Raw genomic sequence first — 72,089 nt, forward strand, 5'->3', positions numbered from 1 at the left:
TGGACAGACCCTTTGAGAATGATATAGTGTCCTTCTTCATCTCTTATTATAGTCTTTGGCTTAAAATCTAATTGATCTGATATAAGAATTGCCACCCCAGCTTTTTTTTTTTTTTAATGTCCATTAACATGGTAAATTGCTTTCCATCCCCTCACTTTAAATCTGGAGGTGTCTTTGGGTCTAAAATGAGTTGCTGGGGGGAGGAGGGTTGGGAGAAGGGGGGTGGGGTTATGGACATTGGGGAGGGTAAGTGCTTTGGTGAATGCTGTGAAGTGTGTAAACCTGGCAATTCACAGACCTGTACCCCTGGAGATAAAAATATATGTTTATAAAAAATAAAAAATTAAAAAATTAAAAAAAATAAAATGAGTTTCTTGTAGACAGCATATTGATGTTTTTTGTTTGTTAGTTTGTTTTGTTTTGTTTTTTAATCCATTCTGATACCCTATGTCTTTTGATTGGGGCATTTAGCCCATTTATATTCAGGGTAACTATTGAGAGATATGAATTTAGTGCCATTGTATTGCCTGTAAGGTGACTATTACTGCATATTGTCTCTGTTCCTTTCTGATCTACTACTTTTAGTCTCTCTCTTTGCTTAGAGGACATCTTTCAATATCTCCTGGAGAGCTGATTTGTTGTTTACAAATTCTTTTAGTTTTTGTTTTTCTTGGAAGCTTTTTGTCTCTCCTTCTATTTTCAATGATAGCCTAGCTGGATATAGTATTCTTTGCTGCATGTTTTTTCTCATTTGGTGCTCTGAATATATCATGCCAGTTCTTTCTGTCCTGCCAGGTCTCTGTGGATAAGTCTGCACCCAATCTAATATTTTTACCATTGTATGTTATAAACTTCTTGTCCCAGGCTGCTTTCAGGATTTTCTCTTTGTCACTAAGACTTGTAAATTTTACTATTAGATGATGGGGTGTCTACTATTCTTAATGATTTTGAGGGGGTTTCTCTGTGCCTCCTGGATTTTGATGCTCATTCTCTTTGCCATATTAGGGAAATTCTCCACAATAATTCACTCCAATATAACTTCTGTTCCCCTTTCTCTTTCTTCCCTTCTGGAATCTTCCCTTCTGGAATCACTATTATTCTAATGTTGTATCCAGTAGTTGTTTGTTTCTCTTTTACTCACCTTCTTTATTCTCTGTCATTTGGTCTTCTATATCACTAATCCTCTCTCTGCCTCATTTATCCTAGCAGTAAGAGCCTCCATTTTTTATTGCAACTCATTCATATCTTTTTATTTTTTCAACATTGTTAGATTTTAGTTCTTTTATTTCTCCAGAAAGGGCTTTTATTTCTCTAGGTAAGGTTTCTCTAATATTGTCCATACTTTTTTCGAGCCCAACCAGCACCTTGAGAATTGTCATTCTGATTTCTAGATCTGACATATTACCAATGTACATATCGATTAGGTCCCTGGAGGAGAGAATTTGCTCAGGCTGGAGACTAGAACAAAGACCTGTGCTAGATTTAGAGTATATTTTGATCTATTAGAAGACATTGTATCCCAAATTTTTCTAGAGGAAATAACCCTATGTGTCTACAAAAAATAAAGTTAGATACAATGAAGGATAAAATATGACTATAATAATGAATGCTCAAAAAAGATTTTTTTAATGAAAGGTACTGTTAACATAAACTAGTTAAAAAAGGTTAAAAGAGGAAAGAGTAAAAGTTAAAAAAAAAAACTTAGCTTAAGAAAAAAAATAAAATTAAAAAAAATAATTAACTTTGCAAGACTAAAGAGTCATGGGGAGAAATCATGAATTCCATGCTTTGCTTTCTTCTCCTCTGGAATTCCACTGTTCTCCTTGATAAGTGAACTTGGTCTTGGTTTGATTTCTTGCTGACCTGCTGGGGTAGAGACCTATTGTAGTGATTCTCAAGTATTTTGCCCGAAGTGGAATTGCACCTCCCTTATCAGGGGCAGGCTAAGTAATCTGCTTGGGTTTGTTTTCCGGAGCCTTTGTTCCCTGAATGCTTTCTGTAGAGTTCTGGAGGATGGAATGAAAATGGAGGCCTCCCAATCTCTGGCCGAGAGGAACTGAGAGCTGAGGACCCCAATCCTCAGTGCACACTTGGAGAAAAGTGTTCAATCACTCCCGTTTCCCTGGTCTCCGGCTACGCTTTTAACTCACCCAGCCTGTGACCAACATCTCTGGCACATGGCCCTGCCTGGAGTCTCCAAAGCCAGCAGATCCGTGTGCTCTTCTGGGGCGGGGAGGGGGGGCTCTTCCAGATCTTGTGGGGCCCCTGCTCAGAGAGCAGTGGTCTGATGGTTCCACAGATTACAGTTTAAGTTAACCCCAAGTTGAGAGCTCACTCCTCAGCTCTGTAGCCAGCTTCCCTGCTCTAATACCTGTGAGCTCTGCAACACTCAGATACCCCTGATACTTCTGTGACCCTGCGGGACCTGAGACCACGCTGTCCCCATGTGGGCTTTACTCCAGCTTAGCCTCTGGAGTGATGTCCCCCATTGGAGCAGACTTTTAAAAGTTCTGATTGTGTGCTCCATTGCTCCTCCACTTGCTGGGAGATGGCCCCTCCCCCCATGGTCTATCTTTTCATCACTTTGGACTCACTTCTCTGCAGGTCCTACCTTTCAGAAAGTGGTCGATTTTCTGTTTCTAGAATTACTGCTCTTCTTCTCTTTGATCTCCTGTTGGATTTGTAGGTGTTTGGAATGGTTTCATAAACTGTCTAGTTGATCTCCTGCTACCTGATGTCATCTCAGTCTGCTACTTCTCTGCCATCTTCTGATTATTATTTTTATATATTTGGTATATATTATTATTTATTAATTATAATATATGTTATATTAGTTATAATTATAATATATATTATATTGGTTATAATTTTAGATAGTTATGATATATTGTTATTTATATATAAATTAATATATCTGTTATATATATTATATAGAATTTGTATAATAGGTAACATAATATGTAAGATATAACATTCTATGTATTATAGGTATACATACCATGTACTATGAATTATATGTAGTGATATATTTTATTTTATTTTATTTTATATAATATAATATATAAATCTGTATATATAATATGGCATATATTATATGCTTCATGTTCCATAATCACTTTCTGCCATCTCAGGGATATTTGCTAAGGCAAATCTAGATTTGAAATAATTGCTATTGACCTCAATCATCCTCCAGTCAAAGCTATGAACAGTCAATATACAAATATCATACCATACACACACCTCACAACTATTAGGCTTTCTTTTTATTTTTATTTATTTATTTATTTATTTATTTAAAGATTTTATTTATTTATTTATTTGACAAACAGAGATCACAAGTAGACAGAGAGGCAGGCAGATAGAGAGGAAGAAGCAGGCTCCCTGCTGAGCAGAGAACCCGATGCGGGGCTCAATCCTAGGACGCTGGGATCATGACCTGAGCTGAAGGCAGAGGCTTTAACCCACTGAGCCACCCAGGCACCCCTAGGCTTTCTTTTTAACATTGTACAATTTGATATTCTATTGAGGGGTTCTGCCTTCCTCTTTTAATATTTACAGATTTCACCATTCAATTGGTTTCAAAGATTCCATTCTCTGTTACTAGAGAAAGACATCTTACAGAGATACCAACAATTTTAAGTCATTAATTTGTATATTATTAAATTTCCCAGACCTTTTTCCATGAACTATAAACTAGCTCTTCACCATATTTTACTTTTGCAATTAGCTACCTCAGATGATTTTTTGGGGTAGGTGATGTTAATATTACAATTTCATGAAACCATAAGTAAATTTTAATCCAACATTTTATTGACCTTAATTGCCAGAATGTAAAAATGTCTATTATTGTTTTCTGGTAAGTGATAAAAATTCCTTTCAATTTCTACCCTTGTTGTGAACTTAAATAAGAACCTTTCTTAATAGACTAAACCCTGAAATCCTTGAGTATGATTACCACACAGCATTATATGCTATTCTGTCTGGATCTCATACTATTTTATACATTGTAGGACTCCATGAAAATTTTGTTATTTTGTTAGGAGTTTGCTAAAATTAAAGTACATACATTTTACTTTAAAAATATGTTGACATTCAAGTTAGAATTTTAGACAGTGGAGAAAACTCTAGATGTAGTTATATAAATTCATAAATGCAATTATATATGCAAAGAGAATAATCTATTTACCTAGTCAGAACCCTTGTTGTAAAAACGTTGCTAATGTTTAACAAATATTTTTACTACTTAAAGCCTAACTACTAGAGAAATGCTATTAATCATATTAACACTATTTATGGTAAAACATTATTCATCTTGTTTGATGAAAGCGTGGAGTTTTTGACAGTCTCCAGAGTGTCATCTGATTATGATCATCATCATTCAAATCTGACAGATATTGACATCCGTGTTTCAAGAACATACAGTTCCTACTTACTGACACATTCTTTATAACTCTAACAGAAACATATGAGAGAAGACAGTATCTTAGGTGTCTATGACAAAGAGGCAATCATTTTGGAGACAGATCAGCAACAATTCATTCCAAAACAATGCATTCTTGTCTAAGTTAAGAAAAAAAGTCATTTGGGCTTCTCCTACTTTATAAATTGTTCCCTTATGAATAATAACAGCAAAAATGTTCCTTGAGTTTACTGGAGCAAAAATCTTGGAGAAATTAAAAGGAGCACCTGAATTGCTTTCTAAAGGAAATTATCCAGAAAGATAACAATGTTAATTTAAGGGAAAATGTGAGATTTTAAAAGTAAGTTTATATTCAGTTCAACCTATAATGTTGCTTTTGTTAACAAGCCAAGATAAAACATGTATTTTTTCTAAAATAATCCAATGCAGAGAAAGGATTTTTTTTTCAGTTTTATTAAGGCAATTGACAAAATTATAGGATTTTTAAGGTATACATGGTGATGATTTGGTACATGTATACCTTGTAAAGGGATTCCTCCCATCGTTCCATGTAATTAATCAACATACCCATCACCTCACATATTTACCTCTTATTTTTTTGGTAAGAACATTTAAGTTCTATTCTCTGAGTAAATTTAAAAAAAAAAATTATTTTTTTTCAGTGTTCCAAATGAGCAAGTTTTAATTATACAATGCATTGTTATCAACTATGGTCACCATGTTGTATATTAGATCCTCAGACCTTATTAATCTTAAAGATGAAAATGTGTACAGTCACATTTAATATGCATGCTTTTCTCCAGTTTTGAAACAGGGATTTGCTAACACTAGTATAATTTCTGTAGGTCAGCTTTAAAATTCACCTTTCCAGATTGCCTTGATTTGCTTTAATTTGGTGCATATTCTGTTAGGACTAGGGTGTCCCTGACAATGTTTTATATACTGTGCGTTTGAATATAAAAATAAGAAGGCATAAACTCTACTAGTAGATGGAGACACAAATAACTGGTTGCTAATATTATAGACCAGGAGTTCGTAAACTTTTTTTTTTAAAGCGAGATAAAAAATAACATTTGTGAGCCATATTTTCCTTGTCACAACGATTCAACTTCATTGTTGTAGCTTAAAAGTAATCATGTCTATTCTTAGCTCATGCTGAGTGATAAAATGCTCATTTTAATAATTTAAAATTAAATACAAATAAAGTATTTCAAATATTTAAATATACTCATTCCATAAATATATGACTTTAATATTCATATTAAATATTGATATTTCATTCCATGTATAGAAATCTTTGCAGAAGGTTCTTTATCTTCTTCACCATGATTAGATCTCATCAATACTTGTTTCTGGTTTTTGCCTCTAAAATCAAAAAAATCTATTTAAAGCAAACATGTAAATAAACAGTATGAAAATAGTACCACTTCTGAGGTATAATTTTAGGACGAATAACCCCCCACTTGGCAGTAGGTTCAAAGACACTGCAATTCTATTATAACTTCTAAAATGAGAACATGACAACCTAGTGAACATAAATTCCACCATGAATATCATACATCCTGCATAAAAGCTTTGTTTTTCAATCTCTAAGCAATTGTTCTGAAAGAAAAACTTAGCAGTGTGGCACTGATAAAATTAATCAGGCAATTAAGAGAAGTTTCAGCTCCTTTCACAAACTGACTATAGCATCATGTGAGCGAATCAAATTATGAGCCCATCAAGATACTAGTATTCTAGTTTTTATATTATGATTAGTCGTGATGAAAGATTTTAATCCACGAGTAGGTCAAATTTCTTAGTGCAGGATATGGAGATTATTTTTTCAGAACCTAATAAGAACACTAGCTTTAATACTATAAAAAAATTGGTTTCATAGTATCATTCTTGAACAAATGTTTCTAGGCCAATATATTTATTGAAAGTAAAAGGATAACAAATTATTCATATTTTGAACAGTATCACTAAAGAGTGATAATAGAATTCCTGGTTTCAGAAAACATTTAGCTTAAGTCAAGTCTGTGCACAAGCTATAAAACTGTTGTACGAGGTTTCAAACCCATCGAGCCCAATCCACACTCTTCATCACCATGTACAATATTCATTACTCCAGAAGTAAGTTATACCAAGTAGTTCATACATTGTAAATTTTCCTTCTGAAATTCTCACATAGCAGGCATTCTTGGAATTTGAGACAAACAGTACTGAATCAGAGAATTCTTCCTTTGATTACATTTTGAATTCTATACTCTTTGAGAGAGAAATATTTTGAAGTAGAAATAACAAGAGTGTAAAAATTAAAGAAATAAATGGTTTCAGCAAAAAAAGCAGATAATGTATGCTGAGAAATGAAGGACATGATCTTGTCAGAACATTTTCCAATCACTCAATAATTTCACGAGGGGATAAGAAACATTAAAAATCCCATGATGGTATAGTTGTCTTGGTGAGAGCAGAAAGTTCACTCTGTAATACTGGAATTCTGAATCAGGGTTATACTGAAATGTTCTCCATTGGTGTCAAAGTACTTATGAAACTATTACCAGCTGGTGGTCAGGCAGGACAACTGTCAACTGCCTTACTGACTTACAAAAATAAGCCCAGCTTAAGGCAAAGATTAACATTTTTCGATTTTGGTTTTTACTACGAGTATAGCTGTCAATGTACTGTCCTGAACCAGTTTTCTTTTTTACCTTCTTATAACAATAATTACTTTCTTAAGAAACTTATGAATATACTATTTCACTTTGGTCACAGGACTCACGTGTAGTGAGTACTCATTTTTTTGTGCATGTGTTAATGATGTATTACCTTAAAAGTAGGTGCTTTTTAGTGATGTCTATGAAAGTATTTGGTTGATATATCTGAATGACTTTAAGTTACAGAAAACTGACCCCATGTAGTTATGATCAACAATCCCAAACCATTTTGGGGTTATCTTTCAAGTATTCTAGATTTCTGGATAGGACTTTAGGGGGGTGCCTGCATTGTGGTAAGCCCTATATTCTTCCATATTCAATGCTGCATACTTTTTCATAAAATTTATTTTTACTGAGATTATATTGACATACAGCATTATGTAATTATAAAGTATAAAAAGTATTGATTTGATATGCTTATATGCTGCAATAGGATTATCACCATAGCATTACCTAATACATCTATCAACCTCGCATAACTATTATTTCTTTTTCTATGGTAGGAACACTTAAGATGTAGTCTCTCAGCAGCTTTGTATTTTATAATACCATATTGTTGTCTACAATCACTATGTGTTTGTTTTTGTTTTTTGTTTTTTTTTCTCTCGCTACTGGGTACATTAAAGACCTAGTCTCACAGTCCAAATTGCTTGGATTTTGGCTCTTTGTTTTCATGTTTTGGCATTGTTCTTTCACTATATTTATTGGTAGGTTGGTATTTCTTTCACTAAGAAAAATATGGGCTTGTCTCTATGTCATCCTTACCCTCTGAAAAATAAACTCACAGCCAATCTCTCTAAAAGTTCTTAATTTCTGCTATTTTGATCAAGAAATTCATAGCTTGAAGTTAAAAAAGAAAGAAAGAAAGAAAGAAAAAAAGAAAAAAAAAGTTTTTATTCTCTCAAAGGAGAAAAAAATGTCACCAAGTGAAACCTAGAGGTTTTATTTGGCTCCATTGTCTTGAGATGTTATTCAATTTCTATGTCTAGTGTTATAAATCATAAAGACATTTATTTTTCCATTCCAACAGATCAGCAGAAAGCTGAAGGGAAGTTTTTACATTATTGCAAATTCCTGATAGTTTCACCATAATAAACCTTTGTCTGCTGAAAATCTCCGTTGCTTTCTTCCACACTTTAATATGGTTGCATTATCTCATCCATGCAGTGGTTCTTGAGATGGGGCATTGGCACTGATTATTTTATTTTATTATTAAGGGCAATATAATAGTATTCCTAGAAAGCACATTCACATTTCAAAATTTATTTTTTATTTTATTTTATTTTATTTTTTAAGATTTTATTTATTTATTTGACAGAGAGAGATCACAAGTAGACAGAGAGGCAGGCAGAGAGAGAGAGGGAAGCAGGCTCCCTGTGGAGCAGAGAGCCCGATGCGGGCCTCGATCCCAGGACCCTGAGATCATGACCTGAGCTGAAGGCAGTGGCCCAACCCACTGAGCCACCCAGGTGCCCCTATTTTTTATTTTAGATAATATAAATATATCTTCTAATAAACATAATAAAATTTTAACATATATATCATAAGTAATACATGTATACCCTCCCAGTGTTCTAGTATTAAGCTAAAAGTCTTTTAATACTTACATATTGGTATCACACAATCCAGGCTCCTAATTATATTGGAAGAAAAACTTAGACTCCAGTAACTCAACTTGCAGATCTGTCACAAAGCCTGTATATGTGGCCTGAAAAATGAGGCTGTATTTCATTCTGTGTAGAGGGTTGAGTAATGTATATCATACCACTAAAAAGCATTGGTGGAGTTGTTGATGTTTAGATCCTTCCCAGGACTCACAAACACAACTCTTATTCTCATTCAGTCTCCTAACATCTCTTTAAATAGTGGGATAAATTAATATGTAAATAACCCACTTAATGAAACGAGACTGTTATTGTTAGAATGTACTTGAACTCCAAACTCCATTGTAATCCTCTTGTAACAGAATGTGAAGAAGGTGGAAAATTAATTCAATTAATTGTAAGGAGAATGATATTTATTGAGGGTTGTATTCTAGACACTGTGCTTAGGCCTTTTGCATCTCATTTAATCTTTATGGCAACTTCATGATGTGTTACTGTCACCATTCTACAGATACAGAAACTGAGCATAGAGACAATTGTTGACTTGGCCAATATCATTTTGCTAATAAGTAATAAATGCAAGTGTCTAATTCAGGTAGTCATACTCAATGGCCCATGCAAAGAATGCACAGAGATAGTTTAAGTGATTTCCAAAACCTAAAAATCTTAAGTGCTTCCTTTGATTTTTCTTCAATGAGTCCATACCAGTATTGGAGTCCCTCTGTATTTTACCTCTCTGATGTCAAAATAAGTTCCAGGTAACCCCCTCAGAGTTGTAACAGACCAACAGGCATTTACTCTGTTGAAGGATAATTAATTTTCATTCTGCTGTTACAGGCATACCTTGTTTTATTGCATTTCACAGACATTGCAATTTTTTATAAATTGATGGTTGGTGGCAACCCTGTGTCAAGCATGTCTGTCAGGAACATTTTTTTAATAGCAGCTGTTCACTTTGTGTCTCCATGGCATATTTTGGTAAATTGTCACAATATTTCAAGCTTTTTCATTATTATATTTGTTATGGTAATCTGTGATCAGTGATTATGACTTGCTAAGAGTTCAGATGATGGTTAGCATTTTTTAGCAACAAAGGCATGTATATTTTTTAGACATAATTCTATTGTACATTTAACAGACTACAGTATAGTATAAACATAACTTTTATACTCACTGGGAAACTAAAAATTTCATTTGACTTGCTTTATTGTGATATTCACTTTATTGTAGTGGTCTGGAACCAAACTTGCAAGATCTCTGATGTATGCCTGTATAGAAAAATAATTAGATTGTTTCTCTTTGTTATTATTGCAATTAAAAACATCAGTGTTGAGATAAGACAACATAGCAAAATATCTATATACTTCCAAGAGTATTTTGCTAATGTAGAAACAGGATGGAGGTTAAAACAAAAAGTAAAAAAAAAAAAAAAAAAAATTGCTAACTAGTCCCAAATTTCTCTGCATAAAGTTTATAACTATTTTTGCTTTCTTTAATGGCCCTTGAGCATGCCTGATACCCTCATTCATCATTAACATTCTCTGAGATATTTCAATTTGCTAGGCAAAAAATTGCATATTTTAAATTGTCATTGCCTTTAGTTATCGGTTAAATTGAACACTTTCTCATTCATTTGCATTCATTTTTTTCTCTAATTAGTAATCATTTAGTAGGCTCTAGGTTGTACTAATACCCACCTACCCTTCAATTTCATGTAAACTTCAGAGAATTTTTACGAATCTTTCAGATTTACTTCCATCTTCATTGTAACAGCTTTCTCTGAATGCTTTTGTTTCTTGTTGTATCACCCAAAGTGACACAACCACATAATTACATACCCATTTTTTTGGTACTTAACATGTTATTCAAATAGATTACTTTTCCTGTATTACTTTTTTTTTTCTTTTTCTGATGGACACCAATCAGCACTTTTTAAATGAATTAAAATTGATGTGTGCTTTTGGCTCGGATATTGAAAGAAATATTGCCCTCTTGAGAATGAACTAAAATTTTGCTGTTGTCATTGTGGTTGTGGTTGCAGTTTTAGCATCAGTTCACCTCATCATATCTTCCTAAAAGGTAGTTATCTATCAAACATCTACTATATATTTTTATTTAGTTTATTCTATGATTTAGAATCCAAGTAGTCAGGTTTCAGAATCCTCAGTCTCCATAAGTGAGTTGTCTGCCTTCTCAAATTGTATTGAGAATGTATCATTGCTATGATTTCACAGATAAGGAGATCTGGTCACAAGAGGTTGAAGCAACCAACTTACCAAATACATGTAAGTTATAGAACAGAAATTCAAACCAGGTTTAACTAACTCCATGTTGTGCTAAACTGTCTTGCTTACATGTCTATGTATATTGTCAACTTAAATTGAGGGCCATTCCATTGAAAACTGAGGTTAACTAAAATTAGACCTCAATGGGTTCATCTGCCACAAATTATATAAAAATTATAAATTTAGGGGGTAATAATTTAATTTGTTTTTATAGACATACCCACCTCTGTAATAATTATCAACTTCCTAAACCAAGGTGTTCATTGGCCAGTGGAGCACAAGAGACACTTGTCTGAAATGTGTGCAGAGAACTACAAGGTCTTGAGAAATTGGTACCGAATCTAGTTTCTTTTCATTGTTTTTAACAGTTACACAGCGAATGAATAATGATGATTCTTTGTAAAACTTACAAAAAAAGTGAATTATATTGAGTAAGAAATCATAATCATTGGTATATTAGTCACATTCTGAGGTACATACAGAGTTTGGGGGGACACAGTTCAACTCCTGTCTTCTATCTTCTATCTTCCATTGGATAACCACTCCCAACATTCTGATTTCAAATTTAGACAGTCCTGTTCCAGAGCCAGAGTACATGGACATTTAAAACCTATCTTCTAAGTCAGATACACACATAAACATACAACATACAACATACATATACATGTATATGTGTTTATACACACATGTAAATATAGGTTGTATAGTATATAATTGCATTAATGTTTCAGTGAGCATTGAGAAAGTTGGTCATATGTGTTAAACTATTCAAATTGGTTTTTTTTTTTAAGATTTTATTTATTTATTTGACAGAGATCACAAGTAGGCAGAGGGGCAGGCAGAGAGAGAGAAGCAGGCTCCCCACTGAGCAGAGAGCCCAATATAAACACAATAATAACACAAATAAATATAAATAATTTTATATATATATATATATGATTTTATTTATTTGACAGAGAGAGATCACAAGTAGGCAGAGAGGTGGGGGGAAAGCAGGCTCCGCACTGAGCAGAGAGCCCAACATGGGGTTCAATCCAAGGACCCCAAGATCATGACCTAAGCCAAAGGCAGAGGCCCAACCCACTGAGCCACCCAGGCACCCCTGGGTTATTATATTTAAAAATATATGGACAACTTTGTTAATCACTGACCATGCAGTTTCTATCCTTAATTATATTTTGTAATTTTTTGTAAGAGTTTAAAAAAATGTGTAAATATTTTCTACTACTTTGAATTTTTAAATTTATTTTATATTCCTATGATTTTCTTTTGTACTAAGATAACATATTAAGGATGAAGAGTCTTGCTAACTATAAATTATTGGCAATAATTATATAAACTAATAAAAATATAAGATACCTATTTAATTGAATATCATGTTACGTTTTCTTTGATTAGGTTACACATATATTTAATATCTTTTTGGCCAGTCACCTTTTGTATTTTGTCCAGCCCTTACTTTGAGATAATCATCTTTTAGGTGGGTTTCTTATAAACACTATGTAGTTTGAAACCCTGGACCTACTCTCCCTCAAAATACCTAGGCATATATATCTTTACATTAGGACATTTAGCAACTCATCTTAGAGTGACAACTTAAATATGCCTTATATCAGTATTTTTGTTTTGTCCTTAATATTTGTTAAGGTTTTCCCATTTTTCATTTGTCTTAAGGAGGATTAATTTTGGTTTCTTTATCAGACATCCTCCTTACTCCCCCAGATGATCAGAAGTTACATATTCTGTTCCTTTCCATAGTTTCTCTTAATTTGCTAATGATGTATCTTTATTTATTTATTTATTTACTTATTTACTTGTGGCAGGGAGAGGCAGAGAGAGAACCTTAAGCAGGCTCCATGCTAAACATGGAGTCCATTTCAGGGCTTGATCTCACAGCCCTGAAATCATGACTTGAGCCAAAATAAAGAATCAGTTGCTTAACCAGCTGAGCCACCCAGGTGCTCCATAAATATATTTTTAAAAATTTTCAAAATGGATGAAGGACCTCAATGTGCGAAAGGAATCCATCAAAATCCTTGAGGAGAACACAGGCAGCAACCTCTTCGACCTCAGCCGCAGCAACATCTTCCTAGGAACAACGCCAAAGGCAAGGGAAGCAAGGGCAAAAATGAACTATTGGGATTTCATCAAGATCAAAAGCTTTTGCACAGCAAAGGAAACAGTTCACAAAATCAAAAGACAACTGACAGAATGGGAGAAGATATTTGCAAACAACATATCAGATAAAGGACTAGTGTCCAGAATCTATAAAGAACTTAGCAAACTCAACACCCAAAGAACAAATAATCCAATCAAGAAATGGGCAGAGGACATGAACAGACATTTCTGCAAAGAAGACATCCAGATGGCCAACAGACACATGAAAAAGTGCTCTATATCACTCGGCATCAGGGAAATACAAATCAAAACCACAATGAGATATCACCTCACACCAGTCAGAATGGCTAAAATCAACAAGTCAGGAAATGACAGATGCTGGCGAGGATGCGGAGAAAGGGGAACCCTCCTACACTGTTGGTGGGAATGCAAGCTGGTGCAGCCACTCTGGAAAACAGCATGGAGGTTCCTCAAAATGTTGAAAATAGAACTGCCCTATGACCCAGCAATTGCACTATTGGGTATTTACCCTAAAGATACAAACGTAGTGATCCAAAGGGGCACATGTACTCGAATGTTTATAGCAGCAATGTCCACAATAGCCAAACTATGGAAAGAACCTAGATGTCCATCAACAGATGGATGGATCAAGAAGATGTGGTATATATACACCATGGAATACTATGCAGCCATCAAAAGAAATGAAATCTTGCCATTTGCAACAACATGGATGGAACTAGAGCGTATCATGCTTAGTGAAATAAGTCAAGCAGAAAGACAACTATCATATGATCTCCCTGATATGAGGAAGTGGTGTTGCAACATGGGGGCTTAAGTGGGTACGAGAAGAATAAATGAAAGAAGATGGGATTGGGAGGGAGACAAACCATAAGTGACTCTTAATCTCACAAAACAAACTGAGGGTTGCTGGGGGGAGGGGGTTTGGGAGAAGGGGGTGGTATTATAGACATTGGGGAGGGTATGTGCTTTGGTGAGTGCTGTGAAATGTGTAAACCTGGTGATTCACAGACCTGTACCCCTGGGGATAAAAATATATGTTTATAAAAAATAAAAAATTATATTAAATAATTTTTAAAATGTATTTTTTATATTAGCTTATGGAATTTATCAAAGTCTAAACTCATCATTCCTCTAGAAATGAGATTTTTTTTTAACACATTTCTACTCCTCCGACTCCATGCCATTGTTTTAAACTATTGTTTTACATATTGTTAAGATTTTTCTATACAATTTCTAAACAATTTAACTTAAGCTTCACAAAAATTAAGACATTTTTATGCATAGATACTATTTCCTGGTTATCATTAGAGTTTACAGGTTTTTCTAGTATTTTACCTTTTCTTTTATTTGCATTAATTTTGGGTGCACCTGTATGGTTCAGTTGGTTAAGGAACTGACTTCAGTTCAGGTCATGATCCCAGAGTCCTGGGATCTAGCCATGCATTGGGCTCCCTGCTCCTCAGGGAGCCTCCTTCTCTCTCTCCCTCTGCCTGCCACCCCTCCTGCTTTTGCTCTTTCTCTCTGCGTCAAATCAATAAATAAAATCTTGGCTCAGTGGGTTAAAGCCTCTGCCTTCAGCTCAGCTCATGATCTCAGCATCCTGGGATCGAGTCCCACATTGGGCTCTCTGCTCAGCAGGGGGCCTGCTTCCCCACATCAGGCTCTCTGCTCAGCAGGGGGCCTGCTCCCCCCCCCCCCGCTTTCCTCTCTGCCTATTTGTGATCTCTTTCTCTGTCAAATAAGTAAATAAAATATTTTTAAAAATCAATAAATAAAATCTTTAAAAATGATGATTTTACTTATTTCTGTTATACAATTGTTCTTTTATTTTGTTATCTTATTGCACTGGCTAGAAACTCCAGCACAGTGTTTAATAAAATGGATAGAAGGGACATTTTAGGTTTTTTCCTAATCTTATGGGTAACACTTATTTATTTATTTTTAACAATAATATTTGCCTTAGATTTTTGCAGATATCCTTTATTTCTTAAAGAAGTTCCTTTCTGTTCCTATTTTGAGTTTATATTACTCACAAATATTGATTTCATAACATCTTTTCTATTTCTAATGAGATTTTTTTCCTCCCTTTATCTTGGAGAATTATAGTGATTGATTTTCTCATGTTAGGTAAACCTTGAATTACTGGGATAAACCCCCTTGGTCATGATGAAATATTCTGTTTATATATTTCTAGATATAATTTGCTATAAATGCACATATGTTTTTATGAGGTGTGGTGGTACTAATACTCATTTCATGTTTTCACCTTATCAACTTTTGTTGTCAGAATTATGTGAGCCTCATTAAACAAGTTGAGAAAAAGCTCTCTTCCTTTCTACTCAGAAAGAATTTTCACAAGTATGTATAAAAGTTTGTATTATTTTTCTCTTAAATGTGTGATATAATTCCCCACTGAAGTAATCTGGTTCTGAATCAATTTGGTAGATAAATTTTTAATTATAAATTTATTGCAATGGGTATAGTATTTTCCATATATTCTATTTCTTCCTAATTGTTTGTTTTGGAAAATTATATTCATCCAATAATTTGTCAATATCTTCTAAATTACCAAGGTGAATTATGTAATCAATCATAGTACCTTCCCAATTTTCCTCTAATATTTTTAGGATCTGTAGTGATATCCATTTAAAAATCCTGATATTGATTGAGGCACCTGGGTGTCTCAGTTGGTTAAGCAACTGCCTTTGGCTCAGGTCCTGATGCTGGAGCCCTGGGATCTAGTCGTGTATCAGGCTTCCAGCATGGCAGGGAGTTTGCTCCTCCCTCTGACCTCTCCCCTCTCATGCGCCTCTCATTTTCTCTCTCTCCCTCAAATAAACAATTAAATAATCTTAAAAAAAAAAAAATCCTGATTGGCATTTTTTCTCTCTTCTTGTTTAAATATCAGCTTCTAAATTTTATTAATCCTTGCAAAGACCCAGCTCTTTTCATATTTTTGTTTTCTATTTCATTGATTTTTGCTTATACGTGAATCATTTCCTTTCACCTACTTTCTTTGAATTAATTGATTCTCCTTTTATAATCTTCTTGAACTTGAAACTTGCATCTTAAATTTTCTACCCTGTTTCTAATATATTCCTTGCTCCAAGGACTGCTTTAGCAAACAAGTTTGTATAGTGCTTTTTTTTTTTCCATTATCAATCATTGAAATTAAAAAAAAAAAGTTTCATCTTTTTTTTTTTTTTGGTTTCTTATTTGACCCATAGATTTCTTACTGTTTTGACATACTTCCAAATATATTTTTCTGGTTTTATATTTGTTACTTACTTCTAATTTAATTGAAGTGGTAAAAACATACTTTGTGATTTCAATTCATTAAAATTTATTAAGACTTGCTTTATGACTCCATAAAACCTGTTATGGTAAATATTCTATTAACATCTAAAAAATATACATTCTATCATTTTGATTTTATTGTTATATATTTATCCCAGTTTGAAAAAGTTAATAGTCCTTTCAGACTTCTATATTCTTACTGTTCTTAGTCTGTAGTTTCTATTGATTATTGAGAAAAGTGTGTTTTCATCTTCAACTATAATTGGGATTTGTATACTTTACCATTTTATGTATTCTGTAACTATATTAACTGCACAGAGATTTAGAAGTATATCTCTTTAACTAAATGATTCTTCTATTATTTGAAATATGTTTCTCTTTATTATCTATATCTTTATTCTTCTTTATTTCTTCACTTTAAAATCAACCCTGATAATAAGTACATTTTTTATTAGTAGTATTGCTTGCATAGTATATCCTTTTTTCTCAAATATTTATTTTAATTTCCTTTGTTTTCTTACACCTAAATTAAGTCTCTTTTAAACAATGTATAGTAGGATCTCTGCTTTATTTAGGTAATCTGACCATCTCTATTTTTTTTTAATTTTTGCATTTAATTTATTTAGATGAGATGAAATTAATATTCTTTTATAGCTTAGGCATTTTTTTTAGTTCTTCCATTAAATTTTTCGATAATTTGTTTTTTCTTTTATCCATTCTATTGCATTATTAAATATAACTGTGTTTTATTTTATCACTGCTATTGAGTTTTTAGCCATACTTGTCAAACTGTTTTTTTAGTGGATATTTTAGATTAAAATATGCACTTTAACATATCACATCTCACATTAATATATGAGCTGCTTATAAACAATTTGAGAATCTTGCAATAGTATAATTGTACTTATATACCTTATACTCTTTGTGCTATTGTGGTTATATATTTTACTTTTATATTTTTTAAGTCCTGTAGTACATTTTAATTTCATTTGTTTTAAGTAGTCAATTGTCTTTAAATAAATGTGATCTCATACATTTATTCATAGTTTTCTCACAAGTTTTTTATTTCTTTTTATTTTATTTTTTATTATTTTTTTTTATTTTGTGGTGGTAACTTTCCTTCCTGAATGCACATGCAATATTTTAGTTTAGTAAGAACTTTCTTTTATTTCTTCTGGTATGAGTTTCTTGATAGTGAGTCATTTCAACTCTTGGTAGAAAATGCTTTTTTTTGTTAGTATTTGGTACCATGTAGTGTTCTCTCTTCTCCCAAAAGGAAGTGTATGTTAAGTGCTGTAAAACCTTAAAAAGAAATGTTAAGTGTTGTAAATAAGATGGCTCATGAAGGAACTACAAGGTGCACCCCCTTCTGTACTCAGGACTAGGCTGAGTGCATGGTGAAGACACCCTATTTTTCTACTGCACCACCATGTAGGGGTGAGGCCCTGGAGCCAGGTGGCATTCTTACTGAGATCCAATTTTTTTTTTTTTTTAATGGTAAATCTGTGGCTTGAAACATCTCCTGATTGAAGTGGATGTCTTACACCATGTTACTATTTTTGTTATATGGAAATGAATATAATGTAGGATGTAATATGAAAAAAAAATACTTTCATGTTACCTTGTATTTGAAGATATTGTGATTGAGTACAGAATTTAAGGTTGACCTTTCGTTGTCCTTTTTTTTAAAATTTTTTATTTTTTATAAACATATATTTTTTTTCCCCAGGGGTACAGGTCTGTGAATCACCAGGTGTACACACTTCACAGCACTCACCAAAGCACATACCCTCCCCATTGTCCATAACTCCACCCTCTTCTCCCAAAGCCCCTCCCCCCAGCAACCCTCAGTTTGTTTTGTGAGATTAAGAGTCACTTATGGTTTGTCTCCCTCCCAATCCCATCTTGTTTCATTTATTGTTGGTTGTCCATTTTTAATCCCCCACCTCCAAATTTATTGATGCCAATCCATTACCTCCTGGTTTTGTTTTGTTTTGTTTTGTTTTGTTTTGTTTTTATTTTTCTGAAGGAAAGTCTATTATTTCCCTGAATACCATTTTTCTGTATCTGATTATAAATGTATCTCTTCATCTTGAGTTTTCTGAGTCTGACTCTAATATGCCTAGAAGGGGGGTGTGTGTTTGTGTGTCTGTGTGTGTATGTGCATTTCTTTTTATATTAAGCATTCTTAGCATTTATTGTGATTTTTGAGTCTGTGCTTAGAAAACTTACATCAGTTGTGTACAATTTTTATCCATTATCTACTTATGTATAAATGTTCTTTCTTTGCCCCTCCTTTCCTTCTTTCATTCTAATTATGCAAATTCCATAGTTTAATGTGTCTTACATGTCTATAATGCTTTACTCATTTGTTTCTTTGTTTCTGTGCTTTGATTTGTATTATTTGGATTGGTCTGTAATCACATTTACTAATATTTCTGTAGTTTCACTTTGTTGTTAAACTCAAAAAGAAAATTTTTTTCTTTTTCTCTTAAGAAAGACAATTCTAGAATTCTAGAAACTAAAATTTTAGCACTTTGACTTTATAGCTATTACTATGCTAAAATCCTCCATCTCTTTGACAGATTTTCCTCTAAACTCTTTAACATTTACATAATAATTATATTTATTAAAACCTAGGACTGGTAACTTTAACATCTGTATTACTTATGCATTTGCTTCTAGTGGATACTTTTATTCATTCTTTCTTTTCTTTCTTTCTTTTTTTTTAACGATCTTATTTATTTGACAGAGAGAGAGGGACAGTGGGAGAGGAACAGAAAAAGAGAGTGTTGGAGAGAGGGAAGCAGGCTTTCCACTGAGCAGGAAGCCCAATATGGAGCTCCATCCCAGGACCCCAGGATCAAGACCTGAGCCAAAGACAAACACTTAATGACTGAGCCACCCAGGTGCCCCTACTTTTATTCTCTCTCTCTCTTTTTTTTTTTTTTAAGAATTTATTTATTTATTTATTTGACAGAGAAAGATCACAAGTAGGCAGAGAAGCAGGCAGAGAGAGAGGAGGAAGCAGGCTCCCTGCTGAGCAGAGAGCCTGATGCAGGGCTCCATCCCAGGACCCTGGGATCATGACCTGAGCCGAAGGCAGAGGCTTAACTCACTGAGCCACCCAGGCGCCCCTATTCTCTTGATTATAGATGACATTTGCCCGCTTCTTCATATGTGTAATAAATTATGATTTCTGACGAGCATCATGAAAGATGCTTTGGGTAGCACTACATTATATTAACCAGATTATATTGTTGTTCTCTATAAAGTGTTGTCTTGTTCTGGAATGAAATTAAAGTATTTTGTTCTTATCAAGTCTTGAATTTGGCTTCACTGAGCTGGATCAATTTCAGTTTTGCCATTCTTCCTACATAGACCTCAATTCTACACATAGTTCATACTGCAAGTACAAGACTTTTTTGAATTGTCAAATTAAAGCAAAAAAACAGCACTTTCCTGAGAGCCTCCTTTTTTTCTGGCTAGGATTCAGTATCTCAGCATTGTGTGAACTCTGAAATTTCTGTTCATCTGACAGGCCTCAAGCAGCTGTTCTCTGCTATATTTCCTGGATTTTTGCCCTGCTTGTTCCAAGCTTAGGAATTTGCCAATCTCTGAGGAAGACCTTGTTGTAACATAAAAACTAAAGTTTTCCAAGAACTTGAAGAAAGAAATATATATGCCTATATATATTTCTTTCTATGTATATGTATATGGTATGGTATGGTATATGTATGGTACATATGGTATATATATGCAATCTTATCTTACTGATTATATATATATATATCTTATACATATATGGTGTGTGTGTATGTATACATACATATATATATATACATATTGTGTGTGTGTGTACACACATATATATACATATTGCTATTATGCTGGGGGGATAAACTTAAGCTTATAGTTAATGCTATGTCCATTTCATATAAAATTTAATTCCACTTATAAAAGATATCAAAAGAGGAGTAACATAATGTTTGCAATAATAAAAATAATTTGAATTTCAGGCACTAAAACAGGAAGAAAGAGGAAGTTTTTGAGAACATCCTAGAGGTAGAAAGGTGCCTGAAATTGAAGAAAAATAATGGAGTATGTATTCACTGATGTTCAAAGTGAAAAATTACTAATGGGGAGCATCATTATGATTTTATTTCAAGAATGCATTTTAATCCAAAACTATAGCTTTAACATTGGAATAAATATAATCTTTGATTTTGTCTTCAACACATTTATTATAACATTACATCAATTTGATCTAAAAATCATATCTTTTCCTACTAATTACTAACTCTAAGCTAAGACTTTTCTCAGGAAAATATCTATAATAAAAACTGGGTCATTGGTTTTGAAGAACTTTTAAAGTTGCTATTGTGACAAGGCAAGAGGAAAAATTGGTGAATATCATAAAACATCAGATAGGAAGCTTAGGCTTACATCTCACTCTCAGAAAGACATATATCAATTCCTTCTCTAGTTTATACTATACAAAGTGAAATTTGCCTGCACAAACTTATCTTCCTCCTGTGGGAGAGGGAATGCTCACTAAGAAGAGTGAAAAGAGAATAAGGTATAGAAATGTATCCCGAAGCAAACAGTATATTGAAATTTGTCTTTTGTATTTTTTCAATTTTCTTCTATTCTTTTTTGTTGTTGTTGTTGCTATTATTGTTTTTTTTATTAATTAAATTTACTTATTTTCAGCATAACAGTATTCATTATTTTTGCACCACACTCAGTGCTTCATGCAATCTGTGCCCTCTATAATACCCACCACCTGGTACCCCAACCTCCCACCCCCCCACCACTTCATTCCCCTCAGATTGTTTTTCAGAGTCCATAGTCTCTCATGGTTCACCTCCCCTGCCAATTTCTCCCAAATCCCTTCTCCTCTCCAACTCCCCATGTCCTCCATGATATTTGTTATGCTCCACAAGTAAGTGAAACCATATGATAATTGACTCTATCTGCTTGACTTATTTCACTCAGCATAATCTTTTCCAGTCCCATCCATGTTGCTACAAAAGTTGGATATTCATCCTCTCTGATGGAGGCATAATACACTGTTGGTGGGAATGCAAGCTGGTGCAGCCACTCTGGAAAACAGCATGGAGGTTCCTCAAAATGTTGAAAATAGAACTGCCCTATGACCCAGCAATTGCACTACTGGGTATTTACCCTAAAGATATAAACGTAGTGATCCAAAGGGGCACGTGCACCCGAATGTTTATAGCAGCAATGTCCACAATAGCCAAACTATGGAAAGAACCTAGATGTCCATCAACAGATGAATGGATCAAGAAGATGTGGTATATATACACAATGGAATACTATGCAGCCATCAAAAGAAATGAAATCTTGTCATTTGCGACAACATGGATGGAACTAGAGCGTATCATGCTTAGCGAAATAAGTCAAGCAGAGAAAGGCAACTATCATATGATCTCCCTGATATGAGGAAGTGGTGATGCAACATGGGGGCTTAAGTGGGTAGGAGAAGAATAAATTTTCTTCTATTCTTTATGCAGCAAGAAAGTGCATTCTATTAAAAGGAAACTGTCAGGAACTGAAAAGCATTACATAAAAATATAAATATATTTATTTTGGTTTATTTTTCTCCCATTATCTCACTATTTTCTGTTATCTGGCTAGGTTTTAGAAAAATCTTACTTTAAAAAAATCTTACTTTATTAATTTAGGGACAATTTCTACTTTGCAAAGTGGATTAACTTCAAAGAGTTTGCATACAGGTGTGTATAAAACTTACAGCATGATGTAAACCCAAAACATTTTAACTTCAATATCATATAATTGAGTATAATTTTTGGTGCCCCAAAGCACTGCATAAGCCTTAATAAAGAATAAGTCTTTATGACTCGTTTCATTTGAATGCTTCTAAGCAGGCGAAAATGAGGAATCATTATATGCACTGGTGGAAGCATACTTTTAAGCTGCAGTTTTGTCTAATTCCTGTCACCTTACTCATGACAGCTATAACAAATAAAGAAACTGAGGATGAATTCATAGGGATAATTAAGCAGTGTTGATCTTAGGACAGTTGTCTTTTCAATGAAACACTGATTGCATTGTTCATGAGAAAACTATCTCTGCATGACAGAACTAATTAGTGACCATCTGAACTTACTTAGCCAAATGAAAAAAGCAATTAAAAACACCGTCATCACTGGATCTACCATTGAACAGCTGGTTATATTGATAAGCAATCCAGCAAGTTAAAGCTACTTTAGAACACAATGGAACATAATCTGCTTTCTGAGAGGTAATTAGAGAGCAGTAAGAGAATATGAGATTACTGTTGAGAAACTGTAATTGTGATGCAAACAACTTTTAAAATACATTTTCTTCTTGAATTGGCATAAGAATAATAGGTGAAATTTTTCATATTTTCAAACCATTTTATTTTATTTATTTTATTTATTTTTGATTTTTTTATTTTAAGATTTTATTTATTTATTTAACAGACAGAGATCACAAGTAGGCAGAGAGGCAGGCAGAGAGAGGAAGGAAAGTAGGCTCCCTGCTGAGCAGAGAGCCCCATATGGGGCATGATCCCAGGACTCTGAGATCATGGCCTGAGCCGAAGGCAGAGGCTTTAACCCGCTGAGCCAGGCAGGTGCCCTTCAAACCATTTTATATTCCTGTGGGATTTACATATCATATTATAGGATTTATCAACAATTAGCCATCTCCCTTAAGGGAAGTTAAATTTGTATGACATTGCAACTTGAATTACCAAAGCAGGTGAAAATGGCCTTTCCATAGGAATCACTTGACTCCTAAAGAATTGAAAGAACAGTTACATGCCATTGAGTTACACATATCTAGAGGGCAAGGTTAGGTGTATCTATTATAATATGTAAGATACAAACTCTCTGAAGTGTGTGTGTGTGTGTGTGTGTGTGTGTGGGCGCATGCATGAATGCATGTGTGGTTTGATGTTGCTGTTCCTCATTATATTTGTTTTAAAATGTCCATAGGTATGAGAAATCTTTTTTCAATTTTTAGGAAAGTGAGAAATAAGATCACATTCTTTTCAATCATATTTGGTGCACATTGTGCATAAAAATTTAATTAAGTTGAATTAAAAATGTAATATTTCAAACTCAGCTAACCTGTGGGCACTTAACTCTACTTGTTTGAAAGAGTACAAGCAACTCATGTTGCTTGAGTCCTCTTCTGGCTTTATCGTCATGTAACTAAAACAAAATTTTGTTCTAGAAGAGATGATACTACAATGTTTGAGCATAAGATTTTTGGGAATAGATAAAACAAACATGTATCTCAATCCTGTATGTACTATTAATTACCTGTATTACCTTAGGCAAGTTATCTCTTTTTTTAACTCTTAGGTTACACACATGACAAATGGATAAGAGAGAACATTAACAACTTGGGAAGATTGTTATTTATATATACACACACACATATATATATAAAACAAGTATAATCAAGTATAATATATATATTATACTTGATATCTTTGTATCTTTGGATGGCCATTATCCAGCCTAATGGGTTGAATAATGGTGATACAAAGATATAAAGTTCTAATACTTAGAAACTGTAAATGTTATTTTATGAAGTTTCTTTTAAGACATGATAAAAGTTAAGATAAATTTCATCTTGAGATGAAATAATTTTGGATGAGTCAGGTATGTTCTAAATGCATTTGCAAGTGTCCTTATAAGACAGAGGCAGAAGGAGGTTAATATACAAAAAAGGAAAGGCAGAGATCAGAGTGATGTAGCCAAAAGCCAAGGAATGCTGACAGCTACCAGAAGTTGAAAGGGGCCAGAAATAGATTCTCTAGCTTCTCCAGGACCTCCAGAAGGCATGTGACCCTGCCAAAAATTTGATTTCATTTCAGTGTGCTGAGTTGGGACTTCTAAACTCCAGAACTCTAAAATAATAATTTCTGTCCTCTTAAAACATCCACTTTGTTTTAATTTGTTATAGCAGCCACAGGAAAACTTATATATAAAGAGATATATATGTATATACATATATACATATATGTATATACATGTGTATATGTGTGTGTGTGTGTATTTCTAATACTAGTATCTGAGTATTCTGACTAGCCCAATCAATGTAAATTATAATTATTTCTAAAAAGCTCCTTTAACCACTTATTTAGATTCTAATTCTATGTACTCTCTGGCTTTTTTCATTATTCTTTTTCCTCCTGTTCTATGTTACTGTTTTATTTACACCATGGTAAATATATTAAAAACAAAGAAGAACTTATTTGGTTGTCAGCTGTAAAGAGGAAAAAAAAGGATAAATGGAGGTTTTAATTTTCAAAATAGCACTTTTTTGAATCAGTAATACAAGTGCATAGTATTATTTCTTCTCTACTGCCTTAATATGTGCAATAAAGTTTCCTACCAATGCAGATACACTTAATCTAAGCACTTTGTGTGTATAGACTTATTTAACTTATTGGTTAAATATGGCAGGTTATTTTGTCGTTGCATTTCACAGATGAAGGTAAAAACATGGAAGTAATTTGTTCAATGTCAAAAGGCTAGCAAGTGGAGCAGCTGACATTCTAAAGCTACTTCTCTTGAAGGTGAAGGCAGAAGAACTAGTTGTTGATTTAGTTAACAGATGCATATTGTTCAATTACTATGTGCTAGAGTTTAATAGGCAATGGGAATATAGTAGTCAAAACTACAGACAGAATTCCTTCTCTTATGGAATTTTTTTCTTTTTTTTTTTTTTAAGATTTTATTTATTTATTTGACAGAGAGAAATCACAAGTAGTCAGAGAGGCAGGCAGAGAGAGAGAGAGAGAAGCAGGCTCCCCGACGAGCAGAGAGCCCTATGCGGGACTCGATCCCAGGACCCTGAGATCATGACCTGAGCCGAAGGCAGCGGCTTAACCCACTGAGCCACCCAGCCGCCCCTGGAATTTTTTTTCTTTATTCAGACCAGGGTTTGGCAAGGTTTTCTGTAAAAAATGCATTGTTTCTGTAAAAATAATTTTGATTTTGCAGGCTATGTGGCCTCTGTCACAATTATTCATTTCTGCCATTAGAATCCAAAGGCATCCAGAGATCATACATGCATGAGTGTATGTCTTGTTCCAATAAAATTATATTTATGAAAACACATGGAGAGCCAGATTGCATCTGTGAGCCATAGTTTTTTTCACTCCTAATATGAATAGACAATAAACTGGACAAATAAATGCTAGTAACCTCTACATTGTGCTAGAGCATGTTATGGGGAAAACAAACAAACCAACAAACACGGACAAACAAACAAACACAAACAAAAACAGAGAAAGGAGATAGGAAGTTAGGAGATTGTGTAAAACCTCTCTATGAAAGTGGCAATTGAGTGACGACCTGAAAAAAGAGGGGATACAAGTTATATGTATAACTGGGATAAGTAGAAAGAAGAGCTCTTGCAAAGTGCCTGAGATAGGATCATGGTGGGGTCTAACAGGAATAGGGAGAAGGTGAGTATCTGTCATAAATAGTGAGAAGACCAGAATTGTGAGGGCACCAGATTTGGTTTTCTTTTTTACCATTTCTCTAGCTATTCAGGGTCTTTTCTTTTCTGATTCCATACAAATTTTAAGATTATTTGTTCCATTTCTTTGAAAAAAATTGATAGCATTTTGATATGGATGGCATTAAATGTGTAGATAGCATAAAATACAAATTATGATTAAAACAAACAAACAAACAAACAGTGAGATACCACCTCACACCAGTCAGAATGGCTAAAGTTAACCAGTCAGGAAATCACAGGTGTTTGGTGAGGATGCAGAGAAAGGGGAACCCTCCTACACTGTTGGTGGGAATGCGAGCTGGTATAGCCACTCTGGAAAATAGAGTGGAAATTCTTCAAAAAGTCAAAAATAGAGCCATCCTATGACGCAGCAATTGGGCTACTGGGTATTTACCATAAAGATACAGATGTATTCATCTGAAGGGGACTTGCACCCCAGTGTATATAGCAACAGTGTCCACAATAGCCAAACTATGGAAAGAACCTAGATATCCATCAACAGATGAATGGATATAGAAGACGTGCTATGTATATGCAATGGAATATTATGTAGCCAGCAAAAATGCAGCAGCAAAAATGCATTTACAACAACATGGATGGAACTACAGGGGATTATGCTAAGCAAAATAAGTCAATCAGTGAAAAACAAGTATAATGTATCACTAATATGAGGAATCTGAGAAACAAGACAGAGGGTCATAGGGGAAGGGAAGGAAAAATTAAACAAGATGAAACCAGAGAGGGAGACAAACTATACGAGACTCTTAGTCTCAGGAAACAAACTGAGGGTTGCTGGAGGGGGGGGTGGGGTGGGAGTGTTGAGTGTCTGGGAGATGGGTATTGGGGAGGGTGTGTATTATGGTGAGCACTGTGAATTGTGTAAGACTGATGAATCACAGACTTGTACCCCTGGGAAAAAATACATTACATGTTAATTTTAAAAAAGATAGAGAGAAATGGTGAGAAGATGAGTGTATCAGTGGGGTGGCAGGGCTGGGAGAGTTCAAAGAGATAATAAGAAGCCACATCACATGTAGCCACATGCTTCATAGGGGCGGTCTGGCTCTTAGTCTTGTGGAAATGGTGGAGTAGGACAGTGGTAGCAAGATCTGGTTTAGATTTTAATAGAATGACTCTAGCTATTGAGTCAGGAAATGATTTGGGGATGACTTTTTTAGAGGTAGAGAGATCAGTGATATCTCTTTAGACTTATTAAATAAATATTTTTAACATAAGTCTTTTGGATAAAATTTTTAAATTCATCACCCAGTGAAATGAATTCAACAAAATATATACAGTAGTTCCGTATGACAGAAAGTTTGCTAAGTCTACTGCTATAGTCAAATAGGACACCATTTTTCTCTGTATCCTTTTAAAGCTATTAAATATTTGATTCTCTACCACCTTTCTTAGTTAAAGTTAATACTCTTTTTTATAGGAGTTTGTTTAAAACAAAAGTAACAATTGCCATGAATTGTCACTTAAAATTAGATATACTCTTCAAAAAAGAGATACTAAAACAACAGAAATGTATTAGCAGACTGTTTCACCCTCCTGTGACTTCATCATCATCTCTTTGCCAAGAACTCCACATCTGTTGAAGGTCTAGTATGTGTCAATCATATGAGAAAATAAAGGAGTCCAGAAGTTGGTATTCTGATGGTAAGGTGACAAAAACTTACAGTAACTGACTCTTGGCAACATTAACATGTTTTGTTGTTGTTGTTGTTTGTTTTGTTTTGTTTTCCATTTGGGTGGATTTTATGGTTTCAGTTGAACTGCAAGGCCCTCATCTCAAAAAGGATCAGCCTTTGTGGGCTACGTAAGCATGCTATAAGTACTCTTTGAGGTTCTAGCAAGCAAAAAGAGGTTAGTGAGTTCAGGTTTTGGCTGAACTTCAGACAGATCATTTACATCACTGATTGATCTGCTAACCTGATAAAGAGCATGGTTTCACGCAGCAAAGACCCAGAGTATTTAGCAGAGAAACACATGTCTGTACTGTAATGTATTTTTCAAGACATTTTTCCAGGATCTCTTTGGACTGGAAACCAGGGCCATTTCCCTTACAAATTGAGGGTGACTGTGTCAACAAGGAAATTAGATGAAAATGCTAAGATTTTTAAGGATTTGAAGTTGGTATTAATAGATGGATTAATTCTCTACCCACTTATTATTTAATAATATTTCTCTTTTACTGTGTATCTTGAGAAATCACATTGATATTTAGTTTTTGCTATAGTATGAGTTTTATTATAAATGCTATCATTAAGTCAGTGTTTTCCTATTAGTATGTTTTCTAAACTATAAAATTTTATTGTCCAATCCTTGTTTTTAACTTAAAACATTAAAATTATTAAGCATAACAATGGAGTTCTAGTCCAAGATGATAATGTATGAAGATTCTGAACTCACCTCCTACCATGGAGACACCAAGTCTACAGATACTTATGGAATAATTTCTTTAAAGAGAAAAAAAAAAAACCTTATGGGTGACTAAGTGATGACTATACATGGGACAAACAAGAAACCCACAAGGAAGTAGGTTGGAGAGGCTGGGACACATTCTTGCCATAAACCCAACTCCTGGTATGGTATCCCACAACTAGAAAGGAACTCAAAATCCAGAACTTCACCCTGAAGAGAGAAGGATTTTAATCTCACATTAGGCATCCCAGTTCTTGAGACACAGATGTGAGGGATGGGCCCCTAAAATATCTAACTTTGAAAACCAAAGGAACTACAATCCTAAGACTCATGACTATAACAATCTGTGAAATTACTCCTAAGAGGGCTCTTGTTTAGACTTCCCCAAACTGTGCTCAGATTGGAAGTGAAGAAGGTTCACCTACATATATTGAAGCATTGGTCATTGGACAGACATCTAACTTAACACACATATCAAGAGAGTATTAGAACACCCTCCAGGGACAAAGACTGGTGTATGCCATGCTCTCTTTTTGCTATGCTCTACAGAACCCATTATCTCTCATATTCTGGTGTCCCAATTTTTGCAGGGGATACCTCTTGATCACCTGGCTCTGAAGCAAGAAGCTTATGTTCCTGGGGCAGGAACTTGGGGCAGACTATAATCATTTACAGAGACCTCACAGGATAGGCTCTGTCTTCACATTCACACTTCCATGTTATAGAGCACTAACATCTCCTGGAGGGGAGCATTACATATATCTGGTGCCCTGGGTTTTGTCTTCTGTCCTAGTTTTTGTGGTTGCTGCCCTGGGGACACCCCTTGATAACCTGGTTTTGGTGACTGGAGTTTGGCTAACATTCCTTGGTCGCACAAGACTGTGGCAATTGAAGAAAGAGCTCATACCATGCCATGAACCACCCTCCCTTCAGGCAATAGTGTACTGAGATACACCACTGTCTTTTTGTGAAGGAGGTCTCTTTGCACGTCTTAGAGTTTTGGCCTGAGGGGCAGGCTTCAGATTTGGCACACATTTAGTAGTCTATGGAATTGCTCTCTAGGAACATAGGCTATGATTGCTATCACAGTGCCTTGTTCCAGTTTGGCAACATCACCAAGAAAAGAATTCATATGTACCTCTGAAGCCCCAGTTTCTCCAATTACTGCCTGGGGATACCACCCAGGTTACCTAGCTATGATAGCAAGATGGGCATTTTGTTGTAGTCCCACAAGACTGTATACACTTTTATGTTTTTATTAAAAAGATTTTATTTATTTATTTGTCAAAGAGAAAGAGGAAGAGAGCATAAGCTGGCAGAGTGTCAGGCAGAGGCAGGAAGAGAAGCATACTCCCAGCTGAGCAAGGAACCCAATGTGGTACTCGATCCTAGGGTCCTGGGATCATGACCTGAGCCAAAGGCAGCAATTTAACCATTTAAGCCACCTAGGCATCCCTATTTTTATACTTCTAAAAGCTGACACCTGAGGATCTAGTTTTCAGTCAGTCTGAATATAGGTACCAAGATAATCCCCTCTGAGACACTGGCAGGTCTTGGTGCATTCTCAATTACTGGGAACTATTAAAACTTTAATAGGTTGCTTGGACAATCACAAAGGTTTGAGAGACAACCAGGTGCTGAAGCAGGGTTGAATGACAATATTTATCTCCTACAGGAGGCCACTTCTTCAAGACTAGAAGTGGTGGATGCCTGATGTACTCTATAGAAGTCAACAGAGATTCAAGCAAAATGAAAAAACAGAAGATTATGTTTCAAATGAAAGAATAAGATAAAACCTCAGAAAGAAAAAAATTAAAAAAAAAAACTTAATGAAATGAAGATGTGTATTTTATCTGATAAAGTGTTTAAGGGCCATAAAGATGCTTATCAAATTGGGGAGAAAATGGATAAACACAGCAAGAACTTAAAACAAAAACAAAAGCATAGATGGGAAATATAAGACAGTATCACATAGAAGTCACAGAGCTGAAGAATACCATAACTTAACTGAAAAATACATTAGAATACACTTATGTTCAATCAACATCAGTCTATATGAAGCAGAAAAAAGTACTAGTCAACTCAAAGCTGAGGCAGAGGAACTCATGGCAGCAAAGAGAAAGATGAAAAAATGGAGATAGCTTGAGGAATTTATGGGGCGTCATCAAATGGACTAGCATTCACAAATGGACTATAGTACTCCCTGAAGGAGAAGAGAGAGGGGCAGAAATCTCATTTGAAGAAACAATGTCTGAAAACTTTTCTAAACTAGAGAAGAAAACAGAACTCCAGATACAGAAAGCCCAGAAAATTCCAGATAAGGAACCCCAAAAGACTCACACTAAGACACATTAAAACAAAAATGTCAAAAATTAAAGACAAAGAGAGAACATTACAAGAAGCAAGAGGAAAAAAAAGAAACAACTTGTTCTGTACAAGGAAACGCCCACAAGACTATCAGCAGATATTAAACAGAAACTTTGTGGTCAGAAGTGCTAATAGGAAAACAAAAACAAAAACAAAACAACAAACAAACGACTCCAAACAAGAAAACTCTAGTCCATAAAGTTATCTTTCTGGACAGGTAAAGAATTTCCCCAGACAAGCAAGAGCTGAAGGACTTCATCATCACCAAACTGGTTTTTCAAGAAATGTTAAAGGGACATCTTTAAACTAAAAAAAAAAAAAAAAAAAAAGTTCAAAATTGTAACAGAACACATATGAAAGACTGAATCTCACTGGACAGGTAAATATCTGGTAAAGATAATGAATTAATCACTTATAAATCTGTTATGAAGATTGAAAAAGGTAGTAAAAATAACTATAACAATTAGCTAAAGGATATAGAAGATAAAAAGATGTAAAATGTGACATCCAAAACATAAAAGGTACAGTGGGAGTAGTAATAAAGTTAAGCTTTAAAATGAGATTAAATTTGACAACTTAAAATATACTATTATAGATAAAAAATGTTTTGTGTAAGCCTCATGGTAACCACAAAGCCAAAACTTATACTAAATGCACAAAAGGTAAAGAGAAAGCCATGAAATCATGCCACTAAAGAATGTCATCAAACCAGAAAGGAAGAGAGCAAAAGAAGAAAGAAATAGAGGGGAACTATAAAAATAGCCAGAAAACAGTTTTTAAAATGATAATAGCACATACCTATCAATAATTATTTAAATGCAAATGGATTAAATTTTTGTAGACCCAAGAGTGGCTGAATGGTAAGAAAGCAAGAGCCATCTATATGCTGCATACAAGAGACTCACTTTAAATGAAGGAATACACACAGACTGAAAAATGAAGGGATGGATAAAGATAGCCTATGCAAATGGACACCAGGAGAAAGCTGGAGTTACTATACTTAGACAAGATGGACTTTAAAAGAAAAGGCTATAATAAGAGACAGGTGCATCATATATTGATAAAGGGATTTCTCCAAAAAGATGTAACATTTATAAATATTTATGTATCTAACATAGGAGCACCTAAAAATACAAAGTAAATATTAACAGACCTAAAGAGAGAAATAGCAATATAATAATAGTAGGGGATGTTGATACTCCACTTAGATGAATGGATAGGTTATCCAAACAGAAAATCAATAAGGAAACATCAGCCTTAACACATTAGGCCAGTAGACTTAACAGATAATTACAGAACATTCCATCCAAAAGCAACAAAATATATATTCTTCTCAAATGCACGTAGAACATATATAAAATAGATCATATTTTAGGCCACAAAAGAAGTCTTAATACACTTAAAAGGATTAATAACACTACCACAAATTAAAATAGTTAGTTTAGACTTATTCTTAGAAAACATAAATTGGATTCTAATAATATTTTCCATACATTATTATTTCTCTTCTATATTTCAAAAACTTTGATAATAGTTCTGTAATTACATTGTAAAATTTTTTCAATGATTGGTGAACAAACTAAGATGATTATCTGTCTTTTTTTAAAATTATTTTTTCTCTATTTTTCCAGTTCACTTTCCCTTCCTTCCTCGCTCTCTCCCTCTCTGTCTCCATTTCTCTCCCTTCCTTCCTCCCTTTCTCTCTCTTTTTCTTTCTTTCTCTCTTTCTTTCCTTCTTTCTTTCTCCTTCCTTCCTTCCTTCCTTCCTTCCTTCCTTCCACACTCTTCCTTCCTTCCTTCCATTCTTCCTTTCTTCTTTTCTTCCTCTCTATCCTTTTCTTTCTTTCTTTCTTTCTTTCAAGCTCTATGCCAACATGGGGCTTGAACTCACAACCCTGAGATTGAGTTGCTTGCTACTGGGACTATTCCAGCCACTTACCTCCAGCTTCTACTTTTTAGTTTCAGTTCAAAGACTACTGTTTTGTCAAATAAGAGTTACTCATTTTTTCTGGTGTTATTGGAGAGAAGATAGAAATATTTTATTTGGTAGAGATGAAACTCTAATTTTGTTGACGACACCTTTCTCTTCTTATCAGGAAAGAAGAAAGAAAGAAAGAAAGAAAGAAAGAAAGAGAGAGAGAGGGAGGGAGGGAAGGAAGGAAGGAAAAGAAAAGAAAAGAGAAAAGAAAACACAAAAGGTTTGGGGATAGAGATTTGGTTGTCTCTCAAAGAAGAGTAAAAATGGAAACTCATTTGCCAGAACAGAACTAAAGGAAAAAAATTCCCAAGCAAAAAGTACATGAAAGGAATTTTAAAAATTTAGAAAAAAAATATGCACCAAAGAATAATTTTAATATTTTCTAGCCTTAGAATATTTGTTTTACAAAAATTGATACTTTTCTGTGCTTATAATTTATGTTACTTTTATTCTTGTTAATTTAACACTAGATTTGAGGATCTGGAGTGACAAGGATATTGACTCATACTTCTCAGTATATTTAACAGGATCAACTGAAGTGGGTATTTTAAAAAATTTTTAAAAATGTTGTATTTGGGGGCAACTGGGTGGCTCAGTGGGTTAAGGTCTCTGCCTTCAGCTCAGGTCGTGATCCCAGGGTCCTGGGATCGAGCCCTGCATCAGGCTTTCTGCTCAGCAGGGAGCCTGCTTCCTGCTCTCTGTCTCTGCCTGCCTCTCCGCCTACTTGTGATCTGCCTGTCAAATAAATAAATAAAATCTTTAAAAAAATGTTGTATTTGTTTTTATTTGAAGTAGAGGTGTAATTAATATGTATTGGGCAATTATGAAAACTTTTGTTTGATATTGTTTATTTTTTTACTCCAGATGAATTTTTAAAACTTTAATTGTCAGGAGAGCGTTGGTGGCTCAGTTGGTTAAGCTTCTGCCTTCAACCTCAGGTCATGATTTCACAGTCCTGGGATCAAGCCCCGTGTTGGGCTCCCTGCTCAGTGGAGAGTCTGCTTGTCCCTCTCTCTCCCTCAAATAAATGAATTAAAACAACTAAAAAAATTAATTGTCAGAATGTATCCTTTTTTCTTACTCTGGTTCAACTAAGACTCAGTTGACTACTGTTTCACAGGTAATATGTAACATAATTAAAATAATTATAAAATGAATTTTTTATTTCTATTCTATCTCTCAGTTATAAGTATACCTACATGAGTTTAATTTAAGTCAAAATGATCAATTTCCTGGTATCTGGTAAAATGTAGATACAGTTTACATTGCTGGTGCTCAACACAAGATTATGCATTGAAATGGTATCTGATATAGTACGTTCAGTAGGTATTCAGGTGTTGAAAAATTTTATTATAATATTCTTCATGAATAAAATAAAAAAGTTTGGCAATTTTATTCAATTCAACATTATTTATTGACTATTTACTCTGTTTGGTACTGCACTAGGCATTACTGGGGATGTTTAACTCAGCAAGACAGATTTATGCCTTTTGTCCTGAAGGAATTTACTATGTTCAGGAAAATTATTTTGGTCAAAGGTTTCTTGTCAGGTTCCTACACTGACAGACAGCCATTGTATATAAATAAAAGCAAACACTGACTTCTTTGAACGATTCCTCCTTTCATTCTGAAGCACTTTTACCCAAGCCCACTTTACTGACCTCAAATCCTGCCATTTCTATGTATTACATCTTTCATGCCATTTTTTAAAAAAGATTTTATTTATTTATTTGACAGAGATCACAGGTAGGCAGAAAGGCAGGCAGAGAGAGAGGAAAGGAAGCCGGCTCCCCACAGAGCAGAGAGCCCTATGTGGGGCTCCATCACTACCTGAGCTGAAGGCAGAGGCTTTAACTCACTGAGTCACCCAGGTGCTCCTTTCATGCCATTTTCTAAAGGAAGCCTTTCTGTTCGCTGGTGACTGGGTTAATGTCTCATGGTATACATTTTCAAAGCACTCTCTACCCACTGCGATCTCCATAATTACTTCTCTGTGTTTGTTTAATATTTGCCTTGCCTTCTAGAGTCTATGCTATCAGAAGAAAGGAGCCATTTTCCTGTACCTCCCGATCCCCAGTGTCCAGTGAATGTCTGACTCAATGATAATTGATTGACTAAATGGAGAATTGGTTAAGACACATAGCTAATACTCTTTTTGTGAACTATTGGAATATATAGAATTTTAAAGTTTAAAGTATCCTTTTCCTATATTCACCAATTATTAACATTTTGCTACATTTGTTTTCTTTATTTCTCCCTGTTTTTTCTTTTCACATGTAATTTAAGCATATATCACCAGGGAACAAGAAAATCATTCTACGAAATCACAGCGCAATGATCTTCACAAGGAGTTTAAAACTGATAAAATACTGTAGTCTTTCCTAGATCCACATTCAGATTTCCCCCAGTTCCTATAATCCTCCCTTTCTGTTTAATCCATGATCCATGGATGCTTTTATTTTATTTTATTTTTAAAGATTTAATTTATTTATTTGACAGAAAGAGAGAGATCACAGGTAGGCAGAGAGTCAGGCAGAGAGAGGGGGAAGCTGGCTCCCCACTGAGCAGAGAGCCCAATGCGGGGCTCGATGCAGGGCTTGATCCCAGGACCCCGAGATCATGAACTGAGCCGAAGGCAGCAGCTTAATCCACTGAGCCATCCATGCGCCCCTATAGATGCTTTTAAATTGGCAATCTATACTTATTATAATTATTATTATTTAGCATAATAATTATTTTACTTTGTTTTTGAAAAAGTGGTGACTTAAAGCTTACTTTTACTTTTTAAAAATATGACTTATTTAAAACTTTTGAACTATTGTAGATTCTGTAGTACAGAAATTACCAAATTAATGTGTGCCCTGAGGGCAGAATTTACATATGTCTTTATTTATTCTATAACAGTAAGAATATTTTGAATTTAGGCTTTTAAAAAGTCATTACTATTGGTACAGCACATTGATATTAAAATATGATTTCAACAAACAGGACCCTCCATGCTGAACATTTACATAGTTCTGAAGAACAGATTAGAAAATTTTCCAGTCTTTAATTTTCTCCTTGAATTACCTTCTTCATGAATCTATGTTTACCTGTAGGGCCTTAAAGAGAATGAAAAAAAAAAAAAAAAAGAAAGAAAAAAGAAAACCTGCCAGATAAAACATACCATATGAAAAAAATATCACTTTTTTAGATTTTTCTTTTCAATACCATGGAACCTTCTAAAAGAAATCAATGTAGAGGAAAGATATAACAGAGACTGTCCAAAGAACTTCCGCTATTTTAACTCAGTACCATCTTTTTAAAAGCTACAAGAATAAACATTGTTGTATTGAAGAAGTGTCTGTTAGAAGTGACAATAGACATTGCAATTGGGGCCCATTTCACATTCACTGTGAACAGTTGGATATTATTGAACAGGCTTTGCCCTTTACTAGTAAGTCCTGCAGCTAATCTTATTAAGAACCAGTGGAAATGGTAGTTATATAGAAATCAGAAGTTAGCTACACAGTGGAAGATTCAAAGAGGTTTTCTTTTTTGTTAAATACTTTTTCTGTGTTTATGTAGGTTACTCATTGAATTAATTATATTTCCAATATTTTAAATTGAATCAAATAGGTTATACATTGATGTTCCACAAATGAACATATTTGAAGATTTAGTTCTGTCAAACATGGGCCAATCTACCTTGAACATGCTTTAGATAATATTAAAGAACTTTGATGATCCTTTGAAGAACACAGACCCTTGCCTTAAATGACTTATTTTTCCTCTTAAATAACTGATAGAGGAGGAATTAGAACTGACTCTACAAATTCTTTGTAAGTCCTAGATTCCTCTAAAATACTGTACATAAAGGACATGACCATTGTGGTTTTGTCACCAACTGATTTATGCCATATTAGTGACTGTTGGAACGAACAGATTATGTTGTGTTCTATGACACAGATCCTTCTTGTGACTGGGACCTATTAATCATTTAAATTTTCCAAGCCTTGGTTATGTTAGGAAGAGACTAGGATAATTTGGAAAACCTGAAGTTATGTCAAATGACTGTTCTGTTCATGGCACTTCAAAGTTTCCCCATTTCACTCAGAATAAAATCAAATGCTCTTAAAATAGCTTTCAGGACCCTTTGTGATCTATCCCTATTTCCTTGTCAAAACTCATCTCCATTGGGGTACTTGGGTATCTCTGTCAGTTAAGCATCCAACTTCTTATTTATTTGTTTTAACAGATTTTATTTATTTATTTGAGACAGAGAAATAGACAAAGAGAGAGAGAGAAAAAAAAAAAAAAAAAACAGAAGTTTGGGGGAGGAGCAGAGGAAGAGGGAGAAGCAATTATCTTCAAGCAAGGAGCCTGATGTGGGGTTTAATCCCAGGACCCTGAGATCATGACCTGAGCCTAAGGCAGATGCTTAACCAACTGAGCCACCCAGGTGCCCCTCAGCATCTAAAGCTGATCCCAAGGTTGTGAGTTCAGTCCCAGTGTTGACCTCTACACTAGATGTGGAGCCTACTTAACTACTTAAATAAAATAAAATAAGGTAAAATAAATAAAATAAAATAAAATAAAAACCTCATTTCCATCCACTATTCTCCATCTAGCTAATGACATCTCTGTTTTTACACTGTGTTTTTATACTTCTCCTAAACTTTTCGTTAAGTACTATATTTTCTCTGAAGTCTACTTAGACAAGCGTCCTTCTTTAAACTTACAGTTCTGGCTATCTGTTCTCTTTTTTTCCTCAGTTCACGTGTTATGCCCATAATATACAACCTGGAGTAAAGTAAGATGAAGGTGATGACTTAAGTAGTTAATTAGTGTAATGATTATTTCTACCATCTTATTTTTAATGCATCATACACACACAGTGAAGAAAGTTGGCAAGTTAGCTATTTGAACATTGAATGAATTTGAGAAAGGAATATCAAATGATAAAGGTACAATGGCAATTGAGTATGGCATAGAAAAAGTACATACAGGGTATATTAAACTATGTAAAAATACATTATCAATAAATTCAATTTAAATAGGGTTTAGCATTAGAAAGTTAGTTGGGTATCTGTAATGTGTTTACAAAATGCATATGCATATCAGTAAAATGCTATTTAGATTGACATGAAGCAAAAATCTTTCTCCATAAATTGGATGTGATGTTTTTATATTTAGTTTTTTAAATATTAGGAATTTATTTTTATTTTTTAAAGATTTTATTTATTTATTTGAGAGAGAGAGAGAGAGCAGGAGCTGAAAGGAGTAGGTTCAGAAGCAGGCTCCCTGCTGAGCAGTGAGCCCAATGCAGGACTTGATCCCAGGACTCTGGGATCATGACCTGAGCTGAAGGCAGATGCTTAACTGACTGAGCCACCTAGGCGTCCCAGATGTGATGTCTTTAAATAGAAAATCTCACTCAGCATTTGGGTAAGCTGTTCTCCTTAATTTAAAATCGTTATTCATATATGAAGGTTGTAATAATTCCCTTGGCAAACTTATTTAGGGTATAAATGAGTTTACAGATAAATTATTTAAATGACAGCTATAAAAATGAAGCTAGGATATCAGAAAATGAATTTTTTGTTATTGCAGATTGGCTCTTGGAGATGGTAGAAAATAAATAAATAAAAGAAGAGGTATAATGGTAGACATTATTATTTAAAATGTTAAAATTAAAATGAGAAGCATGGTCTAACCTAAGTTGGACACATGGGTTATTTTTCCCTAAAATATGCTATACAGTGTGCTAGAAACAAAGATCTACATGAAATTATTAAGTTTTGGCAAGTAAAAGTCTACTTTCTGATTTTTTTTCGTGGAAAAAAGAAGTATGATAAATTTATAAAACCACAATTACTACTCAGTCTAGTGGAGGAGGTAAAGGATTAAAAAATTAAACTAAACTTAATGGTCAAACTCAGAAATGCTGGGAAAAACTGCATAGCCTTTAAATATAGTTTAGAACTCATAAAAAGAAATGCAACTTTATTCATTTCTTAGTATCTCCAATATTTGTGAATAAAAGCTCTATAAATGTCAATTAAACAGAGCATTTGGGGGAGTGTGTGTGTGTATGTGTGTGTGTGTAGCAATTTGAGTTGGAGGAAGAGGTCTCAACAGTGAGGTAGGACAAAGATTTTGTAAAAGATCTGTGTTTTGAATTGTGTATACCTGAAGTTGAACCCATAAATAAAAGTGGAGGCTAAAAATATTTAAGTAGTTCAGGGAACTACTTAAATAGTTTTCATTATAGTTTTCTAAATGACTAAAGAAAAAGTACTGTCCAGAATATTTTAAATTTATTTAGTTATTTAAATTCATGTTTTTATTGTGAGTGATCCCTACTTTATTTAGTATGAAAATTTACATAGATGTGCTCCATTTTGTGACCCTAAAATCAATATATAAGTTATTTAGTTTTGAATAAAAATGTTGGTGTTTTCATTTTACTTACAACAATGTATCTATGTCTAATCACACACACCATCTTCCTGAGATATTTCTTTGAATGCCTTGCATATTTAGATTGTTTTTTTTTTAAGATATAGTTTTTTTTTTTTAAGATTTAATTATTTATTTAAGAGAAAGAAAACATGTGCATTAACAGGAGGGAGGGGTGAAAGCAGACACCCTAATGAGCAGGGAGCCTGATGTGGGACTCTATCCCAGGACTCTAGGGTCATGACCTGAGCCAAAAGTAGCCACTTAACTCACTGAGCCACCCAGAACCTCCATAGTTTCGATTTTTTGTTTGTTTGTTTGTTTTTATTTTTTTAATACAATCTTCTTAGCTTTTTATCAGACTACCAAAATGTCCTGACCCCAACCACTGAATAGCAAAGACAGGCTTCCAATTCTTAACAAGAAATTATAAAAAGTTCAGTTAACGCAGATGTTAAATACAATAAAAGTATCTATATTTCTCTATTTTCATGCATTGCTTTTCAGGATCCTTTTTGACTTCCTCAAACTGACTTTCATGGTTGGAGCCCACCTATTCACCTCTGACAAAGTGCCCCAAGCACATCTTTATCCTGGATGTTTAGGTTCCAAAGTTTTAAAGAGACTATTATTTACCCTACATTGAATCTTTAATTCCATTCCTATTTCCTTTCTTAAAATTGATTTCTTTGAAGATAATTCATGAAAAATTGAGTCTTCTAATGGCAATTTAGAATATTTTCTCCTGGTTTTAAACAAGCAAATATATCCAAATATATAGTTCAATAGTACTCTAAATTATACCACTTATTGGTCAATAAGAAGCCAGTCCAAGTTGAATGTACATCTAATCTCTCCATGTAGAGTGGAGATCCTTTCAATCTGGGATTATTATGGTATCTGCAGGTTCATCTATGGTCTTCTATTTCAGCTCACCTCAGTGAACAGCTATTCACATAAGAAAATTCATGCAAGCCATCAAAAAACCTAAATCTTGCCATTTGCAGCTCTGCAGATGGAACAAGAGGGTATTGTGCTAAGAGAAATAAATCAATCAAAGAAAGACAATTATCATATGATCTCACTGATATGAGGTATTTGAGAGGCAAGGTAGGGGGTTGGGGGGGAAGCAAGGGTAAAATGAAACAAGATGGAACCTGGACTGGGGAGGGAGACAAACCTTAAGAAACTCTTAATCTCAGGAAACAAACTGAGTGTTGCTGGAGTTGGGGGAGGGATAGGGTCGCAGGGTTATGGACATTGGGGAGGAGATGTGCTATGGTGAGTGCTGTGCATTGTGTAAGACTGATGATTCACAGACCTGTACCCCTGGGGCAAACAATGTATTATACATTAATAAAAAACAGAGGAGGCAAAAAAAAAAAAAAAAAGAAAACACATGTATCCGCAAACATATAGAGAATTGTTTACAGCCATAGGAAAGACCAAATAAATGCACAGGGAGAAAAAGACACCTTCCCTTTTCCACTATTTTGTTCCACAGTCTCAGAGGTGCAGCTACTACTCAAGTAAAAAATTAACAACGTGCTCAAACTGTAATTCAGCTGCTTCCTCTAAATCTCCACTGATCATTTTAAAACAAGAAGGGAGTGTTTACTTTTGTGAAAGTAATGATCTTATTTAGAATTTTCCCCCATAAATAAATAAATAAATAAATAAAAAGTGATCTGTCCCCAGAGATAAGAAAATACTCTTGCAAGGCTGAAAAAAAATGGGCGGGAGGGGGCGTTTAGGTCTGACATTAGTTAAAGTTTCATGAATCTAAGGATACTTATGTTCATCATGTTACTACCAAGATTTCGAAATTATATCTTCTCCAAATATTTATTCCCTTATTTTTATAGGCCTTAATGTTATTTGACTCATAATTTGTAATTATATTGGAGTAATCACCTCTAGTTCTATATATATATCTGTGTGTGTGTGTGTGTGTACCAATGACGAAAAGTTTACATTTGTAAGAAATGTGGAAAAAAAAATCTCAAATTTCCATTACTAAGGGATAAAATAAAAACATTAGTGAATTTATTGATATTATTTTTCCATAAAATATGTTTTTCCATAACCATAGATACATAGTCATTACATTAGATAATTTTGTGTTTCTCACATAAATAATGAACAATTTTAATAAGATAATGAACAATTTACTATATATTATTTCAGTGTGATTTTGAATATTGTACAAAACTTCATGATTTTTTTCACTATTGGTTATTATTATGAGTTATTATTACACATAAAGCTTTACGTAAATCCTCATAATTTTTACTTGTTAAGTTACTAAAAGAGGATGACTGGATTAAACACTCACTGAACTCAAGTTTTAGCTCCTTTAACATTCTGTACAATTACAGCTCCATCAACAGCACATGGCAATACGTATTTCTTCCTAAATAGTATCTCACATAAGAATTCTGTGGTTTTTATATTTGTTATAACACATTATCATAATTTTAAAAAAAGTTAAGCTATCATGTCAGGTTAAATGCTAACCTTAAGCTAGTTTTATGTGAAACTGGTCAGGAAAGAAATCTGGTTAAGTAAAGTGTTTCTACCTTTTTCTCAACCTTCTTTTCTTGTTATCAATCCTCCTCTGTCACTGCAAAGGTGTGTATACATGCACAAACACACTTATATATGAAAGAAATCTACTCCATTCTATTAAATATTTCACTTGAAACTGGTTGCACTAGAGATTAATAAAATTAGGTCTGACAGAGTTGCAAAACTCCCTGATAATTGGACTAGGAAGTGTGATTTACCTATTATTTAGAATATGATTTTAAGCATTTTTACACTTGTGAAAGACTATCTAATTTATACAACTGTTTATCCTTTACTACATTTGGAATCTAGCTTTTAACTCTAACTTTATAGTTTTAAAATGAATACACAAAGAAATGGAGTACCCACAGCAACACCAAAACAACAAAAAAGACCTAACTCAGAATTCTTCAAAGATAAGTATGTGAGTATGCCTACTATCATTAGCTGTATCATGTGTATGTGTTTTTAGATGGGGGTTAACTTCCCCACAGGTCCAAAGGCTATCCTTTGACAAGCTTGTGAACAGCTAACAAAGTAGCAGAACAAAAATAACAATATTAAAATGAGAAAAGAAACTTCATTATCTGCCAGTGTTGCCTTTTTTAAGATCATGAGAAAAGATATTAAGAAGTAAATTATACTGACCTTTGCAACCCAGAAAGAGACTGGTCTTTAAAGCTTATTCTTCTGATTTGAGCCTAAATACCCTTATTGCATGTCACATGGAATATAATATACTAACTTACAGAAAAAAATGTATAATATTAAATTCTAAGTGAATATAAATCCCTAAGGGAGCAACAGATTAATCTAGAAGGCATTTTACAAATTTTGTTTCAAAGAAGCAAAAATTATATAATTTAAAAAATATTTTCATTTGAGTCTTTTCAATGACTTTCATTTAGCTTGAAAAATATAACATTCTCATGTTTTTAAAATCGTATCACACATTGAGATTTTGCTGTCATAAAAATAGTACTTCATTTGCCTAGAGAATTGCATCAGTTACTAAAGTTTCAATTGATCAAATGCTAATATATGATACATTTTAATCCTCTGAGGAAAGCTACTTGATTCTATGTATTTTCAACTGAGTCTATCTTAACATTTCTCTACTGATTCCTAATGAGTAGGACATTTGTTATTAGGGAAAAAGGAACCTACAAAAGATTTGTGAAAATGGAAATGTCATACTCAGAATTATTCTGTATTGTCTGCTTCTGTGAGGTTCTGGTTTTTATTGTGAGCATCCTAAATGACTTTCTTTTTCCCATTTCTCTGCCTGATAACAAGTAGGCAAAAGCCAAATGGGAATAAGAATATTGAGTCCTAGGTATAAATACTGCCTTTACCCATAATCAAATAAATCTCTTTGGAAAAGTCATGTACCAAATCAAGACTTGAGTCTCATCTAGATGTAAGATACAGTCTTGGTCAACTGACTGTTACATAGTAAGCAGATTAGTAATGTTAAATGATTAATATTTTAATCCACTTTTATTTTTTTGAGAATAAGTCCTTCAACCCGTTTTGCAAGAGGCATTCATCTTCCTGGGAAGTATAGCAGACTAGGATTTATTACAGAATGAATTAAAATAAAATTGTAACAGTCAGTTTTGACATATATAATTCATGCAATAAGACTATACACACACACACACACACACACACACGCACGCACACACGATAATTATGCAATGCTGAAGGAATTAAAAATTTCCATATTAATTTAGCACTCTTATATTCTCCAAACTAGAAGCCTCTTGCCCAGAGATGATACTCTACATCCATGACATTCAGGCCTTACGTTTGTGCTACTGTATAGAGTGGAATATTTTAGAATGAGAAATAAAAAACAAAACAACAAAACAAAAAACACCAACCCATATCTTTTCCTTCCCTTGAGAAATGGTAGAAAGATAAAAGCAAGAAGAGTGAAGCAATCAGAAATAATTATCCATCTTTTCTCTCAAGGATCTGGTTTTATAAGCAGCAGATATACATATATTACATATTGGAGGTATAGGAAAGACAGACGGTCATAATCTCTCTCTTTTTTTAAGGCACTAGAACAATTAACTCTTGGGTCATCCCTGAAAGAAGCTGAAATGTAGCAAAAATGACAGGTAAAATTCTCTGGACCTGAGGTTAATTTCCCCACATTACCCTCAGTTTTCATGAGTCATGGATGCTGACTTGCCAGGCAGTTACCTTTTATGGGGCCCGTTTTGTCAGAGAATATGACCTTGCAAAGGAGGGGATAAAATGCCTAACTTGAATGCATGGAGTGCTGAGAAGATACTCCTGGCTTTGAGTCAGTAGAGACTAACCTGGAGCAAAATCATCCAGAGAGCATGGCTGGGCTCTGTCTGAGGCATGAGTCATGTCTGCTGCGGCTAAGATGGAAGGTGCATGAAGGGAATCGATATTGGCTAAGTCACAGATCATTTTATAAATCTCTGCCACTTTCCTCCAATTAAGAAGGAAAAGAATAGGAAAGAAGAGGCAGAAACTGCCTTTTTAAAATTCACACATGGTTTATTAGCAAGAAATGGGGCACTGTTTATCTGAATCTAGATTGTAGGTCTCTCCAGTATAATTTAGGTATTTACAAGAGCCTGTGTACTCTTGTCAGATTAGATGATCTCTAAATGTTTGTTCAATTTTAAATTTCTTTAAGACATTTTATTCAAATTTGTTAAGGATGACGTGAAATGTTGGGTATAACTCTTACTCTTATCAGTTTACAGATTATTTAGGAAAAAGCAAAATATCATGACAAAAATAACATGCAAATTTAAACACCAATAAACACAATAAACAAGAAAATTCAAAAGACATTAGTTAAAATACAGTTATTTAATATGAAACACAAAAAGGGGTATTAATATTTTGATACAGGGATAATTTATTAACATTTTAAGTTACCTCATAAGGCATTTTTGGAGACTAGCCTTAAGATACACCTTGATATATTTGTCCATTTATGTAACCAAAACCTGTATACTAGAAAATTTGTTATGCAGTAAGGCTACAGAAGTAAATAAAATAAAAGGAAAGTCTGGTCCTCATGAATCTTTATAGTCTGAGTTTAAGAAAGAATAAGTACAAAATAGATCAGATTAGTGTATTTGGGGAGTATTTATCATAGAAAAATGTCACAGCAAAATACTTAGTTACAAAAGAATCTGAAAGTTTAGGAGACGGGTGATGAGTACTAGTGCAAAGGAGGTTTTTTTAAATTTTTAATTTATTTTTTTTAAATTAGCATTTAATGTATTATGTGTTTCAGGGCTACAGGTCTGTGGTTCATCAGTCTTACACAATTCACAGCACTCACCACACAACATGCCGCCCCCAGTGTCCCTCACCCAGCCGTGCCATCCTTCCCAGCCCTCTCCCTTCCAGCAATTCTCAGTTTCTTTTCTGAGATTAAGAGTCTTTTATGGAAAGTGGTGGGAAATTCAACCGCAAATGTTGGTAGTGGCTAGCCTTTGCAATGTGTTGATTACTGTGCACTGCAGTTTGGATTTTGTGTACTAGATAGTGGGAAACCACTGAAAAGTTCCAATAACAGAAGGACACCTATGAAGTTTCTCTTTAGGAAGAAAAATCTAGCAAAACCAAAGAGAAGGATTAAAAGCATGTAGAGATTACTAGAGTCACGTGAACCAGATGTAATTCATAGCAGTGCAAGGCTTCGGTAAAGATCTTTGGCTGCTTAGCATTATTGGGAGACCCCTGAAAAAGTTGTTCCGGAAGAACTTGACCTGACTAGTCCCAAGGAGTTCCTGCAGTTTGGGCAGGAGGTGATACAAAGAAAATAAAGAACCTAGTCGGCTATCTATTTATTCATTTATTTCATTCCCTGATTCATTTATGAATTTACTAACAAAATCCTTTTTGAGTGCCTATGATGTACCCCAGATATAGTTCATGATAAGGAGCCATGATTAATAAGACATGATGCTTCTTACCAGAGGCATGAAATTCATAGTGTCCATGGAATGGTCTAAAGAAAAGGGCAGGCATATGTACAGAAGCAAAAGAGGAGGCATCTGATTGGATCAGTTGGTAGAGCATGTGACTCTTGATCTCAGGGTCATGAGTTCAAACTTGACATTGAGCATGGAGATTACTTGGAAAAAGGAAAAAAAAAAAAAAAAAGAAGAAGCAGCAGCAGCAGCAGAAGAGGCAGAGAGAAGACATGATCCACTGTACCTCTGGGAAGGAAAGAACAAGAACCTTATCCCCAGGACACCTGGGTGGCTCAGTGGGTTAAAGCCTCTGCCCTTGGCTAGTGTCATTGTGCCAGGGTCCTGGAACCAGGCCCCCTTCTCAGGTGCTCTGATCAGCGGGGGACCTGCTTCCTCCTCTCTCTGCCTCCCTTTCCACCTACTTGTAAGCTCTGTCTGTCGAGTAAGTAAATAAAATCTTTAAAAAACAAAAAGCAAAAACCTTATCCCCTAGAAATTCATGATTAATCAATCTTTAAAAAATAGTAAAAAAGTAACAGAGGCAGGGGTGGGGGAATTCAAAGAACTCCTGGAGAAAAGGGATCAGGTATTTAAAGTACCAAGAGATTAAGTGAGGGCATTACAGGTGAAGGGAACTGTAAGGTCAAAATCTTGTATCTTAGATGTGAGAGGATAATATCTTTCTCTAGGACAGTTGTTGAGGAAATGTAAAATAAAGCTTTTCCAAGGAAGTATTGACAACACATAATGACTACTCCCTAACAAATGTGAACATTGAGGTAAAACATTAGTTCCACTATCAAAAGGACTAGAATAAAATTAAGTGAAATGCCTAACTAGACTTGATGATAAGATAAATTAACTGTATCTCATTTTTTTATTATGTTTTGTCTTAATTTTTGTAAGTCAGAGAAAATGCCATAGCCAGTTCTGCATAAATTATATTACTGTGCTTTAGATTATAAATTTATCTCCTTTAAATTCAGTACTTCAGGATATTCTATGATCTCAGGATCCAAGAGATATTGTTCCTAGATATTTTTGGTTAAAACATATATTTTGAAATTTATTATTTTCCTTAGCAGTAATTCTGTTCTATTCTGGTCATGATCTCAGGGTCCTGGAATCTAGCCTGCTGACTGGCTCCCTGCTCTTTGAGAAGCCTGCTTTTCCCTCTTTCACTCCCCTTGCTGTGTTTTCTCTCCCACTGTATCTATATGTCAAATTAAAAAACAAAAACAAAAACAAAAACAAAACTTTAAAAAAACACAGTGACATTTAACAGTATAGAGCTTTATGTGAAATTACATGTTCAACATTACTGAAGTGACTTGGACCCAGGTCTTTTAACTCTCTGAATTTTGTCTTTTACCTCTTAAACCTTTTTATATTCATCAAAATTATGTGGCAAGTTTTCATTAAGCAATGCTTAGCAAGCAGATGTGTATACTGGCCCCCCGAAAAAAACTAATAATCTTTCATATCCAGGAATTATATGGAGTTTGAGATAAGGCACAATCATTGGCTTTAGCATTACATTTGTTTTTATGCCAGAACCTGCTTTGTGTCTAGGAGTCAAAGCACTTCAGGGGAAAAAAAAGGAAAAAAGAAAAAAAGAAAGATCAATCCAAATATAGATCATATCTTTATGCCAGTACGTTGAATGACTGTAGTTCTTCTTTTAGAACTTGACGCCTTGAAGCAGAGATTTGTTGAAACTGACCTGTTCAGAGTTGTCCTTGGGCAGACTTAAACCTCCTGAGGTTAATGTAATAGAGACGGATCTGCCTTGGGACTGCTTAAAGTGTCACCTCCAGCTGTTCTTTTTTATTGGTCACCTGCTAGCCTGAGAGCAGGATAAATTGTAGAACAGATGTTTAGAATGTTTTACTTACTCTAGTGTAATGAGTAGGGCAGAAATGGAAAACGCTAGGTCAGTCGATAATTGTGGGAGTGGTCTTGGAATATAATTTTCCAAAATGTGTTTGTAGTATCTTTTTTCTATTCATTCACTCAGCATATATTTATATGAACTCTTCCATGACCTAGGATTACATTGTGAAGCATGCCATCATCGTAGGGGTAAATATTAAAGAAACAGAAAAACAAAAATTTAGTAGTAAATGATCTGAAAGGTGTAAAATACGGTGATGGTGACAGAGAATATCTGAGGTCTGCGTTAAGTGAATGAAATGAAAGATTTATTGATATTTGAGTTGAGAACAGAATGATGAGAAGAAAGCAGCTATGCAAAGATGTGGAAGAGAAGTATGGGAGGTTTCTAGGAACTAGAGAGATAAAGTGTAAAAGCCCAGGACAAAAATGTGTTCAGTCTCTTAGAGACAGAAAGAAGGCCACCTGAGCCATAGTTTAGAGTTGAAGTGTATTTAGTGGAAGGTCTTCCAAAACCTGATGGATGATTTCAGCTTTATTAATGTTCTAAGAGAACAACTGAATTTTTTTTTTTAATTTTTAAACAGTGAAATATGATTCATATGGTTTAGTGGAAGTTAAGTTGTGTGAAGGCAAGAGTGAAGTACAGAGGCTTTTGCAATAAGTAGTTCAGGGGAGAATTGATGATAGCTTGGATACGGCTATAACATTTAAATGAGAGTAAGGGATCTGATTCAGGATAGACTTTATATATTGAGCTACAGGACTTAAACATTGGAAAAGGAATGTAAAGAATAAAGCAGAGTGACTCCTAGATCCTTGACCGAAATAACTAGGCAGTACCAATCTGAAGATATAACATGGTTGGTGGGGAAGGGGAAGAATGAACAAAGGAAAAGTTAAGATGCTTTTTAGACACCTCTGTCAGTATAAATTGATTATTATCTATACTACTCTGGAACTTGGGATACAGTCCAAACGTGGTCATCTGAAAATCATCAAAGAGCAAAAGACACACCAATATTTAGATTTGTGCCAGTGGAGTAAGGGGCAGTAAAGAAACAAATGAAATACAGAATGAGTAAGAACCTGTGCTATTGTGCTTTCGCAGAGAACTAGAGGACATAGTGTTGAAAGAAAGATGGAGTGCTCAGTTACTGATATGTAGCTGAATAATTTGAGTAAGAAGAGAAAATTTAGGGATGTCTTGGTGGCTCAGTGGGTTAAGCCTCTGCATTTGGCTCGGGTCATGATCTCAGGGTCATGGGATAGTATACCGCATGAGGCCCTCTGCTCAGCAGGGATGCTGCTTCCCCCTATCTCTCTGCTTCCCTCTCTGCCTACTTGTGCTCTCTCTCTCTCTCTGTCAAATAAATAAATAAAATCTTAAAAACAAACAAACAAAAAAAAAAAAACAAAAAAAGAAGAAGGGAAAATTTGTCCTTTGGTTTGGCAAGATACAGTTTTTGGTGACTCGGTGACCTTAATAACTCAACCCCACAGTCCACAGTCCACACTGTTTTGGACTGAGAAGTTTCACTTTAACCCTTTCAGTGTTATTAGTAATGCAGTAAAAGTAATGTAATCTATAGAATTATAGAATTACCGAGCAATGGCAATAAAATTCTCCTTGAAGTAGCATAAACAGAATGGTCCAAAAACATAGTTGTTTCTGCCTTCCTCCATCCACAATCACACACCACAGTTTATTTCCTCTCAGTGGACCTTATCGTAATGGGCAAAACCAGCCCTCTCACAAGTACAGCTAATTGAGGAGCCTCTTCATCAGCGGCAGACATCATATTCAATCTGGTGAGTATGAGTAAGATTTTGAAAACTGAAATTCGAGATGGCAATTGGTTGCTCTGAATTCAGCTTACAATCTAAAGAAGAGAGAGAAAAAAATAAAGAAGGGAGACAGTGTGGTTGTGATGCCTTTGACTTTTTTCTATATTCATGTTCTGTTATCACATGATGTTAGCTGTAAAGTACAAAAGAATAAACATACTTTCTTAATAGGGTAAGGTAACATAAATGTAGGAGAGTAGACTAAAATGAGCCCATTCTGAACATCATTCAGTATATCATCTGATGCAGAATAAACCCCATTAAACAAGTGCAGGTATTTCTAATCTGAAAAGACATGGTGCCTATCTAATCCTGCATTAAATTATAACTAAAAGAATTAATCTCTCTTGGTACACACTGATCAAATATTTTTATAGTTAATTACTTCTTGTAAGGCATCCTGGAGACTTCTATACACATTCAACATAAGTACATGTGTTGGCATTTTGTTTAAAATGTTTAATTTAGTTAGTTTGCTTTTCAGTTACTGAATTTTGTTTCCTCCTACAGGCTTTTTAATCTCCTTACGGACCCAACAATGAACTTATCACATAGCTCCCGCAGCTAAAAAGTGAATTTCTGAGGCAGATGGAGATGTTAGCCCTTGTGCTTTATTTGTGGGTGAGGGTCAGGCTGACAGAGGAAACAAAAGATAGGTAACCAGAAATTCCTGCTGCAATTTTGATTTTTGGTATGATCCTTAGTAAGTCATCTAACCTCACTAGGAGTCACTGTCTGAAGTGGTGAAGTCAACAGGGAAAGGTACTGGTTTTCTATCTTTCAGAGTCAGGGTGTGAAATAATAATTGTGGTTTTGAATAGAAATAAGAAGAGTCTGTTTCTTTACAAGTGAAAAAAAATCTGTGATTTTGAAATATTACTCTAGCCTATGGAAATTGAAACTCTTTATTTTCTTCTCAAAACATTTTTAGTTCTGTCCTATTAAGTGGGTAGAAGAAGAATAAATGAAACAAGATGGGATTGGGAGGGAGACAAACCATAAGTGACTCTTAATCTCACAAAACAAACTGAGGGTTGCCGGGGGGAGTGGGTTTGGGAGAAGGGGGTGGGATTATGGACATTGGGGAGGGTATGTGATTTGGTGAGTGCTGTGAAGTGTGTAAACCTGGTGATTCACAGACCTGTACCCCTGGGGATAAAAATATATGTTTATAAAAAATAAAAAATTAAAAAAAAAATAAAAAATAAAATGATGTAAAAGGCGCAAGTTTCCTACAAAAAATATTTTAAAAATCAGCTTTGATTTGAATGTTAGAATAGATTTAAAAAAAAAAAAAGAAACTTCGGACTCGATGGTTTTGTAACATTTTTTTTTTTTGTTGCACAGTGTCCTTTCTAAAATAGAATTAAAATAAAAAAGGAGTTGTTTTATTTGCTTTGGGAATGTGGGGAAGAGCACCACCAACTTGGCCTCTCTTTTCCTCTCAGCCAATAGCCACAGATACATTTTTGGATAAGAATATGATCATACTCAATTAGAGACTTGATATAGAGAGTATGTTTTGAATTATAAAGTTAATAAAGATGTAAGGTATTTACCATTATTGCACCCAAACACTTCTATCCTCAATCCATCTTAAGCAGGATTGATTTTTAGACTAATTTGCAAGGATTGCATTTGCTTGTTTGTTGCCCATTCTCTGATATATATTCCTTATCTTTTAAAAAATTCTAAAATATTCAGTGGTTGGGCACTTGGATGGCTCAAAAGGTTAAATGTCTGCCTTCTGCTCAGTCATGATATGGGGTCCTGGGATCCAGCCCCGTGTGAGAGTCTCTGCTCAGCTGGCGTTGGGGTGGGGTGGGGTGGGAGAGTGGGGGGGAGTGTGGGAGTCTCTTTCTCTCTCTGCCCCTCCCCCTGACTTGTGCTCTCTCTTAAATGAATAAGTAAAATCTTTAAGAAACATGAAATATTCAAGGGTTACTTTATTGTTCTTAATCTTTCTGTTAACCATTATTGGGTTTTCTTACTTCGAGAGGGAATCTCCCATGATCTAGATATATGATTCTAGCCACTTTAACGGACTTATGTGATTTTAGGCCCATATCTTCATGGTCTTTCAAGTGGTAAATTCATTTAATTCTCCAGAAATGTTTTGATTATTTACAAAGAATGGAACAATTATTCTAATATATATAATGTTTTTTTTCCCCCTCAAGGAAAGTATAGTTTAAGGGGGCAAGCAAAGTCAGTAAGAAATTTTAATATAGTTATGTTTGAAATATTTTGTTACTTAAGGTCAAATGTAGTAGATCACAAAGCAATCTGTTGAGATTCATTGTTTATTGATGAACATAATATGATTCAGAGGAATATGAAAGAGGTTGCATTTTGAAATATCAAGGCCTTTGCAGTGTAAAGTGGTAAAAAAATAATTAATCATTTACAAAGTTTTAGTACACAAGCCTATTAGGTCAGGCTGTCAAAACTGTGATATAAAACACATAAGTACAATTAAGATGACTCATTTTTCTTATTTCCTTCTTCACTTAAAAGAAAATCCTCCCACCAATATCATCACTCTTCAGAGATGCAACACATACAAATTGCTTTATTTCTGCTTTAGGCCCAGCCCTAAGATTGAAGTGGAATTCTTGGAAGGATAAAAGAAGTATTATTATTTTTTTGTCCTCAATACTTGTTCTTTAACAAGTGCCTCAACACAAAGAAGTGAGTAAGTGGGGTGTTTTAATCATTATGCCTATGAAAGAGGGAGAGAGAGAAGGTACAGGTGATACTTCGTACCCGGAAAATCTTATATTTTATTGTTGAGTGATCACTGCAGTTTTTGATATGACCATCAGTGTTTTGAATAGCAATTCTTATACTAAGTGGTCATTGTACAAGTTAAGGAAAGAAAAATGAATCTGATTGTTACAAAGGCAAACAGTAAAACTCTTCCACAGGGTAAAACCTAACAAATCTTGAACGTAACAGCTGCCATTATGAAACAAAATATTATTTCCAGTAAATCTCACAGTGTGAAGATTTTTGATCACACATAATCTTTTCAGTAACAACTGAATATACCAATCATGACCATATTTATCTTCTACTGAGAAATAGAGCAGTAAAAATATAGGCATGGGCAGATAAAAAAGAATTTAGCATGTCTAGGAAGAGCAAATTGCGGCCTAGTAATCTTCATATTTTAGACTTGAAAGCAATCATCTTGTCAAAATTCCCTTTATATAATTCATATCACACAGTCTGTAGAATATCTGCAATAACATATATATAGAGAGAGAATAATTAAGGAAAAAAGTAGCTCAGAGACCATTACTACAGAATACTGTTTGAGGAGATTTATATTTTTGTATTTAGTGAGTTTTATAATTTATGTTGTAAGGAATATATTACATTTATTATATAAAGTTAAAATTAAGAGAATACTACTATTTCCATGAAAAAATTATGTAAGGTAATATATATAAGCAACTATCTTTATACTTTGTATTTTTAAACTTTTATTCTGTATTCTATTACATATTTATTCGTACTTTGGTGTACTCTGGGCTTTCATTCTGAAGATTAATGTTTATGAGTTTATAGTTTGTTGCATTTTATGAATTGGTTCGTATTCTAAATCATAGTAAAGATGCCTGGTTTCTGAGCCTTGAAGGCTTGTTCCAGTTTATGGAACAAAGCTGTTTTCATGCCTCTAGAGCACTGTATTACTTTGCATTTTTATGCAATGTTTAGAATTTTACCCAAAACTTTCAGAGGATGATTCAAAGTGTTTCATCACATGGTTATTATTCCTCATATAACATAACTAGCCAAATACAAGTTTGGATTTGGGCTTCCAAAATTAGAGAACTGCTATTAAACATATCAAAAATAATACCTTGTGTTGTTTAGAAGAGCAAAGAAAATATAAAAAGATGAAAAAAGTTTTTTCACATGAGAAAATAAGTTAATAAATTAATATTTTGTGTATTTCCACCAACTTTATTGATTTTTTTACATTAAAGCAAATTTGCTACATTTTATTGTAATTCAGTCAGTATTAACCCTGAATATATTCTGAAAGATGAATATTGAAATCTCTGAAAAACACACACACACACACACACACACAAAATAAAAGAGTAAAAAAAAAGGGAACTAAAATGGTACACTAGAAAATATCTACTTTATGATTTCAATGTTGTAATATAATTTGAAGTCCAGAATTGTGATGCCACCAGCTTTGGTTTTCTTTTTCTTTTTCTTTCATTTTTTAAAATTTAATTTAATTTAATTTAATTTGTGTGTGTGTGTGTGTGTGTGTGTATGTGTGTGTTCCAAAATTCATAGTTTATGCACCTCACCCAGTGCTCCATGCAATACATGCCCTCCACAATACCTACTACCAGGCTCACACAAACCCTGACCTACCTCCCCTCCAAAACCCACATTTGTTTCTCAGAGTCCACAGTCTCTCATGGTTGTCTCCTCTTCTGATTTCCCCCAGCTCACTTCTCCCCATCTCCAATGTCTGCCATGTTATTTCTATGTTCCACAAGTAAGTGAAACCATATGATAATTGACTCTCTCTGCTTGACTTATTTCACTCAGCATAATCTTCCTATCCCATCCAAATTGATACAAAAGTTGAGTATTCATCCTTTCTGATGGAGACATAATACTCATTTGTATATATGGACCATATCTTCTTTATCCCTTTATGCATTGAAGGGCATCTTGGTTCTTTTCAGTTTGGTGACTTTAGCCATTGCTGCTATGAACATTGGGGTACAGGTGGCCCTTCTTTTCACTACATCTGTATCTTTGGGGTAAATATCCAGTGATATAATTGCAGGGTCATAGGGTAGATCTATTTTTAATTTCTCAAGGAATCTCCACACTGTTTTCCAAAGTGGTTGCACCAACTTGTGTTCCCACCAACAGTGCAAGAGGGTTCCCCATGCTCTCCAACACTTATTTACTGTCTTGTTAATTTTGGCCATTCTAACAGGTGTAAGGTGGTATCTCAATGTGGTTTTGATTTGAATCTCCCTGATGGCTAATGCTGATGAAGGTTTTTTTCATGTGTCTGTTAGCCATTTGTATGTCTTCTTTGGCGAAGTGTCTGTTCATGTCTTCTGCCCATTTTTTTAAAATATTTTATTTATTTATTTGATAGAGATCACAATTAGGCAGAAAAGTAGGCAGAGAGAGAGAGGAAGGGAAGTAGGCTTGCTGCTGAGCAGAGAGCCCGATGTGGGGCTCGATCCCAGGACCCTGAGACCATGACCTGAGCCAAAGGCAGAGGCTCAACCCACTGAGCCACCCAGGCGTCCCTTCTGCCCATCTTTTGATGTGATTATCTGTTTTGTGTGTGTTGAGCTTGAGGAGTTCTTTATAGATGTTGGATATCAGCACTTTTTCTGTAGTGTCATTTGCAAATATCTCTGTGGGTTGCCTCTTTGTTTTCTTGACTGGATGACATCCACACCAGACTCCTTCATGTGGGGCTGGGAGTGTGCCCAGCTAAGTGGCGGTGCAAGCTGCACAATCCTGTGGGCTCACGGACCAGCAACTGGAGGCTCCGCCAACACTTTCTCTGGTACTGATGGTCACCAGTGGTGGCCATAATTGGTCTGTGGGTTTGGGCCCATGTCCATGACTGCCCAATTCCACCAGTTGGTTCTGAAGATCTTTTGCTCTTATTGAGTACTTTTAACCAGACTCCAAGTTAATGCCGGTCCCCAATCACAGGGCACTCTCATTTTGGGGTAGAACTTTCCAATGTGTTGGTTCTGGTGACTTTCTCCCACTTCTGTTTATCCTCTGGTATCAGTCCAATATATCCCACTCTGCTTTACCTCTCCACTGGTGTCTTCTGCCCCCGTAGAAATCCAGAAGTGTATAATCCTACATCTCAGGCTGATTTCATGGGTATTCAGAGTGTTCTGGTAGATAATTAGTTCACTATAGGAGACTGGTTGAAACAGGGTCTCCTACGTCTCCACCATCTTTCTCTTCCTCTTTACTGAATTTTTTTAAAATATTATATTTACTTATTTATTAGAGAGAGAACATATGCAGGGGTAGGGGGTGAGGGAATAGGCCAAATTCCCTTCTGATCAGCCAGATCAATGGACCCTAAGATCATGACCTGAGTCAAAGGCAGACACTTAACTGACTGAACAACCCAAAAGCCCGCCTTATTTTTTTTTAAAGTTTTCTTTTTTTTTTTTTTAAGATTTTATTTATTTATTTGACAGAGAGAGATCACAAGTAGGCAGAGAGGCAGGCAGAGAGAGAGAGGAGGAAGCAGGCTCCCTGCTGAGCAGAGAGTCTGATGCGGGACTCGATCCCAGGACCCTGAGATCATGACCTGAGCCGAAGGCAGCGGCTTAACCCACTGAGCCACCCAGGCGCCCCCAAAAGCCCGCTTTATTTAAATTTTTAATTTATTTAATTTTGAAATACTGTGTAAATAATTATTTTCTGCTTGCTTCACTTAACATTATTGAATATCCTCATTACATTATGATGATAAAAGTCTCAATACATGCAGAAAAATGGTGAAAATATCACCTGTCATTAAGCATTTAATATGCCTTTGATTTTTTTTAAGATTTTATTTATTATTATTTACTTATTATTTGACAGAAAGACCACAAATAGGCAGAGAGGCAGGCAGAGAGAGAGAGGAAGAAGCAGGTTCCCTGCTGAGCAGAGAGCCTGATGTGGGGCTCCATCTCAGGACCCTGGGATCATGACCTGACCCGAAGGCAGAGGCTTCAAACCACTGAGCCACCCAGGTGCCCCTATGCCTTTTATTTTTTAATTGTTTTTCAAATTATGTTAAAAAACACATTCTATGGGGTCATCTGGATGGCTCAGTTGGCTAAGTGTCTGAATCTTCATCCTGGCTCAGGTCTTAATCTCAAGATCTTGATTTTGAGCACAGCATTGGGCTCCATACCCAGCCCTGTACTTAAGGCAAAACAAAAAAACATATTCTATAAATAAACCCTTTTTATAACAATAGAAAGTATTTTCAGAATTTGTAGTACTCTTAATCTTGGCTTTCTGAGGGGGAAAAAAAAAATCTGTTGCAGAATTTATGTGCTAATGCTCGAATTGAAAGGTAATTCCTGGGCAACAAATGAGGGAAATTGGAAATGATGCTGAGGAAAAATATTGGTGAATTCAGGGTGAAATGTTACTTCACATGAAAATATAGCTAGTGTCTTGAGTGTGTAGAATATTCTGAATAAAACACATGGAACAGGTGGGCCTTGAAATAGTCCATCAGAATGAGAAAGAAAGAGAAACTTTTCTGCCAATTCTTTCTTTCTTCTATCTCCCTTTGTCTAATGTTTGTCACAAGAAGTGTTAATTTCCTACATACTTCTAGGATACATCAACTATTTTCAGAGAGAATCTTAGGAATCTAGGTCTCGTGCCCTCTAGTTTACTGTTACATTTTTTAAAATTTAATTTAATTTAATATTTGTGTGTGTGTGTTCCAAAATTCATTGTTTATGCACCACACACAGTGCTCCATGCAATACATGCCCTCCTTAATACATACCGCCAGGCCCACCCAACCCTCCATTCCTCTGCCCTCCAAATCCTGTTTGTTTCTCAGAGCTTACAGTCTCTCATGGTTTGACTCCCCCTCCATTTTCCCCCAACTCACTTCTTCTCTCCTCCCAATGTCCTCTGTTATTCCTTATGCTCCACAAGTAGTAAAACCATGCGATTATTGACTTTGCTTGATTTATTTCACTCAGCATAATCTTTTCCAGTCCCATCCATGTTTCATTTGAATCTAGAAATGGTGCAGGCCAACTCATTTCTGATATTTGAATAGGACTAAGCTTTGACAGTGCTTAGCTTGCACTCTGGTGAGCAGCATAGAAGCCAAGCAAAGGACTCAGCCCTCACTTTAAACTAGTGTAACCCAATGTGCTATGAAATGAAGTGGGAGCCAGGATGACTAACAGCTTCTGTGGGAAGTGATGTATAACAAATGTAAGGAGTGACGTACATTAGTCCTGATACACCAATATATCTGATAAAAGGTATAAAAATTTACGTATCTCTTAATACAAACTGACCTCCTATGTTTTTTAAATGGGTACTCTTCTGCACATATAGAAGCAATAAATATATGTATTCAGTATTTTTATTAATCCATTTTTTCTAAATCAAACAAAAAAAAACCTCTCCTAAAGAGCATTGTTTAATTAAATTTGCATTTTTATTACTAGAGCAGTTTAAAATCATTCATGTTTATTCATCTTGACTTTCAACTGATTGATATCTATATAAATATTTCCCCAAATTATTTAAACATGCTTTTTTAATCAATCAAAAATATATAAAATTAAAAGCAAAGGGGGAAAACACTCATGTACACTCAGATCTGTTTGAATCACCTTTCTTCTCTTTTTGAACCAAGTTTCACTAGAGTTTTATATAAATATTGAATGCAATAACAACAAGCATTTTTGCCGGTTGAATACCTAGGACTATACTCTTAAACATTTACAATAACAATATGAAAAGAATTCATTACTGCCAATGCGCTCAAAAGGAAACATGAGCAAATGGAAAGAACAACCATATGCTTGGCTGGAAGGACTCGATATAATAAATACGGCAACTCTATTTAAATTTAAATATAAATATAACATGATTCAAAATCCTGAGATTTTTAAGTTAATAAGATTTAGAAAAAAACACAAATGATCAGAAACTCTTCTGTTGCATTGCAAACATCCACCAAATCTTAGTAGCTTCCAATAATAATCATTTATTTTATATTCATGGATGTATTGATTGGTTATAGTTTGGTTGCCCTCGGCTGGCCTTAACAGTTAGCCAAGGATCACATCCAGGTTATCTTAATTCTAGTCCTGGGATGAAAAAGCCATAGCTACTTAAGGTATAGTTTCACATCAGAAACTCAGAGGGTCTCTTAAGACCTTGACTTAGAACTTGCTCTCTTTCTTACTCCTGTATACATTGTATTGATTAAATCAAGCCATGCAAGAAAGCTTAGCTATAGTATAGAATAATTTCACTCTACTCATAGTGTATGATGGCAGAGAGAAAAAACAAAAACAAAAACAAAACACACACACACACACACACACACACACACACACCCCTCTGAGCAAATGGTGCATTCTGCTACACATATCTTCTTCATGATGTGTGTTCCGTTTACCCTTTTAAGCTTTAATCACTTCTTGTATTTTTCTCTATTTGTAAACCTTTCAGGGCTATTTCTTGCTCCCATATCATTATACATACTTGCTAGTCTACACCAACTCCATTTTTTTCTAACTCCTGGTAGTAGTTTTTTGAGTTTGTACTTAAAAATCACTTTCTTAGGGTGCCTGGGTGGCCCAGTGGGTTAAAGCCTCTGCCTTCAGCTCAGGTCATGATCCCAGGGTCCTGGGATTGAGCCCACATTGGGCTCTCTGCTTGGCGGGAAGCCTGCTTCCCCCCCTCTCTCTGCTTGCCTCTCTGCCTACTTGTGATATCTCTCTCTCAAATAAATAAATAAAATATTCAAAAAATAAAATAAAATCACTGTCTTTGTACCACCTTTACTAATGGTCAGCATTCTTATGGATCTTATTTTATTATTCCCCTTTCTCTATTATATATTTTTGTTCCACCTATGATGATTTATTTTACTTTTATTTATGTTATTTTGCTTTTGGTAATGAAGGAGATTTTGTATGAGAGATTTTGAAAAGATATGATGATTAAAATTGTGACTGCAAAGAAAATAAAAAAAAACAAAAGATTAAAAATCTGTAATAGCAAGTATTTACTAGAGGATAACCAGGTATCAGAGAAAAGCCTATAATTCAAATGGCAAGAATAGAAAAGGAATAATTAAAAATGAAGAGATTTCTTAACTGGAAATGAATTCCAAATGGGTGTGTTTTGGAGAATATTAAATGTGATATGCTTGCAGAAGGTTAATGTTATTGGATCATAACGCAAATCAAAAGATCTAATAATTAGAATTGGAGGAAATTCTGACATGAGAATACTTTTGATTGTGCAAGTTCTGCCACTGTTTATAGCCAGTTAACTCTAAGGATTTCCTTTTTCTTTTTTTCTTTTGTTGTAAGTGTTTATTTTACAAAATACTGTTTCTCCCCTTGCTCAGGTAAGAACCCAGTCAAAATTACTCTGTGTAGAACAGTGTACGCCTTGATGCCAGCAATCAGTCCGTCCATGAATGTAGAAGTAAGTATAGCCCTTAGATGTAATAAACATAAAAAACAATAGATCTTATCACTGTTACATTTCATTTTGTTCTTTGGTTATGGGTATGGGGGGTCAAGAATGGGGAGAGAGTAGAGGATATTAGAGTTTATTTAATCTTTGGTAAAATATGTCTCTTTGAGTAAAATTTGGGTTGGAATTCTAATTTCTAAAGAGCAGTGAATATCATGTGGCTAATAAATTTCAGTACTAGATTGAGCCCCATCAGTTTCCTTTTACAAAGTTACACCAGGACAATAAGGAAACATGCATATCTTGGGGATGAACACAAATTGCCTTCCTAAGTGCATTGCATATAATGCAAGGCATTTGCATGCAATGCAAATGATAAGAATTTCCATGAATCTGGGCACAGCTATTAATTCTGATGACATTCTGATGTTTATCTATTTGGAATCTAAAAAGAACCATACTTTTTCTCCCTTTTCCCTCTAGTGCAAGAATATCTAAATTTACAAATCTAATTATTTTACATCCTCCTTTAAAATATTTTATTGGTCACTTGTCTCCTGAAAAAAAAAAAAATTGGTAATGATAAACAGTCTTTCATGATCTAGAGAGAACTACCTGCCTGACTTGTCTTGCTATGCTCTACGGTCATAAACATTTACAATTTCTATGTTCTTTCACAAAAATGAACTAAAGTAGTTGTAGACCCCTTTAACAGCACATCCCATGGCCCCCACACTTCCATCAGAATGAATATACAGGTGCTTCTATTTAAAAAAAAAAACAAAAAAAAAAAACAGTGCCTTCTTCCTCCTTCACCAAGCACTATAGTCTCAGCAATTTGACAAACTGCAGAACTACCATAGGTGTGTTGGTAAACCAGCTTGCCAGGAGGGCGCAAAAAACCTGTAATTTGTAACTTTTGCTCATTTTCATAGTGTAAATACTCCCAGTATAATTGATTTCAGGCTACTAACATGACAGCGTTGAATACAGAGTTGGTAAGATGTGCACAGTCAGCTTTCACAAGCCAGTATAAGTTGGAGCTAACACACCACAAAGACAAAGCCAACCATGCCCTTTATTTACATTTATGTTAGTTACTATAAAAAGTATGAGACCTTTTAGCCATTTCTTATCCCCAGATTCTGATTTCCATTAATCTTTCCTAATCTCTGTGTCTCCCAGGGCTTTAATATTCTAATTCCTGACCCCTGCTCCTGACCTTGTTTCAGCTCCCTAAACCTCTTTACTCTGTCTTCTAAAAATACAGTCATTATTAGCAAAATTTCTCTACCCTCAAACTCATGTATGGATGATCATTTCACCTTTTGCCCTAACCAAAACTTTGTGAGAAAACAAATGTCTTTCTTGCCGCCCTCTGCGTTGACCCATTTTTCCTATGGGTCAAAAGGATGATAAAAGTACTTTCTCTTCATAGACATTTCAAAATGTTTATCATTTCTTCTTTTTTAAAACACTCTAGCATTTCTATAGCATGACAACTTCTCTTCCCTTTATCCTAACCAATTGTTCCCATGATCTTCCCATACTGACACTGTGATAAAAATTTCTGTGATAATAGATTTGTTCTATTCCTTCACTGTCCACTCTATGGACATTAGTCACATACGGACATTGGGAATTTCAAATTGGATGTGTTTGAGAAACTCATATTTTAATTTTATTTAGTTTTAGTAAATTTTCATTTCCATAACTGCTTGTGGTTAGTGGCTACATATTAAACAACACAGCCTGATGTAGAATGTACTATTTGGAATTTATATCATTTTTAATAATTGTACCTCCTCTATAACAATTTCATGTATCCCATTCTCTGACAACAGCTTCATTCTTTTCAGTTTATTCTCTGTCACAACGTTAACACTTCACAAAACCAACGTGTTTATCGAAAGATTTTTGCCGCCTTTTATCTACCTTATGTTCTTTTCTCTTCTGTCTCCGCTTAGACTTGATGGTCTAATATTAAGTTAACTCCATTTAATGTATCCTAGAATCTTTTGCCCTAATATTCAACATACTTGCTGATAATCTTAGTTATATCTAATTTTCCATAATTCTTTACATGTCCCAGCATAGCTGGGAACAGTTGTCAAGATATACATGGATCTGCTGACCAGTCTCACTTTAAATCCACTAAAATTGGTGTCAAGAGTTCTGTCAGTGCTCTGCAGCCCTTAGTCCATTATCTTCGCTATTTTCCTGGATGATTATGTAAGTACTTCTTTTCCTCCCTCACCTTTGTAGTACCTGTTTCCTCATTCTTACATTTAGCTCTTGGATTTGCCTCCCATTTTATTGAGTAGATGGAAACAATCAAAAGAGAATTTGCTTTTCTGTCTATCTAATTGTTTTTCTCCATATATGTTGCCTTTTTTATTTTGTTGCATATAAGCTCTCTCTAACTCTTCATTGTCCCCAAGTTTCTGCCACACGACCTCTGCCCCCACCCCAAAAATAACAATGATCACACTCAATCTTTCCCATGTCAAGAAATCATACTTGTTTTCTTCAGCTTTTTTTTCATATCAGATATTCAATTCAACCTTAAATCCTTAAATCTAACCTCAGAATATTCCCAGCAAAATATAGAATATGGCCCCTTGTTATTATTGCTCCTGTTAATGCCCTTGATCATGCCTCCATTACTTGGATGATTTCAAGAGCCTTCAGTTTAGTCATTCAACTTCCACCTGAATCCAACATAAAACCTATTCTCACAGAACTGCAAGAATGATCCTAGTTAAAATATTTTAGATTGACAGATGATAACTAGGTAGATATATAGATATTCAGATAAGATGACTTCTCTGCTTAATGCATCCCCTTTTCCCTCAAATGTAGACTTTCCCAACCCTAAGACTGTATAGAGTCTGCATCCTGCTCCCTGCCCTCTCTGAAATTAACTGCTGTCAATCAATTTACTTAAGCTATAAGATTGCTTTGTTTTGTTTTGTTTTGTTTTCCTGTTTCTCCAAAATACCAAGCAGGCTTTCCTCATAGTGCTCTCAAATTGGCTTTGTGTTTGCTTGAGAAGCAGTTAGGTTTCTGGATGGACTGGGGAAACCTGTGGGTCCTGAGACCTTTACCCAGCCCATCCCCCAGGGACATTGTCAGAAGGTTTCAGTCTCCTGGAAAGAAAAATATTCAAGAACAGACAGACAGTGTTGAAGCGATTAAGTAATACTAAAGTGAGAAAGAATACACTCTCGGGATGTGAGAGCAGGCAAGGTCAAAGGAAAGCTGTGCCCAGAGTTTTGGTCTCTATCTTTCATTATAGTTATTAACTAAGGGGTGGAATATTTATTAGTTGGGTGGCTGATTTCTTTGGGAGCAGGGTTTTGTACCTTTTCTTCCTTACTTGATCAGGATCTCCAACCTTCTTTGTCTTGGGTTTGTCTGATCTGATCTGGCTTCTTATGGCATTGTGTGTGGAATGCTGCCAGAGCAGTTGCTAACTTTCTTGATAGTGGACCTTGATTCCCCCTTTGCTGGTGTCTGGACATACTATTAAAGTCTAACTTACTGCCTCCTCTAACATTGACATGACTAGTTCATTTTTTCTTTGTATTGACTTTCAAAACTTACCTTATTTTCAAAATTTAGCTTACCTATAGTTACTTTTTCAAAATTTACCTTTCTGATCACCTGATAAAATATCAACATCCACTATACCTAATTAACTTTTCTGTCCCTCTTACCTGACATTACACATCTCAGTAGAACTTAATGACTATGTCAGTTCCTGTATTCCCTTGGTTACTTGTTTATTTTTAGCTCTTGCGTTTTTTTGCCTTTAAAAAAACCCATTTTGGGCACCTGGGTGGCTCAGGGGGTTAAGTCTCTGCCTTTGGCTCAGGTCATGATCTCAGTGTCCTGGGATTGAGTCCTGCATCGGGCTCTCTGCTCAGCGGGGAGCCTGCTTCCCTCTCTCTCTCTCTGCTTGCCTCTCTGCCTACTTGTGATCTTTCTCTGTGTGTCAAATAAATAAATAAAATCTTTAAAAAAAATTTTTTTAAAAGCCCATGTTTTATTTTTTTCATTTAAAAAATATTAAATAAATAAATAAATAAATTTTTTATTTAATGATTTTGTTTATTTATTTAATGATTTATTTATTTGATGATTTTGTGATATGGTGATTGATTTTATTATGGGTTAAATTGTGTCCTCCTCCCACTCCCAATTCATAGGCTGAACTCCTATCTCCATTATGTTAGAACCCCCATTATGTTAGAGCTTATTTGGAAGTAGAGTTATTGCAGATGCAATTGATAAGTTGAGATAAGATAGATAAATCCTGCAAACACTATAATCATGGACTTCTAACCTCCAGAATCTGAAATCTTATATTTATGTTTTTTAAGCTGTCAAGTTTGTGGTATATATTGTTTCACCAACAATAGTTTGCTGGGCAAACTAAAAAGTTTGTTTGGCCTTACAAATTCAAGATTCTGCTTTTGTGTCTCATTGATCTTTGTATAATTCCTTTCTCTAACTACACTCAGTCATCAGATCTAATGCAGTGTCAATGGAATGAATAAATATGTAAAAGAATGAGTAAACAAATGATAAAGGTAGAAAAAAATTTCCACCTAATTATTGTGATGAGTTTGTAAGGTATGTTTAAGAAGTGTTGGAGATATTGCTTCCAAAAAAATGTCTTAAAAAGGGCAAAATAAGAGGTGCCTGGGTGGCTCACTCAGTTAAGTGTCTGACTCTTAATCTCAGCTCTGATCACGATCTCAGATGGTGAGATGGAGCCCTGTGCCAGGCTCTGTACTGGACTTGGAACCTGCTTATGATTCTCTCTCCCTCTTTCTCTTAAAAAAAAAAAAAAAAGAGGCAAAATGAGGTGGTAATTGTTCTACTGAATATGTAGACAGACACTTACATTTCTGTGGATTTTTTTAATCTTACATATTTTCATCTCTCTTGATGGTATGTACATGAATCCATTCTCTTTTTCATAGTTGCTTCAGCATAACCTTTTTGCATAAAAATATTTTTTGCATAAAAATCTTCTCTAGAATAATTTCTTCCTGGGTCATTACCTCCAATCCAACTTTCCTATGTCCATTTCCTATGTAAATGGTGACAAATGCCCTGACACCTCTGTCTGTTCACATTGATCGAATCTCTTTATTGTCCCTCTTCAGTGTATATGAATGTTCGTTTGCTAAGAGACTTCAACCACAGAGTAGTGCCTTCTGGATATTTTTCTTTATAATTCCAATTTTAGGAAGAACTAAAGATTTTCTCTTGTTTCACTCTACCTTCAAGAAGGAAGTAGAAGAATTTTTAAGAGCAATCAAGAAAAATATTCAGAAATAAAATTACACCACATACTGCTCTGAAGAACTTCTAAGGAGAAGTAAAGACATTAATAGAACTGCTCTGTGCTATTTTTTTCTTAGGCCATATTGGATAACTTTTTAGGCTGCTGCTGCTCTTTGTAGAAATGTGTACAAAATTATTTGCAGGGGAAGCATCATAATCATCAGGGAGTAGTGGAAAAAAGAATTAGGTTGCACTAAGATAAATCATCAAACAAGCTGATTGCTTGGAACTATCTTAAGAGTAGGGCAATGGTATGCTCAGGCCCTACAAATCCTGTTTCACTCTGTAAGACACTATGTAGGGATTTGAAGTCAGATCCCTGGCTGATCATAACAAGTATGTTTTCCTGGAAATCCAGCAGATATGCACTTGTAGTCCTTAGCAAATATAGGAAACTATCTGATAGAGTGTATAGGCTGTGGGGATTATGGTAATTTTCATTTATTTTCCATAAAAAGAACATTTGCTTTAAAACTTTAGTATGGGTTCGCTGTATTCTTTTATTCCCTCTGATAGATCCTGCTTAGTTTATTTTATAAACTCTAGCTCATGAACTATACACCAATCAGTGTTGGTATTGATTTCCTTCCATTTTTATCAGGATTGCAAATAAGGAAATGCATTTATGATTATAAAAGGAACATAGAATAGTAAGATGGGGTGTTTTTAAATAATGTCCTTTTGTTGAATTTATATTGAAAGGAAATAAAAAGAAGTACAACTACACTTTACGAAATAGTTTTTCATAGATTTTTCATAGTTATTATAATTTATTAAACACTTCAGAATTATTTTTTTTATAGAAAACTATTTCTGAAGTCAATGGAAAGGCCATGATGAAAAGATGTATTAAGTGAAAGAAAATTATTAGATTTTTCTTATCCATATAGTTACTGTGTCACAAGAATAGCATAGAGAGGATTGAGTTCCCTTAGTTTTTAGTACATTCTATATCAATACACAGTTTTAATTTTTTCCTTGAATCAACACTTAAGTGCATGTACACATTGAAAGATAGTTCTGAAATGTAGCTAGAATATAAACACAGTTCTAAGATATTGAACAAGATTCTATAAACTAATATAAAACTGCAATAACACATAAAAGGAAAATTGTATTGGGATGCATTACCCAATGTACAGGCAACAATTATTTTTTAAAAACAGTGCTAGCCTACATATAATGTTAAGAAATACAAATAGCTTCTGTATAAAGAAGCATCTCTCCATGCTATGCTAAGCTAAATATATCTTGTTTTCTTTAAAAAAAAAAAAAAAAAAAGGTAACATACAAAATAGATTTCTGAGGAAAAAAAAAAGCAATAAAACAAAACCTCCACACAAATAAGATATAGTTGTCACAGAGAATGGTCTATTCATAGCAATTATAGTGCAAGACTTACATGGCTACTAAAGCGAACACTTATTTACTTGGCACCCATTTCCTAATGGAACAGACTCACCAACTTGTAACCAGGCAACATGCCATCCTAACAGATGGTTCTCAGTGTTTGAAGCCAAGACACCATGAATGAACATCAGATGTGTTTGCTGAGGGCAGGAGTCCCAATCAAAAATACCCAAACAGCTGTCTTTTCTAAGGTTACGAACTCAGGGTTGAAGATACATGATACTCTTACTTTTTATCTCGTGAGATTAAATTTTCTCAAACCTCTAAATTGTCTTCTTCTGTTCATAAGAAATAACTTTTAAGAAATATTCTTTGTTCACTGGACAATGGGTGTATGTGTCAAATAATATTCAAAGTAGTGTTTTACTTGTAGATATGTTAATATAAGTTAACATATTGAATGTATACCCAAGGAAAATAGCATATACACATTTAAAACTGATATTGGTTGATATATATTGCCATCATTATCATTATTATTCATGATCTCAAATTAACCTCTTCTTGTCTAGATGCATTAACGGTCAATTTTTAGGAAATGCAACACAGTCTGAGAATGATAATCATGACCTTATTCCCTAAAATTATAAAACCCTGATCACTACACATGACACATCAATAAAACAGATTACTTAGGGAAGTAGAAGAAGAACTTAAGAAAGCTAAAAGGAGGAAGAATTATAGTCAATACATGAAAATATGTTCAAGTTTATTTTAATTAAAAGTGCAAAATTGAAGCTATTGGATGAATTAGTCTTTATTAATCAGATTGATTAAAGAATATACATATTAGTTATCCAGAATTAGTGAATAGTGTTCATCACCCTCTGTCAGACCATAAACATTATATAGCCCTTTTGGATGTTGATCCTGTCATACACACACACACACACACACACACACACACACACAGATGACAGAATGAGAGAGTGAGAGAATGAGAGAGTGAGAGAATGAGAGAGTGAGAAGATACAAAGTTGGATTTCTTCAGTTATTTGACAATGATTATCTGAAGAGTAATGGGGAAGGTCAAAGGGAACTTCTTAGGTGTTTCTGTTCTTTTTAATTGTTTGCTTTTGTAAGATATATGCATTGATACTGTAATTCAAAATTGTGTTTTTAGTAGAATTTAAAAAATCCATGAACTGCACAAAATTATGAAAATACATTAATGTTCTAAACACATTATAAATCTTAGCTAAGTTTTAATTCAGCTCTTCTCAGAGTTAAGCTTGTAAAATAATAATTATGGAGTCTAATAAAATAAAGATTCCATAGCTACACTTGCAGGATTTCTAATCAGTGTATCTAGGGAGTAAACCATGAACATACATATTAATGACTACTCCAGTGATTCTGATGCTAGTGTTCTCTAACAAACATACTTTAACAGGTCCTGTATTGATGAATAAGAAAAAAAGAGTCTACAGTAGAGCTTTGTTTTTATTATAATTCACTACATAGTCATCACTTTTATAGGAAACTTAATTTGGCACAGTGCTTATTTCACCTTAATCAGAGTTTTCTAAGTTATGATATAGAAGGTCTGGGAACATTTTCAGTGTATCCATAGCATTCCTGTTGTACTTACACTAAACAGTAGTCATGATCACATAACTATTTTTCTACATATTTGCCTCTCTTTCTCATAAAATGTGAGTTTTGCAAAAGCATGTATGATACCTCACATATTCACTGATGTGTCCAAATGTCTTGTAAAGGTTTTGCACAGAAGTGACAAATATACTTGTTGGATATGTGCAGATGTTTAAAAGTATGAATAAATAAATGAATGAATTCCTATTAATCCTGTATTGTTTTATTTCTGTATATGCATTTTGTTCCCTTAACTAGACTCAGAATTTTGAGATCATCTGTCTCTTTGTAAACTACAGTAAACACAAATGCAGAAAATATTGCTTTAGAGATTAAAAATAATATCAAGTTACCAAATGTTTCATAGGAGCTTTTAATTTATTTAGTGTTACTGAAAAGATAATCTGTCAGTGAATGGAGGAAGTATAGAGAGAACAGAGAGGTTGAAAAGGTAAAAATTTGAATTAGGCTTCCAGGATTTGGATTCTGGTCTCAACACTTTTTATTTTGGTGGTATTAAGAAAGTTTCTTACATCTTCTGACTCCATTTTTTTATTTGTAAAATGTGAATGATAATAACATAGTTATATCTTTAGAATCCTGCAAAGATTAAATGAATTATTTGCAACTATGATTAAAATATATTAACCACTAAATAAATGATAACCAAATAAATTCTGGGTGATATTAATGAAGGGTCTTCTATATTTATTATTGAATATGTTCTAGAAAGTACAATTTCATGAGCTGGGAGTCCATTGGGTAAGTAATAAACCATTGTATGCAGGTAGATTGTCATGTGACCTGTGGAATCCATGCTTTTAGCCAATTGAGCTATTAGCTCAGTGGTTGACTCTTTTGAGATCTTTTAATGTCTTATCTTTTTATTCTTCTAGTAATTAATTTAAGCATTTGTGCCCTAGGTAAATCCCTACCAGAGAAATATAGAAACAAATAAATGCATAATAACAAGATTTTGTACATGATGTAGAAGACGATACTAATGAATATCAGCACATGATATGTCATCTATGTAGAAATCCATTACCCAGATTGTAAATTTACTTTTCAAATGCCTAAAAATTAATATTTATATATGCATCAGTTAGCTGTTTATAATCATCTTTCTTTTTCTGTATCTATATTCAATATAAGCTTAAGGCAATAACCAAGAATGTCATGTTTTTGTTAATACAAGACAATTTCTTTATTTAAGACTATAAGACTGATTCAAAGATCAAATTCTGGCCCAGTCTTCACTATTATAATAGAAGTAGGAAGGTTTATTTGAAAACTTGAGAAGGTATGTTGCTTCTAATAATGGACATTATTTTTCTCATTTTTCTCATGATTCCCAGATTAACTTGAAGTTCTTCTGCAGTCTCATGCCTTCAGCAGAGAGTCTTCCAGTAGGAACTCCTTCTATATCTCCTTACCTCATTTTCTTAGGTAATAAGGCCCACTGTTTTCACTTCCTCCAGAAATGGGTCAGGAGCCATATGTTTATTGCAGAGAAAGAGAAAGAAGAAAATAGGTGAGAGAGAACAGTCTTTGACACATAATCATTTCTCATGCAGTCAGAATTTACATACCTTCATTTCCATGAATATTTTTAGGTAGTAATTGAGTTCCTATAGTGCCATAGTGTCAAGACAAAGTAAAGAAGGAGAAAAGAAACAAGATAAAGATATTAAGGGGATTGATTTAAAAAAATAAAATTGTGAGCAGCAGAATTTATATTTCTGATGTCAATTTCAATTGTCCCAATGAGAAAACCAAGCTAGAGAAGAAACTTTTCTTTCAGTTTTGGTTGTTCGACTTTATTTCTTGTAGAATTTTATAAGCTAATGATTTTTTAAAGTTCAGATATCATAATTTGGGTACCACCTTTTGAACATGTGGCTATTCAAGTGGAAATAAAGACATGAAAGTTTACAAATTGGACTTGTAACTTACTATTTAAAATACTGTTTTGTACATCTTTTTTCCAGGATGTCCTCTTAGAAATACTTGAAGTATTTACATTCTCTATGTAAAGACAAGAGAAGAATTAAAATGACCTCAAAGTGAGTAAGTATAAAGAAAAGTACTATATGTGATTAACAGTTGCTAAAAATTAGATTATTAGTTAATTACTTCATAATCTTTGTTCTTAATATAAATCATGTTCTATTGTTCTGTTCATTCTAGTTCTTGATACAAATTATATTGTTGTCTTTGGGACGCCTGGGTGGCTCAGTTGGTTAAGCAGCTGCCTTCAGCTCAGGTCATCATCCCAGTGTCATAAGATCGAGTCCCACATCGGGCTCCTTGCTCTGCAGGGAGCCTGCTTCTCCCTCTGACTCTGCCTGCCACTCTGTCTGCCTGTGCTTGCTCTCACTCGCTCTCTCTCTGACAAATAAATAAATAAAATCTTTTAAAAAAATCATATTGTTGTTTTTAATACAAATTATGTTTTTTGTTTTTGTTTTTCATTCTTGTTCAGTTACTCTGATTAGTTTTCTATATTTCAAGGTTTTGTTTAGTTTTAGTACTGGGTAATTTCAGGCTAAACAGTTCTAAGTGTGAAATTTTTAGGATAAATTGTAAGTCTTTCTCAGTGATTCTGTCTTTAATGACTTAAAGACTAATCCATACAAACTCTTTTGATGGAACTCAAAAGTATTTTTATATAAACTCTAGTTTTTCTTAATTACACAAATATGTGCAGTAGTAACATTTTCTGAAGTGTGATTCTTAAGTGGAAAGCTGTTGGATATAATCCTTACATTAGTATCAGGAAAAGTTTTCTAGAACATGGTGTCTCTGAATGTTATCAGACGACTACTTTGATTCTTTTCTTTCTATAAGAGAATTCATCAAGCATGCCTTCACTCATTATAAACAATCCTGCCTTACCTGGGGTTTGCTCTTTATCAGGATCATTTTGGCTCTATTGGCAGTTGTGATAAATTGTCATTCATCTATGTATTTTCTTGCTCAATAAAAATTGTGACAATTGAAGGCCAGATAACTGAACAAAGAATTGCCATTAAAAACCTTGTGAATGAAAATAAAGTCTTCATTAACCATCAGTTAACCTAGGTATTACTTGACAACTTCAAATGTGCTTTCTTCTCCTCTATTCGAATCAGAAACGTTGTCATCATAAGACATATATTTTTTATCTCAACTAATTTTTTAATAGCATTTCTCATTCATTGACTCTGTAGTATGCACTAGGTTCTGTTCTTATATAAATATGTGTGTGTGTGTGTGTGTGTGTGAGTGTGTTAGCTTATATTGTCTTTAGTCCATCTCATGTATTTGATGCTATTATTATCTGTACTCTATGAATTAGGATTCTGAGAGCAGTGTGAGATCTCACAGTGAGAAAGTACTGAAAATAAGTTTCAAATCCATGTGTCAGTACTCCCATGTTATGCTACAAACCAATATGCAGCACAGAAAGTTTTTATATATTAAAGAACTTCTATCTATAAAGCATTTTATATACATGTTGTATTTATATATGTATTTATTTATATACATGTTGTATTTATATACAACATGACTAAAAAGTTGATGGCTTTTCTTCAAAGTAGGTTTTAAGAAGAATGAAAGCAGAAACTCGCTGGTTAAGTAATCACAAGACAGTTTATAAAACTATAGCAACAGAATAATAGATTGGTCGAACACTTAGTAATTGGGTGGGAGGAAGGGGAGATCTGCACATTTAAAATGTAATTTAGGAAAGCAGAATTTATGGTATTACATGAGGAGTAATATTTAAATATTAAATATTTTAAGACCTCAAATTTATATTTAATGCAGATGGAGAAATGACTATCAAGGTTAATTTTACTAGCAAAATGGCAGCTCCTTATTTCATTATTAAACTAGTGATAATTCTACTTGACTCTTTTATTCTCTCAACAAATATTTATTGAATTCCTACTGTTATATTAGTCACTATTCAAAATATTATTGTTTTAATTGGAGTGGGATAGAAAGTCATCTT

Source organism: Mustela putorius, unplaced genomic scaffold (genome assembly GCF_011764305.1).
Source record: "Mustela putorius furo isolate JIRA1106 unplaced genomic scaffold, ASM1176430v1.1 tig00000083_pilon_pilon_pilon, whole genome shotgun sequence".
NCBI classification, from domain to species: Eukaryota; Metazoa; Chordata; class Mammalia; order Carnivora; family Mustelidae; genus Mustela; species Mustela putorius.